At 47.0% G+C, this 72,089-nt stretch overlaps 3 protein-coding genes across 4 annotated transcripts in view; all 3 read right to left on the bottom strand.

Moving 5' to 3' along the window:
• sgpl1 (sphingosine-1-phosphate lyase 1) overlaps nt 1-5,354 on the bottom strand; it is a 13,042-nt gene extending 7,688 nt beyond the window's left edge. Inside the window, exons 1-3 of one of the 2 annotated variants that reach the window (XM_080016509.1) lie at nt 5,281-5,354; nt 1,728-1,893; nt 868-1,010 (exon numbers count right to left, since the gene is read on the bottom strand). In XM_080016509.1, coding sequence (XP_079872635.1) covers nt 868-1,010; nt 1,728-1,893; nt 5,281-5,292 — 321 coding nt within the window. In that variant the 5' untranslated portion in view covers nt 5,293-5,354. The remainder of the gene's footprint in view (nt 1-867; nt 1,011-1,727; nt 1,894-5,280) is intronic. The other variant, XM_080016510.1, reaches the window with a different exon arrangement.
• Nucleotides 5,355-22,666: 17,312 nt separating this feature from the next.
• pdlim1 (PDZ and LIM domain 1 (elfin)) lies at nt 22,667-29,683 on the bottom strand. Its single transcript, XM_080016303.1, has 7 exons — nt 29,284-29,683; nt 28,017-28,168; nt 27,028-27,112; nt 25,652-25,836; nt 24,986-25,125; nt 23,983-24,100; nt 22,667-23,397 (listed from the first exon to the last, which is right to left on the bottom strand). Exons 1-7 carry the CDS (start codon nt 29,374-29,376, stop codon nt 23,211-23,213), a joined length of 960 nt encoding a protein of 319 aa, XP_079872429.1. The 5' UTR covers nt 29,377-29,683; the 3' UTR covers nt 22,667-23,210.
• A 5,708-nt stretch (nt 29,684-35,391) lies between these two features.
• On the bottom strand, nt 35,392-63,728 carry sorbs1 (sorbin and SH3 domain containing 1). Its single transcript, XM_080016452.1, has 26 exons — nt 63,656-63,728; nt 63,186-63,302; nt 61,516-61,622; nt 61,254-61,368; nt 61,059-61,088; nt 60,107-60,261; nt 59,436-59,496; nt 59,237-59,311; nt 57,990-58,025; nt 57,716-57,818; nt 56,367-56,481; nt 55,019-55,102; nt 50,227-50,276; nt 47,880-48,055; nt 44,434-45,888; nt 42,982-43,052; nt 42,663-42,833; nt 41,960-42,006; nt 40,972-41,086; nt 40,440-40,565; nt 40,145-40,339; nt 39,262-39,807; nt 38,505-38,600; nt 37,760-37,944; nt 36,945-37,051; nt 35,392-35,616 (listed from the first exon to the last, which is right to left on the bottom strand). Exons 1-26 carry the CDS (start codon nt 63,687-63,689, stop codon nt 35,549-35,551), a joined length of 4,440 nt encoding a protein of 1,479 aa, XP_079872578.1. The 5' UTR covers nt 63,690-63,728; the 3' UTR covers nt 35,392-35,548.
• Nucleotides 63,729-72,089: the final 8,361 nt, after the last annotated feature.

The raw sequence follows: 72,089 nt of genomic DNA, 5'->3' as shown, positions 1-72,089 counted from the left end.
GGTTTGATCTCAGCCGTCGCATTTGAAGCGACTGCGAGCCTCTGATGTTGAAACCGTGGGCCGCGCCCCCCCTAGTGTGGCACTGAGGAATTGTAAGGGGGGAGGCGTGAGAAAATGAAAGATTACAAAAAAAAGGTATGCATTTAATATATATTTTAAGCATTTATTTGAGATGAATAATTACATATATTAAATTTTTTACGTTTGTTTTCAGTTTGTAAATCTAATAGGATAATCGTTTATTAATTAAAAATATAATAATGCAATTTTTTAATTTTTATTTATTTTCATTATTTGTTTCATTATTATTATTCCATTAGTTGTGCACATTTCTGCCCTGTTAGCCTGTGTGAATTGGCAATAAAAGCGACAAATGAACGTGACTGGTGTACACGACGGTGTCAAAGAAAGAGGAAAAATGCAAGGCACATGCCAAAAGAGCTAATTGAAAGAGACAGTTTATTTTTAATTATTATTATTTTTCTTTTAACCTGTGCTGTCAGAATGCTGGGCAAACAGCAGAGTTTTGTATGCCATCGACATATGACAGAGACAGTTTTAACGCTACCAGTACGATACGAACACAATAGTACAATAACAACAATGGGTTACATTATTGAGGAACAATACATTTGAATAAAAATAAAAGTTAAACCTTCACATAGTGACTTCGAGTGAACCCATTTTTAATCACAAGTACATGAAAAGCGTGCCAAAAGTCTAGACCCCCTCCTCTCCCCCATGCGTGATGCCCCGAGTCATCCAACACTGACTCATAAGCTTCTAAAGGCTGAGTCATGGCACATCTGCTGAAAAAGAGGGAAGAGACTTACCACCGGCCCCCTCCCCCCCCTCCCGATGACTTACTTTCACGCCAACGAAGGGGATTTTTCGGATGAGGCGATAGCACTTCTTCTTGATTCTTGAGGCGAGACCTAATACCCAGGACCAATGAAGAGAAGTTGTGGTTATGCGCTGGCAGACGGGAGACGACCGCGGTGATGAAACGGCTGACGAAGGAGAGTGGACTCATGAGAGGGACCGAGCACCAGGTCCCTGAACGCCGGGGCCTGTATTTACAAAGCATTTCTATTCCCCTCCCCACACTTCTAAACGTACTTCTTTTACGGCGGTGGTGTCTTCGAGAAGGCTTAAACTCTTCACAAATATTTAGCCGTCTGGCTGGAACTGACCTCGCCGTGAAGGAATTCAACCGCTGCGATTGACAACAGTTCTAGACGCTCTCAGTTTTTTGAGGCCGTAAGACTGAAAGTGATTATCATACGAATTTCTGTCCTATTTGTGAGCGTCAGGTTATTACTCCAGGGTTAGGTTGGTTTAATAACTAATAACTAGGTGCATATTTCCCGCATCCAGCAGCAATCATGTTAAAAAAAAAAAAAAAAGATCTAAAACGTTTTCTTCGAAAGGCCATGTGGAACATCTTTTAGTGGCTATTTTAGCACAGACTCTTTGATTAAGAAAATGTCAACAATATCAGTCAGTGCTGAAGTGTTTCAGATTAAAACAGTAGAAGCCAAAATAATTCCCTTCCAAGCTGGGGCGGTTAGGAGCAAGACGCAATGTCGACGGCCTCCTGAAACGTTGACAAAGTCATTCATTGTTTTTGAGGGGGTGACGGGAGGTTTGCGTTTCCTGATATCATCTCTAATACCGTCTCCATTAAGCCTACACATTGTATCCACCCATCGCATGCAAAAGATTACTTTCTCGCTGGAAGAGGAAGCCCTTGACCCAGACGGCGCCCAGTGTGGTGATGAATGTGGCCCCTATGATCTGCCACGGCTCCAGGTCCGCGCAGAGGGCATTGACCTGCCGCTGGCCCTTCCCCATGTACAGCAGCAGCATCTCCTTGTACACCTCCAAGGCACTCTGGGAGACACGGAAACATGCGGGGGATAGGCGTTAGACCTCACACAAACAGGCCTGAATCCAGATTAATGTTACAGCTTTTCTTTTTTCCAGGGTTAGTGTTTGATCGAGCCGATACCCAGTATCAGCTACAAAATGGATTAATATTGGAGGGGAAAAAATAAAAGCACGAATCCGTTCAGATTCCCGAAAAAATCTAGCAGGAAAAATCACGGAAATGCTTTTGCGTCATTGCTGTTGCGATACGACGACGGCAACAGTTGCCAAGCGTAGCCTCGCATTACCATGACAACAACAATAAGTAATACTTTATACTAAAAGGCAGAGTAAGGAAGAACGGCAGAGGGCAATATTTGCAAAGCAACAAATTATTATAGGCTACAGCTGCTGAGAAGAAAACCAAAAAGTGTTAAATTGAGAACAAATATCCAATTTGGTATCGGCAGATACTCAAGATTTCAGTATCGACAAGAAGATAATGATCTGAAAGGGTCGGAGATATCCTGTGTCTATCAAAATCTATGTTTTTTTAGTCTAGTCTAGTCAGTATATAGTTGAATATCTTAAATTTGAACTTTTGATTCATTAGCAGACATTTTGTGATATTTTTCCTTCAACTAACATGATAAAAAACTCTTACATACCTACAGTAATTTTAACATGAATCAATCCAAGTATATAATTAATCATAATCAATAGTCAATCAAACAACCATTCAAACACCAACACATAGCCGCTTAGGAAGCAAATATAAAATGTCACATGTTTTCTCAGCAGGCTACATAAAAAAGACAATTACACGTGGAAAACCCATCAATGCGAGGCAGTACTTACACCAGAGAGCGACTCCATGGTTCCTAAAGCTCGATCTGTCTGTATCTGCCGTCTGCAAAGCTTTAAAAGTGATCTCGGGTCGGCGGATCTGTGAATTCAACCTGTCGCGGGCAGGTCGCTTCTTCCTCGCTGGATGAGTGCAAGAAGTGTTTTCTCAGCCAAACCTACCGACAGACTCCTCCTCCCCCACCCCACCCCACCCCCCTCCCCTCCCCTCCCTCCCAAATCCTAAGCACCAGAGGGCATGAGAAGCAACCCTCGACGCCAGCAGAGAATAGGTGCGCTGGCGATGTCAACGACAACAACAACAAATCTATAATACACATAAAATAATCACACAAAACTGATACATTGTTGGAAAAGTGCTGAGGTCACTCTGAATAGAAAGAATTAACCAGTCAATTATCGTGGTAAATGATTCATGCCTCAGTATTTCATAAGTGCTGTAAATGTTCCTGTGAACGTATCTGTCCACTTTTCCCCATTATCTGTTCATTGCATTTTTTTACGGCACAACGACGGGCAGTCTGATAACAGGGCAGGTTTTATCTACCGGAACACGTCTGCAATCAGATGGAGAAGTGGCGTAAAGGTCCGCGCGACGGGGCGGCCTGAGTGACACAAATATTTGGCAATAACTGAGGCTTACGTCACAGAATATCTCGGGAGCCGCATTCCCTTCCCGCAGTGAATTGAGCGGCGCCCTTGCAGAAGAAGCAGTCAAAAGTTAGACGGCGAATTGATAAACGCGCGACGTGGACGCTCACACCGGTCGAGGCGCGCAGATACGGATCCGAGCGTTTTGGCGATGATTAACTTCAGCTCCGCTGCGAACGAAGGGCCGCGGTTGAAGAGCAAGGGTCCACCCCCGGCCCCTACTAAACCTGACTTACTTACAAGTTGGAATAACACGCTCCCATACAGGTTTGGCGAGGTTATCCGCGCAGAACAATGTCGTGAACAACGGTAAATAGAAAGACATGTGATCTGCGCTTCCTGGGCCTCGAATGGGAAGGAGGTGCTTTTTCTTTTCTTTGTTTTTGTTCTTTACCCTGCAGTTTACTTTGATCGCTGGAAATTTTGGCTCGGCTCAACGCAGCTAAACATGAGCCCGCAATAAAAAAATAAATAAAAAAAAGAGAGGCAGGCAAATTAGAGAGAGAGAGATTGGCCTCGAGTGCCTCGCGTCAAACGTCTGCGCCTCATAAAGGAGAGGCCTTATTGTGTTATCTACCGCTCGGGCAAAAGGCGAAAGTCTGAGGGGCTGGTGCAATGTGCACGAACACTGGATAAAAGGGGACCTCTGCCTCGTTTTCCAAAAACACGTCCGACATCCACTTACAATATACGCACGGCCTATCTTTGAATCTCGGGACCTAAATGTTGGGCGAGAACAAAGGCTCCCGTGCTTATTTCGTACGACCCATTGTGTTGTCGTGGACGCCCATTCCTCTGCCCGCTTTCTATCCCCCGCCTCCCCCGAGCAGCTGGCTATTCTGTAAGGAGACCTTTGTTGTCTCAAGAGGGAGGTCATGTTCTCATGGAAATGTACTGGGTGTGAGGGAGCCCTGCCGCGGGGATGCATTGAGGATAAACAGAATGCAAACTCATCGTCGTCGTCGTCGTCATCATCATCATCATCCCTGCGCGGTCGGTTAAAAGGTTCCTCAATTATTTCAAAAGAAAGTTAAAAAAGGGAGGGAGGGGGGCGACGTCATGGTTCAACTGTGCAGCAACTTTGATTTAGCAGCTAAAACACCCTCCGGGAACGGCCGGGGCCGCTGTTGGGGGGGGTCGACGCTGGGGATCCTCGGGGGTCGACTGTGAACCTTCGCGAGCCCGCGGGGGGGCCACCCTCTCGCCCCCGAATCCTAAGCTCGCCCACGCCCCCACGAAAGGGGGGGGGGGGGGTAGGACGTGCGATAACCACCGCGACCCGGCCCGGGTCGGCCAGATCCCCTTGGAAGGCCCCCGGCAAAGTCATTTGTTTAAACGTCTTTGTATGAACTTCCCGTGTGGTTTCTTTTTTAGGTGTGTTCCCCCCCATAAACAGGAAGTCAGCTGCCCAGGTGGGAGCGCTGCAACAACAACTGAAAGGAAAGGGCTTGGGAACACGTGAGAGGGGGAATAGGAGGTTGTTAGACCTTGACTTAAAGCAAAAGAACAGAACTGGAAATACAGAACACATTCCCTCGGTGAAAGCAGCAGGAACTGGCGGTCGACCAACAACTGCCATGTGCCATAAATCTATCTGGGGTTTTTTTGTTGTTGTTGTTGTTGGGTCAATTGGGGGCAGGGACAGGGATCCATACTAACGACCGGTGACGGGACGGAGGCGGGACATGTCACCTCTCGGGGCACGATTTCGGGGTTTAAACGTCTCCGTGTCCGGCTGCAAAACCGTAAGGCTGCATTTACCGGCGCCGGGCGACCCGTTCGGGGGAGAATTGGCAGAGAAGACGCCGCCGCCGCCAACGCGCCCGCGAGCGACCGCGCGTTTGACCCGCCGGAGGACGAAACAACGGAACCCCCTCGGAGCTCGGCGTCACTCACCAAGTAGTCCATGTCACTAGGGCGGGGCCCCTCGCCCGGACCGTCCCGTTCCGCGGGTTTCGGGGAAGAGAGGAGAGAGGGAAAAAAAAAAAAAAAAAAAAAAAAGCCGCTTGAGGATCAGCGCGCTCCACGGGCTCCGGGTCGGGGTCCGCTCCGCATCCTGGGCCGCTCTGCGACGAGCCCAGAACCAGGAAGTAGCGGCGCTCCGCGGAGGCGGAAACGGCGACTCATGGCCGCGCTGTGTCGCCGCGATGCGTCTGCGCGTCCGCCATGTTGGGGCGGTGGTAAACCGGCGGTAAACAAACACGGTGTGTGTTGACAGATGCGGACTTCTCTGCGAAACCGACCGCAACTCGCGCAATTCTGAGCTCATTTCGTCGAAATTTGGTTTGTCACAGGCGTGAGAAATTTGTGATGATTGTTGGGATTAAATTCCACGTCAGAATCGCAAGCGCGGTATCTACATCTATGCGGTTCACACCCGCGAGGCGCGTGGCCTCTGCCGTCACCAAATATGGGGCGGAGTAAATGAAGTTGAATTGTCATCGTTGCATGTGTGTTTATTTATTATTTTTCCTGTGTTTTTTTAGGTTATGTATTTTTTTTGTTCTATTCTATTTGCACAATTTCCATGTATTAAAATCTTCTTCTTTTGTTTATTTTTCATCCCATGGCTTCATTATTATTATTGCCTATTTTTTTCATGTAAGATGTTGCGGACACTGCAGTTTCCCTCCTGAGATGTTTCCCTTTTTCTTTGGGCTGCTCCCATTAGGGTTCACCACAGCGGATCATCTGCCCCCAACACCTTCTGTTCTGCGCATCGTCCTCCCTCACCACATCCATAAAGCTTCTCTTTGGCTTCCTCCTTCCCTCTGGCCTGGCAGCTCCATCCTCAGCCTTAACTCTCATCCCTCCTACACACGTGTCCAAACCATCTCAATCTGGCCTCTCGCTTTACCACCAGACTGTCCAACCTGAGCTGTCCCTCTCATGGACTCATTCTCAATACTGTCCGTCCTTGTCACTCCCAACGAAAATCTTAACATCCTCAACTCTGCCACCTCCAGTTCAGCCACCTGCCTTTTTGTCAGTGCCACCGCCTCTAAACCCTACAACTCACTACCGTCCTGTACACCTTCCCCTTCATACTTGCTGGAACCCTTCTGTCACACATCACTCCGGACACTCTTCTCCACCCGCTCCACCCTGCCCGTTCTCTCTTCTTCACCTCTCTCCCACACTCTCAGCTGCTTTGGATGGTTGACCCCAAGTACTTGAACTCATCCGCCTTCTCCACCTCCATCAATACATATCCCCAATAAACAAATGCATTAGGAGTGTGCACCTATTTTCCCCTTTACAATGCCTTCCCATGCAGAATATTTAAATTTCAACTCCTACAACAACCTTCATTCATATTTCAGACATCGCATTTCAGACAACGCACCAATCTTTTATTGGTGCGTTGTTTCTTATCACTAGTACAGATCCATATGGTCTGGGAATACAGCTACGACTTAACCACACACCTCAAATGGCTGTCCATGATGATGCCGGTTTGCTTATTCTGTCTTTGACCAAAATTCCATTATTCACAATACATTAATGTGCATCATTGCGCATTGCACAATACTTTGCACACTGTACATTACAATTTCCACCTGTGAATCGCTGTTCATACTCTGTTACTGGGTCTCAGGAGGATATTGTACATACATTTAGATTTTTGCCTATATATCTGTCTATACAGTAAATGTGTTTTGCTTCTATATATGTTTCCTGAACTTGTTTATAAATATTTTTTTCTCATTTATATAATTTGATCCTCCAATAAACTTAAAAAAGAAGACAATGCATCGCAGGTGCCATAGGAACGCACATATCTGTATATACATAGGCATATTCCTTCTATCTATTCCATTTATTTCAATTTATTTTTATTGTATTTTATTCTATATATTTTTATCTTATTCTATAAGTATTCAACTTTCTGTATTACGTTTTAGGAGTCAGTTAGTCGGTCTATTAGAAAGGAATTTTCTACTTTTATTTTTCATTTTTCTTCCTCGGACATATTGTGTGCTATCACCGGGTGCGTTGCAGTACATTTCACTGCATATATGTATGAAAGTATGTATATGTATGTGACAAATAAAAACCTTGAATCTTGAATCTTGAATCTTGAACGTAGATACCTCATTGGCCGTTGCTGTATGTCATCGCTATGCGTCTGCGCGTCGCCATATTGGGGAAGGCAAGATCCGCTATTAAACCAATACAATGTGTATTGAGAGATACAGACTTCTCCACAAAATCGACTGAAAGTCGCCTAATTTTGAATAGATTTTCATGAAATTTGGTGTAAATTTGTTATAAACGTGAGAAATTGAACATGATACTGGTTACTTTAGGGAATAATTAATAATGAAATAAATTCATTAATAAAATAAACAAGACTTTTAAGAATACAATAAAAGAAAGTATAATATTATAATACAATGCTACAGTACAATACTATACTATAATATAATAATACAATACAATAATACAGTACAATAACACAATATAATATAATATAATACAATACCACATACAATGTAGTGTGTCACGTGTTTAAGACCATTGTTCTTGGGAACAAAAAAAGTCTTGTTTATTTTATTTATGCATTGATTTGTTATTAATACAATGACAACTGACCGAGCGGCTTTATAACAATATAACAGATCTAAAAATCTACATTTTTGGAGAAACTCACAAAAGCTGAAATTCTAAATATTTTTCACTTGATGTTGTCCATTCCTAGATGTCATGTCCCGGAGGAGGTTGTTGTGTTCATTCAGAAGGTTCCTGTCTTGGCATAGAGCTGAGCAGAACCGCCCCCAGTAACGGAATTTAATTCCAAAAAGCAACCAGTGTCACGTTCAGTTTTCCGCGTTTACAACAAACCAAATTTAATGGAAATCGGTTCAGCATCAAGCGAGTTCCTGTCGGTTTTGTAGCTTCCGTATTATTCCAATGTACAATATTATTATTTCGTAAACTGGCAGATCCTGCCCTCCCCAACATGGCGACCACGCAGACGCACGTCAACGTCAGTCGCCAACGCGGTATCTGCGTTTCTATTATGGTGTGTGCGGTGGGTCGGGGGGCGTGGGACGGACACTTCAGATTTGTTCCCCTTGCAGTCCACATAAAGTGGGCTTTGTCGCCCCCTATGCGTTGGAATCGCGCTGGACACAGCGACAGCAGTGTATGTTGACTGTCGATGACGTCACGTGACGTCAGGACCTGCCATAGCTTTGGACGTTTCCATTGTATACATTCAATTACTTTTTGGACTCGAATGGGAGATTAAATTCGGTGTAAAACTAAATCAAAACCAAATCAATTGTGGCCTTACTTAATGCTGACAAGAAGAAGGCTCAAGAAGATTGAAAAGTTTGGGTCAGTGTGTTATGCATAAAAGCGGGGCAAGAGAAAACTGGACTCAAGGTGTGAGAAGGGAATCTTTGTCGGTTACGACAAGAATAGCCCAGCCTACATGGTGTGCTACCCCGACAGTGGGAAGGCGCAGAAGCACAGATGGGGAAGTTTGTGACCAAAACAACTGTGGAGCGGTAGACACAGACTGAATTGACACCTGATGACGGTGACTTTGAGGTGCAGAATAGGGCTAGCAAGACCAGGCAAAATACTGATGTGAGTCCAGAACATACTCAGGGCCGGGTTCCAGTAACTATGCCTGAGGTGAAGAGTCCCAGCACAGACAGGTGAAACCAACCACCTGATAGCCTACGTGAAACTAGGTTATTTAAGTTAATATCTACAGTATCTGGCGAGAGAGTCAGGGACTGACAAACAGAAATGATTGTTACAGATGTATGTGTAATGTAGCCCTGTAACCCTAACCCAGGGAAGCTGTAACCTCATCTAACTCCAAGGAATGGTAATGCGACATGCTAACCAACTCACCTGAGGGTAAGAAAGCAGAGGGGGGTAGATGGGTAAATACAATTAAGAACAATGTTGATGGTCTGACAAATACAAGGCACTATATGTACCCAAAAGATACCAACCAATAGCCCCACTGGGGACAAATAAAGTTATTGATTGATTGATTGATTGGTTGATTGATTGATTGAAGATTGATTGATTGATACAGACAAAAAATGGGGGAAGACTTTGAGGAGACATTTTCCTCCTGCTAACTTGACAAATTTCAGGGTGTTGATGCAAAAAGCAGCACGAGAAACCCTGATTTTACATTTGATGGATGTCAGAACTTCCTACTGACACGCACCAATAGATTGCAAGATTTACAGAAAACAACCAGAGGGTTATTGGCAGAAATCTGGCACAAGTGGAAAGTTGGTGTATACAGTAAGCTAGAAAAGTCACAATATGAACTAAAACAATCAGAAATTGGAACAAGATGCTGCACGAGCAGATCATTGTTTCTACGGAAGGGAAACAGAAAATGAGAAAGTGATCATGATCATACAGGTTGATGACTTGATCGTCGCTGCCAGTGATGAAAAGGCACTGAAGGTTGTGAAAGAGATGCTCAGTGCAAAATTCAATGAGACAGGCTTGGGCAAACTAACACATTTTCATGGTATCGATTTTGACCAGAGTGATCAATATGTGAAAATCTCACAGAAGAGATAATGTGGAGGAAATACTTGAAAGGTTTGATTTGCACGATTGAGAACCTAGAGTGACACCTTGTGAACAAAAATTGAACTTCACTGATGATGCAGAAATGATGAGTGAGAAAGTACAGGCAGTAGGTAGTAGGTAGCCTAATCCACCTGACTACGTGTACAAGACCTGGTCTGAGTTTTGCAGTAAACAAACTGTCACAGTACTTTGCTGAGCCAACCGAAGAGCATGCACTTCTCCAAAACATGTACCGAGATATCTGAAAGGACAATTGAGAAAGATTTGTGCTACAGGAAATGTGACGATGACAAACTGGGGCTACAAGCGTGCAGTGATGCAGATTGGGCGGCTGAGTAACTGACAGACAACCGGTACAAACCGATTATTGCATAGGCCTAAATGAGAGCGACCCCTTGACTTCACGGAAAACCGAAAAGCGGCCAACTGTTGCACCGCCCGGTTGTGAGGCAGGGTACATTGCATCGGCCACAAACACACAAGAGTGTATGTACCGAGTACGACTATTAGAAGGCATTGACGGATGTCAGTACGCACCACCAAAGGTTTATGAGGACAGCCAAGGTACGATGGCTTTAGGAACGAATCCTGTAAGAAGACAGAGGTGTGAGCATGTTGACATACAGTATCCTTTCAAAAGGACAACTGTGAATTATGGATGAAGATGAAGATAACAATGTGAGAGAAAGTGGGGCCCTTGATGAAAAATGGGCTCTCAGTTAAGGTCAGTTAAGAATGAGATGCAGGATACAGATGGTGATAACAGCCAAGAGACGCGTTGAGATTGACGTGTTATATGCATGTATACTGTATATATATATATATATATATATATATATATATATATATATATAAAACAATGGCAGCGTATCAATAAAGATCTCTTCCGGCGTGAGTTCCAGTCGGAGCACAACTGATGCCCCGCTGTGTGTTCGTTCCTGTAGCTGGCACTGGGTACTAAGCCAGCATCGCCGAGCCATTCACCTCTGCTAACATTACTGGCGCGCACCAGCGAGGGGGATGCGTTTCGCTGCATAACATCTCAGAAGCACCTGTAATTACCAGCGCTGATGTGATGCACGCAGGCGCGGCGCAAGCGGAATCCCCGCTGGGCCGTTAGAGGCAGGAGGTGAAGCAGACAGGAAGTGTCTGTGCCATATGGAGCGAAAACTGATTTTGGCAGTGTCTGAATTCCCCGAGCTCTACAACCCGTCCTTACGAGTTTATCGGGACCTTGGAAGAAAATCTCTGTTGTTGAAACAGGTTTCGTACCACGTGGGCAGACCAGGGGTGTTTAAGTTCAGTAAAGATTAGCAATACATGACTAAAAATCAATAAATATAACCCTACAAGACATGATCATGGCTAATACCTGTATCATTATGTAATTGAAATAAGATATGGTTGTGTGAAGATGTTTCAATAATAATAAAATAATAATAACTGGGATTTATATAGCGCCTTTCACAAACCCAAGGACATTTCACAATGAAAAAACAAAAAAAACAAACAAGACAGGGTAGATAACAAAACAAGACAGGGTAGATAAATTGAAAAAGATAAATAACAGAAAAATAAACCAAAAAGGTGGGGAGCAGTAGGCCTCGTTGAAGAGGTAGGTTTTGAGCAGATTTAAGAAGGTGGCCAGGGATGGAGCATTTGGAATGTCACTGGGGAGAGAGTTCCAGAGGGTGGGGGCTGCCACACCGAAGCTTCGAAGCCTCATGCGCGGGGGGGTGGAGAGCCCACCCGCGTCCGAGGACCGCAGCTTCCGGGACGGGGCTTAGGGGTGGAGGAGGTCAGTTAGGTACTGCAGGGCGAGGCCATGGAGGGATTTGTAGGTTAAAAGTGGGGTTTTGTAGGAGATACGGGATTTGACAGGGAGCCAGTGGAGATGGATGAGGGTGGGGGTGATGAATGCGTGGATTAGTGTTTCAGCCACGGTCCCTGACAGTGATGGGCGGAGTCTGGAGATGTTCTTGAGGTGGAAGGAGGCCGATTTGCTCGTGGATTTGATGTGTGAGTGGAATGAAAGAGATGAATCGAACATGACGCCAGGTTGCGTACTTCGGCGGATGGGAAGATCGGAGCAGCCATCAACAACCAAGACGAGATCTCCAACCTTCCTGAGCGGCGGCTTGGGAGCCACAACCATGAGTTCAGTTTTGTTATTGTTGAGTTTGAGCAGGTTTGATGACATCCAGACTTTGATGTCGTGGAGGCAGTTTAGAAGAGACTGAGGGGGGAGGCGGGAGGATGGTTTTGTGCTGGGTGTCATCTGCCTTGGTATGGAAGCACAGACCGGATAGACGGTTGAGCAGGATAGAGTGGGAGACTGTGTCAAAGGCAGCTGAGAGGTCAAGGAGGAGGAGGATACTGATGTAGCCTGGGTCAGCACCAATGTGATGTTAATGAGGGCGGATCATTAACAACCCACCACATTGGTGCTGTGGTGGGTTCTGAATATGATTGAAAGGGTTCGTGAAGCTCATGGTTGGACATGTGCTGTTGGAGTTGGGCGGCAACTGCTCGTTCCAGGATTTTGCTTCGGAACGGAAGGTTGGAGACTGGGCGGTAGTGGTTTGAGTTGTCCGGGTCGAGACCAGGCTTCTTTATGATCGGTGTGATTGAGGCCATTAGGAAGCTGGTGGGAACTGTGCGGCAATTTCAACATTTCAAAAATACCGTAAGCACTATTCCTGTTGCAGAAGTAGTGACAGCCGTAAAATTTTCATACTGAGCGATCATTTATTTCAGGAGATATAACAAGTAACCCGCCTCGCACAAGCTGATGCGCACTGTATCTGCGCTACACCAGGCTGCAAGAGCAGCGCATGTCGCCTCCTATGTGAAAACTCCTTGCACGCTGCGAGGCCGGGGGCAAACTGCGCTAAAATCCCTCATCATGGCTGGTCAGCGTCGATTCTAATGACGTCACGCCCAGCAATCGTCTCATTGGTTTGCGCTTTTGAAGGGTAAGCGTTAACCGCGTCAAAGTTGAAATGTATTGAACTTTGCGGGGCAAATTGAGCGCAGCGGCAATGTTGTCCGAGCGGTGTTTGACATCCATGGTAAGGCTGCTGCAGTGTCGGGCGCATGGCTCTCGTCGCAGTTTTATTAAACATTAAAACAATCATTACATTAGAACAAAAATATAGCTGCAGTCAGCAGTGCACATGGTCCAGGTTAGCCGCAGCAATTGCACCAATGGCAACAATGGGATCAATTGACCACAAATAATTAACCACCCCCTGGCCTCACACGTCGTTGTCCTAGCAGTAAAACACAAATAAATAATAACTAACGTACTACTACACAACATAAACTGGAAACCCCCCATTAACCACAATAAAATGTTCACTTACTCAAACTCTTGCGAACATTTTGTAACTTCACCAGTGGTTGCCTGCTGGCTGCTTGCAAAAACATTGCATCCTTATCAGATGAAAAGACGACTCCATTGTAAAATTCTGCACAGGAAGTTTGCAGGCAAAAATTTAAACAAGGTCTTTGCATTTTCTTGGAAATCTTGATGGGAGTGATACTGTGTAAAAAGCCCGCAATCATCATTGTTGTCGCAATATTTCTTGGCAGGACTTGCTATTTGGCCTGACTCGCGTTTCCAACTGTTTTTCTGGGGACGTGGCGCGGGTGTGTATGCATTTATTGTCATTTTGTGCATATTCCTCACAAAGGACGACATGTCCTTGGTGTTTATGATGCAGTTAAACATGAAGAATATTACATCATCTATGTTTGGCAGATGGTGTCTCTCTACATTTCATATATTATTTTGCTTCACTTAAAACAAAAGATATTGCTTACTTAATTGCAAATTGAACAAATAACGCCCTTCTCGAAGGTGCCCCCCTAATGTATGGAAACAGCCATTATCATGGAGAAATGTCAACTACAATACTGTCTGGTAGCTGAAGTATGTTGGCATCACCTTAACATCAATGTAATGCGTGGTCAAATCTTTGAAGTACATATGATCGTGGCATTTTCTGCAGTTGCTTCTTTTGCCAATTGAGAAAATTCACATTGTGAGCACAACATGCATTGAATAGATTTTCATTGAAATCTCCCGTTATTATTTTACCTCCAGAAAATGTATTTATATATCTACCAAAGACATCTGCTTTTGACGGAGGCATCAAGTTTTATGATGGGGATCTATACAGGTCTGCCACAGCTGCTTTCAGAGATGTTACGCTGAATAGAAGTCTTTCGATATCACCAAATTCTGCAGCAAGGATATGTATTTGTAGATCAATTTTTGAGTACACTCCACCACCACCAGGCTGCTGCTTTTTCAGTTCAGCAAACATACTCCCCCTATAGCTCCCCCTAATGGATGATTTTTCCCACATAATGCAGATCAGCCGTCCCTAACTGACTACACCTCTGCCCTTCTGCACATGTGCAATCTGTCACTTCACGAGAATAGAGACGCATGCATGGTATGACAAGGGAGACGCATGTGTGCTACGGGTGACCCGTGCCAGGTTGGAGACACCTCTTGACCAAACGTTGCTGGATATTTTACAGTGCCTCAGAGTCATACCCTGCACAAATCTACCAAATTGGATGATGATAGCACAATACATTGATGTGTTATGGTAGATAATGTCAAAGAGGCCCCGCCCAGGCATTGTGACATTGACATTGACATTTGTAAACTTTGAAAATTCATTGTGGCCAAACTATGAGGCTTTGCAAAAGTCAATTGGATAAATTGTATTCGGAGCAGTGCAGAAATGCCGTGGACCAATTTTGGGGAACATTGGACCAAATTTGTAGAGGAGTTACGAATAAAAACCAGTTTGGGGAAAAATTCTAAATGGTGGAAAATCTATCATGACGCAAATGGGCGACAGTCTATGCGTAATATACTCGGTCTAACCCGAGGAATCCATGGATGCAAGAATTTTGTTTCTACGACCGGAAGTTAATGGCCGAAGCGTATGATTGGTCGTTATAGCGCCACCATCTGGCCACAGAATCCCATTTTTGCGTTTCCTACTTTTGGAACATATCAAAGGAACTATCATCAAAGTTTTGTGTCTGTGGGTTTTACGGTTATCAGCAGCAGGCACCTTTAGCGGAGAATAAGAATACTATTATCAAAATCTGAACAAAAATAATAAAATACAGGGATCAGTCACAACATTAAAACCACTGACCGGTGAAGTTAATAACATTGATCATCTCGCTCCAATGGCACCTGTCAAGGGGTGGGATGTGTGAGAGAGCAAGTGAACAGTCAGCTCTCGAAGTTGATGTGTTGGAAGCAGGAAAAATGGGCAAGCGTAAGGATCTGAGCCACTTTGACAAGGACCAAATTGTGATGTCTAGAGGACCGGGTCAGAGCATCTCCAAAATGACCGGTCTTGTGGGGTGTTCCCGGTATGCAGTGGTTAGTACCTACCAAAAGTGGTCCAAGGAAGGACAACCGGTGAACCGGCGACAGGGTCATGGGTGCCCAAGGCTCACTGATGTGTGTGGGGAGTGAAGATTAGCCCGTCTGGTTCGATCCCACAGAAGAGCTACTGAAGCACAAATTTGGTGGAAAAGTTGATGCTGCTATGATAGAAAGGTGCAGAACACACAGTGCATCACAGCTTGATGTGTATGGGGCTGCATAGCTGCAGACTAGTCAGAGTGTCCATGCTGACCCCTGTCCACCACTGAAAGAGCCTACAATGGGGATGTGAGCGAGAACTGGACCATGGAGCAATGGAAGAAGGTGGCCTGGTCTGATGAATCAGGTTTTCTTTTACATCACATGGATGGCCGGGTGCGTGTGCGTGGTTTACCTGGGGAAGAGTTACTTTAACACCTACCACCAATCTAACCATTGTTGCAGCCCAAGTACACCCCTTTATGGAAACGGTATCCTCTCATGGCAGTGACCTCTTTCACCAGGATAATTGTTCAGAAATGGTTTCAGGAACATGAGAAAGAGTTCAAGGTGTTGACTTGACCTCCAAATTCCCTGGCCTCCGAATGCTCGATCTCAGTCCGATGGAGAATCTGTGCGATGTGCTGGAACAACAAGCCTGATCCATGGGGGCCCCACCTCGCAACTTCCAGGACTTAAAGGATCTGCTGCTAACGTCTCGGTGCCAGATACCACAGGACACCTTCAGAGGTCTTGTGGGGTCCATGCCTCCAGGGATCAGAGCTGTTTTGGCGGCATGGGGGGGAGCTACACAATATTAGACGGGTGGTTTTAATATTGTGGCTGATCAGTGTACTGTATATTACAAAATATTATCAGACATTGAAACACTCAGTATAACTTCCCTCTCCCACCCTTCTTCTTCTCCCTGTATCTCTCGCTAGAGCAGCTTATCAGTTTTGGACTGCTTCCTCTCCCATGTGTGCTTCCTGTCACCTATTGCAGCATTGGGTAGTTCCTTGTCCTTCAAAAGGATGTTGTAGGAATCAGCACAGGACAAGTCAGAGGTCTCTCGGGGGAAATCAATGTATTTCCCCCCCAGGTTTGGAACATCACCACCAGAAGGCGCACTTTCACTTTCCCTCCCTATTGGCTCAGAAGTGCTCTGTGAGGGACATTCAGCATAATAACTCGGCCGAATTCTACATCATCAAAATATGAGGCGGTTAGGGACGAATATATTGTTAGTGTTTTTGCTTTATTAGAACATTGTGATCGCATGATTCATACATTCAAGACATACACACATAACCTGCATAAAGCATATCGACACAGATTACAATGTGTGCATTTATTCAAAATGACCAAGGTGAAAAACACGAGGGATTCTCGTATGAGCCTAAATAGCGCCCCTCGTAGTCAAGGAGTGTCACTGACTATAATTCGCTTTCGGAACTTCACATGAGAAAATACACCAGGGCTTCCGTACAGGGGGCAGAGAACACCAATTATAACAATCCTTAACTTTATAAAAATAATTTAGGTTAAAGCGTTTTTCAAATTTCGGTAAAGTTGATGCGACTTAGTCCCCCCGTTTTTCAAATCCTGTCGATCCACTCGAATGTGCGTGACAAGGTCAATAGCTAATCTGAATATCTGAATCTGAATAGTCTAATAACTAAATAACTAAATCTTAATTTCGGTATAAATACTCCCGATACCCATAAAGTCGTGCAATCTATCTAGATTCCCGAGTTTTTTAACTAGGCCAGTACAGTATGTTATACAGGTAATTACTCTCCCTCGAATTTAATAGCATACATCAGGCCGAATAAACTGGTGGCCCCGGGGCCATACGTGCCGCGCACATCAACGTGAATTGGCCCTTTGAATGAGATTATTGATTGAAGAAGGTAACGAACTATGTAACTGACAAACAATCCTACAAAATAAATGGCCCAGTGATTCCAAACTGACTGAATGTCCTCCAACATATAGGACGGTTTCCCCTGACGTCCTCATACTCATTAACCTCTCAACCATCACAATTTGTGTCACTTTCATTCAATCTACGGTATTTTTGAATAGTCTGGAATATTATGCATGTGTTGTTGTGCTAGTAAATACAGGACCAAGCAAATATATTTATTAATTGGAATTGGAAGTAATTAGAAAACAATAAGAAGCATGGCTATGCACAAGCAATATAAAACAATATAAGAGAATAGTTTCCAAAATACAATTAGAGATTTAAATTTTTTGGTGTTGGTTAATTTATTTTTTTTATTACGTTTTGTCAGAACTCTTGACTGGTAACACATTGACAATCTACCCCCCAAAATGCTAGTTCAATGACCCTGGTCACCACCCACCCACCATCTGTAAAGTAAGGTTTTATTTAAAAAGGAAACTGTCACAATTAAAAGTTCATTGTTCCATAAGGATGTGTAGTTTCTGGATGATTTTGATGTCTTGTTGAAGAAGGAGTCTCTTCTGACGCTGACTTCATTAAAATAATAGTTTTATTACACAAATCAGCATCAAACCGGACTTGCCATGGACCGCCTAGAAGAGAACAAAGCCGGAAGTATTCTCTGCCGAGCGGCGCTCGGCCCTCGCTTAAATAGCTGTAGAGAGATAACATACCACATCTGGTTCCAATCCATAGGTGTCAGCTCAGTCTATGTCTTGCCATAAATCTAAACATTTCCGCTTCTCTCCTCGCTGGGGCTCCAATGTACACACTCTAAAGTTAACTTTCTCCGTGTAACTTTCGAAGTAACATACGTTATTATTATTACCGCACTATATCTCATTTTTGGGAGCTCAGTGACCTATTCACCTCAAACCTTCCAGACACCTCAGATGAAGAGTAAATAAAGGTCCTAATTATAATTGTTTGGTCAAATTAATTTATAGCACAGGATATAAATTGCTGGATCATTTCTCAGGGGCAATATGGAAATGTTAAAATAATTTGTTTCCGTACATATATCTTTATGGGGAGAAATGGGCCGAAAAAAGCCTCTGCTACAGGAAATTCATGTTTAAACGAAAAGTACTATAAACCAGTGGTTCTCAACGTGGGGTCCGGGGATCCCCAGCGGCCCACCGGCAGGTTCCGGGCGGTCACCAGTAAAATGACTACGAACGAGTTAAACATCACCATTATTTAATTGCAAGACGCTTTGACCTATGTACCAATGTACTGAATACTCACTGTTGGTCAGAGTTTCTCCCTGATCTCTTTAGCCAAAGTAGACGAGTAAAGGCTTTGGAATGAAAATTTTGGAATAATTCATATCTAGCAATAAAAATTCTCAGGTTGGTGTCACAGCGACAAAATCTTCTCAACTGGGGTCCGTGGCTTAATGTGTAAATCAAATGAAGTTTGACTTCACATACATTTGAAATTCCTCGAAACTTCCACTTGAAAAGCAACATTTTGAAATAAAATGTGAGAAATAAATATTGACTACAACGTTTAGAGACAGCAACATAGAACAGAACAAAAAGTATATAACGCAGGCCTATTGGTCTGTTTTTCGAGTCGGACCTTCAAGAATCACCACAGGAAAAATAATTGAAAACAACAACCCAGAAACGACTGTGATTGTTGCATGTTGAAGGAGAACAACCTGCAACCATAACCCCATTATCAGTCAACCGAAGCCGTTAAATCTCCAGTCAGTGCGTGCTGACAAACTGTCCCATTGGAAACCATTCCACTGTAATTGGTGCACATTGTCTTCTAAAGCTTATAGGTTATGTTGACAATACGTGGCTCCTGAAAAGAAGCTCTAGAGCAAATTAAAAGCGAATTACTTTTTGTGTAAAGTGCGCTCGGGGTCACTCCGGTCACGATGCGCACACCTCTCCAAAAAGGGCACGCGTCTCCAAAGGGCGCACTTTCCACTTTCTAAAGACGGACACATTGTTGGGGTTAACACAAGAGGTGTACATATGGCATCCGGGTTGCAATTAAACGTTTTTTAAGATGTTTTTCCTCCGTTGAAGAAGTTTCCCTTTTTTCTCCCCCTTTTTCCTCAGCCATTTACTGGACTGAATAAGGGGGGGGAAGGGGGGGCGCATTCAATGGCTCCGCTGCTGGTTTGGGATGACAACAATCTGGTCAGCGAGTTGTTGGACTTTGATTGCCCACCCCCCCTCCTCCAACCCCCCCATCCCCCCACCCCCCACCCCCGCCTCAAAACGTCCTTCAAACAAAAGCTGAAGAGGAAAATAAAGCCCCACCTGGCTACCTCTGTTTGCTAAAATAATAATAAATAGATGTCGTTTCATAAATACGCACAAGGGACTCGAAGGTGGTGGAGTGGTGGAGGAAGGGTTAATCACCTGGCGTCACCTGCTCCCGAGGCTGGAGCTCGCTGGGTTTATTGTTAAATATTGTTAAATCACTTTCCTAAAAGAAGAAGAAGAAAAAAAGAAAAAAAGAAGCCTGCTGATATCGGCTATAACCTATCCCTCCGTGTTTGCCTACACTTTGCATAACAAGCAGGACACTACACACCACGCTGATAAAAAAAAAAACCCAAGCGCAGCGACCGACACCCTCAGACCCGCACCTGCCCGCGACCTCCCACTGTGGATTTGGCATCAATGAATATTTGTAAAGTGGTTATATTCAGTTTACTTTAGACCTTTCGTGCCTTTTATAACAGCAAAGCACCGTCTCCTATCTCACCGGCGTATTTGTCCATTTTATTGAAAGCATATGGTTATCACGGGTGCCCCCCAAAAACACACATTGAGACAGAATTAAGTTTAAAGAGTTTTTTTTGTGTGTGCGTGTTCCTTTGTTGGCTTTGTTGCTCGAGCCGCGGACCAATCAGTCGTAAACGTGCCGCTTGTATACACGTTTATGCATTTTTAACGTGCAATTTAAACTAAACCCCTAACCTGTCGGACGCGCCACCGGATTTTCTGGCGACGCTGCTTCTGGTTTGGAGACGTCGTGGCGCACGGAGATGCGCTCGCTGCGCGGCGTTCGAGGCTCATTCATCGGTTTGACAAAGGAAGGGAGCCTTTGTACTTTCACCCCGGGCAAAAAGTTCCCTCTTTCCAGCCACTGTTGGTGAGCTGGTGCCATGCGTAAAGGTGCCCTCCGCCAGCAAGCAGCACGCGCCTCGCCCAGTCGGAGCGCGTCCCCCACGCCTTTTATAACGTCGATATCTTGTGTTTCGTTCACAGTATGAACAGTATTCAGCGTGTTCACAGTAATTCAACGTCATTTTGGCCGTGAATAGATACCAACTCGAACGCGCGAAGGTGTCACACGCCGCGCCCTGCGCCGTGTCAGAGCCACGTCGCGTCGCCACGTTTAGACCCCACTGCAAGTTCACCGCCCCATGTACACGGTGCACTTTGATAAGGAATAGGATGCCCACGAGGAATTCAAAGTGATAATTTCGCGAATCGTAGGTCAACTTAAAATAAAATGAAAATGATTGATGAAAAGTATTTTTTTTTTAATCATAGTGAATGAGTTGCATATTACCTTTTACGCACAATACTGAAGCGGTGACGTGGGTATTACAAGCGCATCGCCAGCTTATATAGATATTGTAGTATATATTTATATATATTACAATATATATATATACATTTTTTAGATATCATCAGATTTGTTTTATTAAATTCATATCATGTTTTGTTTTTTTTTCTCTCTCTTTGCCTAATCTTGCACTAACGTAATGATGTTGCACGTGTTACAATTCTAACAGGACAAGTAACTACCGGTCCACTTGACAAGATGTGATCAGCTTTCTAAAAATTCGATGCTAACCTGCCATGTCAGACACATGAGACACATAATTGGATGTGTACATAGAATTGATCTCTGCAAAATTGTGCTCGGTGAAACACCGTGCATCAATCTCAGCTCGATATTATTATCATCATCATTATTATTATTATTATTATTATCATTATTATTATTATTATTATTATCATTATTATTATTATCATTATTATTATTATTATTATTATTAGCGTGTGAGTAGATTTCAAGGTGTACGCATCAAGGATGCATCACACGCTTTTTTCCCATTGTAGTGACCTCCAACAAATGTAACAGTACGTAAACCTTTCGCAAAACATAAAGACACACACACACAGACACACACACACACACACACACACACACACACACACACACACCAGAGGGAGCGAGGGGCGCAAGACGCGCTGCCAGGACGCTGATTGGCCGCTCCTGAGGCGCTGTTGATTCAGGCGCGCACCGTCGGAGGAGATAAGATAAAGGGCACATAAAATGACAGGGATGCACCTCCACCCCGCACTGTCAGCTGCACAGACACCCGGCAGGAGCCCCAGGGGACCCCCCCCCCCCTCCGCCCAAACTGCATTCGCGCTCACCACAGACCACAAGCGAAATGAGTTTCTGTGAATCGGCGACGACTTTGTTCGCGCTTGACGTCACTCGCTCCTTTTAGCTCCGTGCGCCGGGGATGTCGCCCAAGCTGCCGTGCGCGCACGCGGAGGGGATTCCAGGACCCCCGGAGGCTGAGCGCGCCACCTCCGCCACCTCCGCCGCCTCCTCCGCCTCCTCCTCACACGACCCCGCCCGGCGTCTCCTCAGGCTCGCGCGGCTCTCCGCCCGCGCCGGCTGGAAGAGCCGCGGCGGGCCGAAGGGGAGGCGCCGGACGAAGGCCAACGACCGGGAGAGGCGGCGCATGCACCACCTCAACTCCGCCCTGGACCTGCTGAGGAGCGTCCTGCCGGCGCTGCCGGACGAGGCCAGGCTCACCAAGATCGAGACGCTGCGCTTCGCCCGCAATTACATCTGGGCGCTGACCGAGACCCTGCGCATGGCGGACCACCACCACCACCACCACCAGGACTGTTTCCAGCGGGAGGAGGCTCCGCGCTGGCCGGCGTCAGACGCGTGTGCGGGGCAGGTGGGCAGCCCAGCGAGTCCTCTGTCTGATGAGTGGGACTCCAACCTGTACCCTCTCACCTTTTATTTATCAGTCAGTAGTGAACAACAACCACCGTTATGATGTCCTTCTGTTGAGGCAGTTTGGGTGGATGTGCTTCTGTTGAGGCAGTTTGGGTGGATGTGCTTCTGTTGAGGCAGTTTGGGTTGGTGATTGGTTGGTTGGTCAAGCTTGTTGACTAATTCGGTAAGTGCTTTTTTTTATGCAACAACATTGCACTTATAGAAGTTACTTATGAAGTTACTTATAGAATAATTAATACTAACCCCACTGGGGTTAAAAATAAACAACAATCACTGTACAAGACAAAAGATAATTGGTTTGAGATAAAAACATTTTATTTGGCAGTTATATTCTCTTACATTTACATTCTTTCTAATAAGAGCAGGTCTATTTACTTAGTAAATTAAAAAAACCTCAAGGAGTCACTTGGACGTGAGAAATGTCCAGCTTCCGTTCAAGGCAATTTCATGACAGAAAATACGACAAAAGTACAAAATATCTGCATAACAAAAGTTCAGCGACTGTCATCTTTATGCTCAAACAAACAAATAAAACAATTGAGTGGATGGAGTCACGAAAAAATGGGTTTTCCGGGAGGTTCCATAGAACTTTAGGTCCACCACCTTACAACATTTCTTTTGTTTCTTTTTGTCAGGTGCAAAATCTATCGTGCAAATCACAATTGATCAAATATGTCGTTCTTTTACTTTGATGTTGACTGTAGAAAAGAAAAAAAAATTGTTTGGAGTGGGGTGTGGCCATGTTTTGCATAATTTCATGGTATCCTCTGTGTGTGTGTGTGTGTGTGTGTGTGTGTGCGCGCGCAGTCCACCGCCGTGCCTTCCCTGGGGCGCAGGAGCCACCTACTTGGGGAAAACGGTGACCACGTCGTAGCCCTCGGGTGGAGTCACCCGCTCGCGTGCGTGCTTCTCGCAATAAATCTGGTCCTCCACAAAGAAATGTCCCTTCTGTTTGAGGTTGACGTCGCAGTCCGTGCAGGTGTAGCACTCGGGGTGACGGAACTTGTCCCGCAGCTTGATGACCATTCCCCTGTTGTGGCGTTACAGTTTCACATTAGGGCTTTTTAATGTAACAATGAAAATTCTACTCATTTGAAACCCTGTTTTGTTGACCTGATTTTTGATGGCTGGATGATATGACTACTACCAATGATGTCAGCTAGACAGGCTAACTCTAGTCACTTTTTATGATGTGTCAAATAAAAGTACTTTTACTAAATGTGTATTGCACATGTATATTGTGCTCATTCAAACTTTTGTTTTTCATCCCAGAGCCCATTTTTCAAATGCTCTGTCTTGTTGAATTAAAAAGTCTTCTTGCAGCGCTCATTCCATTATGTAGCATTAACAACGTTGACCACAGGGGGGAGACAGAGACCGCATGGAGTTGCTGCACTGGGGGTTGTGACGTCAGAATCGTTTCAGTGCAGCAAGATTACGAGCGCATATCAAACTAGCGTCCCCGAAGGGTACAATCTACTCGTAAATCCTGTGTGGAAAGCAGGCCGAGTTGCACAACGGGGCTTTTACGAGTCATCAGGCTATACTCTGACAGCCTCAAATCAAATAAAAAGTTTAAAAGAACCTCGTAAAATGAGAGTTGTGAGGAACTTACACAATCCCTGAGCCACATTTGTCACAGATGGCCAACTTCTCCGCGTTTCCCACTGACGCTCCCATCTTTGTTGTGGGGGCCCTCACACTCCTGAAGCCAGAGGGTTTGTCGGGGTCACCTACAAAGAAAAACGGACATGCAAGAACTCAAATACAAACACTGAGCTGCTAGGTATCATTTTGGGGGGGCTGGGTTGGTTTATGAAATGTCAGTAAAGTCAATAAATAAAGTGAAAATGGTAATCTTGTCACTTTAAATGTAAATCATATGAATCAAAATGATATTTAAGTTGTTGCGACTACTTTTTACATTTCAAATAGGCCTAAACTTTGTGCTTTTGGAGATGTATGTGCTAAGCGACAGATGGAAGCAGGTGTTGCTATGGAGACACGCTGTCAACTACCTTCCCTGGTGTAATGCTAACTGCTAATCCTAGGTCCCCAGTAGAAGGCGATTGAAACTAGGCCCAGATGTCTGGAAGTTGGTGAACTCTCAACCCCATTACACCCTTCAACATCCCAACGGACCAATTGTGCGATTTGTGGAAACGGGAAAATAAAATAATCTGAATGGTTAATTATATTGTGATTCATAATATATTTGACCAATAAGGTAATTAGTACCTAAAGCATCAGTCTGTACCAAAATGGCATTATACTAATGCTATCATCGCCGAAAACTGAAATTAACATACATTTATTTTTTTCGCGTAACACAGATTTTGACCTAAATGACTACACTGCTGAAGCCGGACTGCAGGTGTATACTACGTTAATTCTCAAACATTTTTAAACAAAAATGCTTTTAAATCTTACACAACAGTGTGGGGTGTAAGTCATATTGGCTTAGGTCGCCGGTCTGTTTGGACTACTCAGCAGTCGGTAATTTCATAACACACACACACACACACACACACACACACACACACACACACACACACACACACACACACACACACACACACACACACACACACACACACACACACGCACGCACGCACAACCTGTCTCTAGAATCTCCTGGAGCACTTTGAACGAGGCCGACTGGCGAGGCGGCTCATCCGACTCCTGGTTCTCCTGAAGCATTTTGTACACCTCAGAATCCGCCACGATCACCGGCTTGCCTTCCTTCGACAGATCCACTCTGTAAATCGAGCAAGGGCATTGAAATTGATTTTGGGGAAGGAAGCACGGCACATAACGCGACCAGAAATGGCTCTTTGCACCTTTCCAGTTGCCACATCATTTCATCACGCCACAACTGCCAAAGCCCGCTTCGCACCGCATACGACAAACCACAACATCAAACCGAAAGTTTGATTAATTTTGGCGTCGGACGCGTTCAATTTTCTTCAACTCATGCGACGAGTCGCGGTCCGACAGTATGACCGGAGGTGACGTCATCAAGTCTTTCATTGGAGCTGGGCTTAAAACAAGCTCTCCCATTTCCTCCACATATTTACTGATGCAAAACCTGCACGCAGTTCATCCGACGACCACTAGGGGAAGGATCCGACCGTCGGCTGCGCATACGGATTAGGTGCGAAGTAGGCGAAATATAAAAGCTGCGTAGACAAATTAGGAAAAGACCAAATCTTTTTTTTTTTTTTTTTTTTCTAATTTTTTGACTAGACAGAAGAAGTAGAAAAGGAAACGCTCGTCCCACTCACGCGTCGCTGGGCTCGCTTGCCGTTGCGAGGGTTTTGACGTCATCTACGGCCGAATTAAAGCTCTGGATGTTCTCTGAGGAGTACAGGCTGACCGGGTTGTTGTACTGGCTGGTCACCACCTTGGAGCCGAAAGCGTTGAACGGCAAAGCGCTCCGATTGTGGGCGGAGCCAATGTGCTTCACCTCCTGTCAATCACACGTAAAGATGTAAAAGCTGGTTAATTTTGTTTGTTTGCGTTTCATTTATGGAATTTTCAAGAAGACGCTAAACTAAAACATGCGTGCGTGTGTGTGTGTGTGTGTGTGTGTCGCATAGTGAGCGCAACAGAGCTCACAAACCATGAAGCTTTCAGATGAACACGTCACAAAAGCTGCAATTAAAATTATTTTTAAATTCATAAATTTAGGATGCCCTCGAAATGTGACAGGCCATCACAACTCAAAAATGACAATACAAAAAGCATTTGGAGAAACATGACCCTGCATCTGAAGGCTTAGGAACGCACACTGAACAGAAAAAAAAATAAAAGAAAAATAATAATAATAAAACAGAAAGCATATGAACATGGATTCCGCTTTGAAAAAATGGCCAAATGGTGTCATGTCACTGGCATTTCATCAAAGCAGCACATAAAATACCACACTATCTACCTCATGCTTGACAGTGGGAAACACGGAAATGCCTCCGAATTTAGTTCACGCTTTAGCCCACTGACACTTTAATTTCAGTCTCAGCGCAGCGAGAACAAACCAAGGAAGGGGCTGAACGGACAAAATGCAACCAGAGAACTCAGAAGCACAATACAGTCTTTGGGACATGTAAGCAGTGAGAACGGATGAAGCGAGTGCGTAAAACGTATATTCCAAATGCACTAGGTGTGTGTGAACCGTGAGAGCTGTGGCGACCGGGACACTACACACATGTTTCCTACATGAATTCACACTTTGGCCTCAATCTTTCCACTCAGCGGCAGGAACTGAGGCTTGCGTCAGCGTTTGGATGAACTACCGTCTCCTTGGATATCTCCTGTTGGGACGTAAACAATGACCTCATACTTTGGCACCAACCCCTCCCACAAGCATTTGTTGGCCTAAGTGGGAACGTGCTGGCTTCCAGAAACAGCATGGCTATTTATATTTATTTATATATATATATATATATATATATATATATATATATATATATATATATATATATATATATATATATATAAAAATGTTGGATTCTAAAAGACAGTAACATCTCCACATACTGTTTGATGTCTGCACACACACACACACACACACACACACACACACACACACACACACACACACACACACACACACACACACACACACACACACACACACACACACACACACACACACACCAACCTGTGGCTCTGAAGCGAGGTTCATCTTGTATGGATTCGTCTTCCCCTCATCAGAGGAAAGCGGAGACCACAGTTTGGTTTCTGACCTGAAAAAAAAAAAAACAACAAAAAAGACAAGATGGGAGGAATAAAAAGTTGACTCTCGAGATGAGTAATGAATAAAGTATAGTCTCGGAATGTATTTAATTATGCCATGGGAGTCAAAACCACTAACTGGTCGTACAGTTTGGCTTAAAAACACATTTGCTTCCCGCTTTTGCAGGAGGTTTAGGACATAAAGCTGATTATACTGATACCATTAACACACACACACACACACACACACACACACACACACACACACACACACACACACACACACACACACACACACACACACACACACACACACACACACACACACACACACACACACACACACACACACGGCTCTTTCAGTGGTGGACAGGGGTCAGCATGGACACTCTGACCGGTCTGCAGCTACGCAGCCCCATACATATCAAGCTGTGATGCACTGTGTGTTGTGACACCTTTCTATCATAGCAGCATCAACTTTTTCACCAATTTGTGCTCCAGTAGCTCTTCTGTGGGGTCGAACCAGACGGGCTGGACTTCACTCCCCCCGTGCGTCAATGAGCATTGGGTGTCCATGACCCTGTCGCCGGTTGACCGGTTGTCCTTCCTTGGACCACTTTTGGTCGGTACTAACCACTGCATACCGGGAACACCCCACAAGACCTGTCGTTTTGGAGATGCTCTGACCCAGTCGTCTAGACATCACAATTTGGCCCTTGTCAAAGTCGCTCAGATCCTTGCGCTTGCCCATTTTTCAACACATCAACTTCAACAACTGACTGTTGCCATTGGAACGATATATCGGTATACACATATAAGTCAAACAGTAAACAATGCTGACACTCCTCAAACAGCTGTACCTGGTCTCAGGTTACAGGGCGTTTCTCAGGCCCGCAGCTACGCAAATCACCGTACCTGTCCACGGAGAGAGCCATCTCCTTCGAGCAGCCTTTGATCTTGTTCTGCGCCTCCAAGTGCGTCATGCTTTCCGTGGGCTCTCCGCTGATGGCCAAAATCACGTCCCCGATGCAGAGGTCGGCCTGGGCCGCCTTGCTTCCGGGGGTGACCTGTGACAAAACAAGCACACACACATTTAACAAAACATTTGTACCACATTACAATAGTTAAAAGAACAACAATAAAAAAAACAACCCAACTTCTTCCCCGCACTTAAAATGCTGTTCAGGAACAATGCCGTTCCCTTTGAGACAGTGAAACCTGAAATCAAATTGGATTATTTACACTACACAAGGGCGGAGCTGCCTACTGAGTTGGCCACCAGCCTGAGAGAGCGAGAGCGAGGTTGAGGCCTGCCCCTCGAGACCAACTACGAGATAAAGGCCTCAAGTCGAGCAGTTCTGGCACGACAGCGGAATACCTAATAACTTTTCCATGGGTGGAGTGCAATGGAATGGGATGACCACTGCAACAACGTTTGGGGCCCCCGGCTGGAAATAGCCAGCCCGCGGGCAGGGATGAAAAACAGATTTGCGATACAATCGTCTCGCGCCGCAGTACCTGAATGATAAAAGAATCTCGCAGGCGATGATGAAACTCTGAAGGAAGGCGATGGACTTTGAGCACATGTGGGCGGCACACAGGCCCCATCAGCGCGGTGAGGATATTCACCGCAGACGTGTTAGAACGTCCCAGGGACCACGATCAGTCTCAATATCCTGATGTTGTGTAATAAACAATGCAATGGTGGTTTCACCTGAGACCTCAGAGTAAATGGCAAGTTAGTTGTTTAGACAGACAGTCAGACAGATAGATAGATACTGTAGACAGAGACAGATAGAGCTAGATAGAGCTACACAGACAGACAGACAGACAGACAGACAGACAGATACTGTTGACAGACAGACAGACAGACAGACAGATAGACAGATAGATAGATAGATAGATAGATAGATAGATAGAGCTACACAGACAGACAGACACTGTACACAGACAGATAGTCACAGCGACACATCACAAAACAAACGGCCAGTCACAATAAAGTAATACAGAACTAAAAACCCAGAAGACAGAGAAAAATGCAAAACGAAACAACCATTAGGTTCAGAACAGAAAAACAACGAGAACAACGAAGCGAAAACAAACACACAAAGAAGGAAACAAACAAAGGCACAAACAGAAGCAGCGGAGTCGCTTCAAGTGTTGACAACAACCGGACACTCACCCTGGAAATCGTCAACGGCTGCTCGAAGTCCTTCCCTCCGACCAGACGGAACCCCCAGGGTCCGGGGCCCTCCATTACAACCCGGAGAGGCATGTCGCGGAACCACCCAAAAATACAATATAATGTATAGAGAGAGCGAGCGAGCGAGAGGGAGGGAGATAGAGATAGAGAGCGTGGGACGTTCGCAGGTCGGCAAAGTTGCGGAGGGGACCGACCGCTCGCTGCTTCCTACGGGAGGAACGACGACATGTGCCCGGGTCGGGTCGGAGGAGGACTGGAGGGGTGGGAGGGAGGGAGGGAGGGAGGGGCCGGTCCGCTGGTAAAAAGGTGGACGAATAGTTGTCTTTCTTTCTTTCTTTTTTCCTTCCTTCCTTTAAAGTTTCCACGCTGATAAGAGAGAGAGAGAGAGCGAGCGAGCGCCACCGTGTTTGTTTTAGGGATCGTGGGCTCCGCCGTGACGTCACCGCGCGGCGTGCAAGCTTACCATATAAGGAAGAGGCCGGCTTTTATTTATTTATTTATTTTAATTTATTCTTACTTTATTATTATTATTATTATTTTTTTTTTTTAATGTTTTATTCCTTTTAGCTTTGAGCGCGTTACAGTCGTCGATGTCGGGGTGGGGTTTTCTATTCGCAGCTGATTTATTTTTCTGTCTGTCTGGTTTTTTTGGGGTTTTTTTTTTTTTTATAGGTTTGTCAAAAAAGGAAAAGAAAGAAAAGGAATCCACGGAAGAGCCGAATCCCAGGCTGTGGAATGTGCCACTCCTCAAAAAGCGGATTCCCAGGAGACGCACAACGCGCACTGCGCTCAGAGAGGAGGCTGTGTGCCACAACAGGTAGCTGGATCCCCTGCCCAATGAGTTTAGACGCATTTAAACGTTTAAACCGCAAGACTTTGTGTCCGAAAGTTATTCTCAAAAAGAGCAAACTGGGTGCAGCTTTATTATTGGATAGCGCTTTGTTGGTGTGGCATAAAAAGAAACACAGTGCAGAATAAATTCAACCAGAGTGGGCATGGAAACAAACATAAAACTTAAAAAAAAAAAAAAACCTTACCTATAATAAATACAAAAAAACCCTCAAAACAATAAAATGTCAAAACAAACAAACTTTTACATTTGAGTTCTCCACTTTAAGATGCTTTAATACTATGATAAGGCTTATGTTATTATAAGGTAATGACACACAGAGAAGGCAAGATAGGAATCCAAACTAAAACTCTTCCCTAAATGATGCAAATGAAAATAAACCCTTCACATGCCCACCCCCCCCCCCCCCCAGTGTCATATGCCTGTTTAAACAGATTTTCAGTACTTTTGAGTACTTTGAAAACAAAGTTGTTTTACACGGCTCATCATTGCCCCACAACCACACAGAATACACAATCCACACATGGGATGGTTGCTTCAAGGGACGCGGCTACATCAATACTGTTCAACACAGATACTGTGTCAATCGTTATGTTCTCTGACCCCAAACCAATGCTCTTTTTTCCATAAAAGTAATCAATTGTACTTGGAATCGTACTCGGTATCTGCGAGGTCTTAATGTTCAAAAGATCAAAATCAACAATCACCAGTGGGAAAGTGCTATTGTTCCTTATTTCCGACCCGTTTCCAGTCCCAGTTTTGGCTCCTTATTCTATTATTATAATAGAATAGGCTGGATAAGATCATCAAACAGTGACACGTAATACTACTGATTAGAATTAGAAGTCCTATGAAATTGATTACAATTTATTGAATAGATTAATTGAAATTTCCACTATTTAATCAAGTCCAGGATAATAACATTAAGTAAAGTGTAAATGTGTTGGATTTCGATTGGATTGGAAGTCGATAACAATTATTTTTACTTATGTAAAATTAAGTTGGGTCTCCCAAAGATTTGGTGGAAAATGTGAGTTGGGTTCACTAAATATTTAGGAAAAAGTGAGTTGGGCTTACCAAACATTTTTATTAGCCTAGACTTACTTAAATTGTGTAAATTTAAATAATTTATTCTATTTTTATGTATATTTTTTCGATAGTATTGTGTCACTTTACCACAATTGTATTATTTCTTATCTACTCAATAAATCCACATTTCTCCTTGTTGACATCATATTCTTAAATCGTAATAACACCCCAGCATGCATATTAAGAACACCATAAACCTTTTCAATATGCAATTATTGAAATGAAATGCAAATTAAGTGTCGCAAATGTGCCCTTAAACCTCTTTTAAACAATGACTGAAGTGACTTCAAACAGCGGGGTGCAGAAACCACGATGGGAAACACTCAAAATGTTTTGAATGGTTTATTAAATATTGCATAATATGGAAATCACAGCAATGTATAGTATTATATCCACTTTAATGTCGTCGATGTGACAGCACTGCAAATTTAATCAAACAAACCAAACTGCTCGCAGGCCGTGTGTTTAGGCAAACAAAGGAATCAATTCTCATGACTAATATTCATTATTTGAAAGCGTTGTGTCACACTTTAGGTACTTGCACAGAAACGGATGCTGTTCTTAGTAAACCCCCCCCAGTCACATGGAATAACGATGGGAAACACAACGTCAGCGTTACATGGTGGACGCATTCCAGTGATGGTCACAACTCAAAGTCAATGAAAACTGAGGCACGATTTTGCATCTAACATAACGTATTACCAATGGCAGCTCCATGCTCATTTGCGTCACACTCCTGTGCTTGATAATGCTTCACTATGTGCTTGTTTTATTTTTTCTCTCCAAAATCCTCGAGGTAAACAAACTAGTACAACTGATGGAGAACTCCATCTGGTTCTCCCCATCACTTGCAAGCTACTCTTTATTTTACATATTTACAAACCTTGTGCCATGCCGCTTGCAATTCTGCACGTCCATTCAAAACGAAAAGAGCTGATATAGTTTTGTCCTTTTTTGTTTTTTTACATATTGTGTGTGCACTGCCAGACATTCATATATTTATACATTCATACATCCTATAATATGCACGCGTTGACATCATAATTCTACAGACGTGTTAAGTTATGATTGAACAAAATGAGTGATTTCTTTTTTTTTAATATATATATATTTGTCAAAATCTATGCCTAGACTTTGTTTAAGATAGAGTAGACTTTGTTTTTTGTTTTTTTTACATGTGTTATCATGCAGTTTAAGAAATTAAGGCATGAGGAAACAAGCGTTGGCGTGGGAAACGGCCCGCAAGACACAGCAGAGTCTAACTGGAGGCGGGAAAATCCCCGGTTCAGAAAGCACAATTCCGTTCCCGGGATCCCGAGGCGACCGCGTGGATTTGCTAACGAGCAGCAACCCAGATGTTCAACTGGCAGCGAGCGCGACCAGGCGAGCGGGGCGTGGCTGGAGCAAAAACACAGCAGGACTTTTTTTTTACTTTCTGGACCGGGAATCTTTATACTCCGAGCCGATCGCGATCGACGTATCGGTTAGAGACCCGGACTCGGATGGGAACGAAACGAAAACAAACAAAACAAAAAAAAAATGCGACAAGCGGAAGCGGGTGCCTCCGTGGTGCGACGCGTTAGGTCACAGGTCACGTCGCACCCGCCGCGCCTACTGAGTCAAATGTATTGATAGGTGTTAAAAGGAAGACGTTTCCCCCGCTGATCTCCACACTATCCAACACGGAGGCAGGATGGAACAGCCCCCAAACCCAATTTCCCCACTTCTTCCAAGCATACTCGCATCGGGTCAGAGGTCATCACCACGCCGTCAACACACCTCCATCGATCTACTGAGCGCCACAGATTTCGACTGCATTCCACATCTTGCCAATTCTTACCGCGACGATGCCCTTGTGTATTTTGGACGATTTGAAGAGCGGGCACGCAAACACGGCGGCGGTATGATATTTTTAACCACCGCTTGACTAATGTGTCCGCGGACCGTGACATGTTCAGACCGGGACTCATGTAGGATTTACAAATAGTCGAGCGTTCGGTTTGGAGATGCCCGGCATACTGACTCCCACGCACGTCCAGCGCGTACGACGGCGGCCAAATAAAAACATTGCACAGCTGTCGCCATCCGTTCGCGTGTTCCCGGCCAGGTTGAAACAGTCCCGCAATGGTTTGAAAACCTTATCCGCTGGGCCGCCTTTTGGCTCCCGCCTCACAGTGCGTGGCATGGATTTTGCGATTAGGAATAAAGGTAAAATGAGAAAGCGCAGCAGCAGGTATGAGGTCGTACATTTGAGGTGGCGTCGGCTCGTAATGGGACCTGGCGACGCGGGGACGGGAAGAAAGCTTTGACGCTTTCACACCAAAATCCAATCCAAAGCACATTTCTCTGTATTTCGGGGGCAATTAACCCCGCAGCGTCCGTTGCCCAGCCAAGTTTTTAGTCATTACATATGAAAATATTCTAAAAGCGATTTTTGGAAGGCCTCTGGAAGGTTTCTGTACACATTTACATGGCTGGAACATATTGCGTCGACAGCGAGGGCATCTCAATATGCTCCACTCAAAGTCAGTATGATTATTACAAGATGATTGTGAAACGTTCTTGTGCCATGAGTGATTAATCCACAATACAACGGGGGGGGGGGGTAGGTTCTCCCAAAATGAGCAAACAGGAAGTAAAACGCCGCCACGCCTGTCCTGTGGTTGCCTTCGAGCCAGGCGAGCTTGAACAGACGTGTACCACTAGATATCTCACAGGCCTTGCTCTGAATCAGGTTGTTCCGACTGATACAGCTGTGTCTATTCATAGCATTCGTCATAACTATATTCTCAAAAAAAAAATTGTTTTAATTACCGTATTTCCTCAAATAGTGACCGGGGCCTTTATTTACCACAACTGCAGAGGGTACCAGGCCTTTATTGGAAGCAGGCTTATATTAGAGGCAGGCTTTTATATCGAATTCCCTCTGTTTATGAAGTATATTTGATCATATTTTGGTATGAATTTTAAATCAAACTTCCGTCTGGGTGCCATGCCGTGCAAACACGTGTACGGTGAAAAAAGAGAGAGAGCTCCTAGTGACCCTAAAAGTCGCACTCGTGGTGGAAGCCACCTTGAACGCGGCATTTACTGCTCGGAGAGCGAGAGCATCAGCCCCAAGAAGCGATCTGCGACGCAGCAGTAGGAAACGGAGTACATTAAATACATCTACAACAAAAACACGCCGTTTTATTTGCTTTGTTTGGAGAAAAGATCGCTGTGATGGAGCTGCGGAGCTGTTCCCATGCAGAACTTCACAGCGCCCATCAGTCTTTCCCCCTCGGTCTGTATTTGAGGCGGGCTTTTAATTGTTTGTGTCGACGACACCCTGGAATTTGTTAGAGGTCCAGTTTTTATTTGACTACTGGTCTATATTTGAGGAAATACGGTAACTGAAGCTCACTTTAACATTCTAGGCTAATCAAATAATTATTATTTTATTTGCGTTGCACGTGACCATACTGACATAATCCGACACTGAAAAGGCATTGGAAGCTATTGGACCTGGAGTTATCAGTGCCCTGGTGTTTATTTATTTTTGGAAATAAACCAACCAAAAAAAAAGGTAATCATTCAGAAACACATTCTGGAAGCTAGTGGGTTCACTGGAAAATGGAGAAATCTGGTCTGTTAGAGAGTGTCCAAATATGTGCCATCACTTAAAGTATATTACTGTATGTGTCACGGCTCATCCATTTAACTGTTTCTTTAAAAAAGGAAGAAAAAAAAAATCGGCCAAGTTTAAGTCCTTAACACTCATCAGATACGCTTGTGTCACACTGTGTTAATGGCTGAACACCTCTGGTCCTGAAAGGTAAACTACAACGCTACACATCAAAACATTTTTTTTATCTTTTTTTTTTTAACTGCTTGGGGAGATGAAATCCAATCTTTTGAGCGGTACTTTGCTTTGCGGCGGTCTCCTCGGGTGACGTGCGGAGATCACAAACGACACCCCCAAATAAACAACGTGTGCGCCGTGAGTCGATAAGGGGTCTGACGTTTTGATGAGGTTTTCCCCGCCGGCGGAACCCGGCCGCGGGCGTGTGAATCGTGGCTTCCGGGGGAGACGCCGCGCCGTGGTTTGGGCATTTAGCCGACAGCTGCCTCCGAAACCCCCCCCCCCACCCCCCCCACCCTCTCTCTCGTGCGCTCGGAACATACCGCAGACCAGACGACGCGCTTCCCAAGACAAACGGGATCACCTGGCTAAGGTGATGCCCCCTAAACCAACAGTCATGCGAAATGGTGTGGACTTCCTGGGTTTTGCCTGTTTTTTTTTGTTTGTTTGGTTTTTGTTTTTTTTTACAATTTCGCCTCCTTCACGTAATTTCCTGGGAAAGTTCCAAATTGTTTTGTCCTCTTCGAGGTACCTGCGGAGAAAGAGTAACAGATGAATGTAAGATGAAGACTATTGTTGTCCAAAAATGAACATATCCAAGCGTGAACCGTATTTCCTCAAATATAAACCGGTAGTCAAATAAAAAAACAGGGCTCTAATAAATGCCGGATGCGTGGTCGACATGAACAACCAAAAGCCTGCCGGAAGCAATCTTTTCTCCAAACAAATCAAATGGAAACAGTGTGTTTTTTATTAAAGATGTATTTAATTTACTCCATTTCCTACTGCTGCGTAGCAGATCGCATCAAGGGGCGAATGCCTCTGAGCGCTCCAAGCAGGAAGTCCTGCGTTCAAGAGAAACTCGGAAAACTCCAATTCCCCCGTCAGCTACCACCACAAGTGCGACTATTAGAGTAGCCAGCAGCTCTTTTATTTTTTCACCGTACATATGTTTGCATGGCGTGGCACCAAGACAGCAGTTTGATTTAAAATTCAAACTAAAATATGATCAAATATACTTAATAAACAGAGGGAATTAGATATACAACCCTGCTTACAATAAAGTCCTGGTACCCTCTGCAGTTGACTTAAATAAAGGCCCCGGTCACTATTTGAGGAAATACGGTATTCACATTTGAACTATATCTATAAAGCTTGCTTCACACCAAATTATATAACTGTATAATTGTATCAGTATCCATATCCGACAGTCAGGTCCTACCCCTAGTGGCTGTCGTATGAACTGGGTCTGAGTTTCGCATCATAAAATATGTCTGGGAAAACGTTTTCTTTCCCCAGAACAACAGTGAGCAGTTTGCTCAGCTGGACATTTACCATGTTCCATGAATGAGAGTTTAAAACCCCCTTCATATAGTGTTTGCAAAGTGAGAAACAAATACCCACAACTCACTTTTATTAAAAGAGATTTATTGAAAGTGCATATGGTGACATCCAACGTTAACGTTAATAACATCATTATTTTGAAATAAGTGACATATTTACTTCATTTTAACCCCAATTCCAATAAAGAACTTGACTGATGTCACTCCCCGCCGTATTGTCAGACCCAAAGTTGTCGCATGAGTTGAAAGATTTGAACTTATCCCGGAGCCTGGAATCAGACTCTCCATAGAAATGAACGGACTTTGGGTTTGTTATTGATGTTTGTCGTTTTAGGTCTGAATCCGGCTTTAGAACTATCAATAACTGTAAAGGCTCAAATTGAACTGACTGAATATATACATTTAAACTATATTTAAAATAGTGTGCGTCTCCTGCTGTCATTGAGGAGAAACCCTGCAAACCCTCTGACTCCATCTCTGAGGAATCTCTCCCGGAGCGCGCGCGTGCGGTACATACCGACAAACCAGCCGTCGTCGCACTTCTCCATGACACTGACGAGATCCCCCTCCTGCAATTCCAGCTCATCCTCATTCTGTGGCACGTAACTGTACAGAGCCTGGAAACTGCAGCAGGACAAGGACATGGATGGAAATGAGCAACAAATGCATTTCACACTGGTCACTAGATTATTACACTGTACATACTATAATAAACTAGTTAGTACATAGTAATACTTCATATTCATAATTTATACCCTATATACCCACAACAATCATTTATCCTGTGCATAGTATCACATTATGTATATATCTAACTATTTCTGTTTTGTATTTATCTTTTTTTGCATTTTGCAATTTTTATTTTATTTTTACCACCCTTTTTATTCCATTTAAAAAAAAAATTATTCTCCATTCTGTTACGCCTAATCCTCTAAAGTGAAATGCGCCAAACCTCACCAGAACAAATTCCTAGTATATGTAAATATACTTGGCGGAATAAAACAAATTCTGAAGATGTTTCCTTTGAGACTCCACCGAGCCCAATTTTCTTGGAAAATGACGTAACAAAAAGTGAATTTGCCAAGCTTGATTGTAGCGCAAACACATTAAATCATTTGAGACCCCCGCAGTCTCTGGACATTTGTGGCCTCGGATGCTATTCCAAGCCGACTTCCTAGGGGGACGTACGGTATCACTGAGGCGTCTTGAAAATAACACAGCACCACTTTTAAGCTGTTACGTAAAATAAATGCGTCACACTAGAAGGGTTAGTGTCGGCTCTCGGGGGGCCTGACTGTGAATATCGCTGCTATACAGATCATCCATACTCACATTCCACAGCTGAGACGGCTCGGCTCTGGGCTGCTGCTGTGGGAGTGAGGTTGCTGGGAAATGATGAGAGAGTGTTTACTGGGGTGTGGGGGGAGTCGGCGGACAGAGTCATGGGGGTGGGACAGGGTGCTGCAGTACCTGACCGAGGTCTCGGCTATATTCATTATCTCATTACACACCGCCTCCTAGTGGCGGCCCGGCACAGAAACACGCACAGCGGGTCCCGGGGGCAGGCCGGATGGGACAAGAGGTGAGGAGGGGAGGGTGTGTGTGTGTGTGTGTGTGTGTGTGTGTGTGTGTGTGTGTGTGTGTGGGGAGTTAGAAGGGAGGGCGAACGGGAACGGGAGGGAGGTCCGGTAAGTAGCGAGGCGGAAAAAGGAAGTGATCCGTTAGAAGCCAGGAAAAGCGGAAGAAGTGGTGGTGGTGGTGGTGGTGGTGGTGATGGCGGAGCCCGGGAAGAAGGGAGGCATGGAAAAGCAAGACAACAGAGTAAGTGCATAGAGATGGTACTGGAAACACGACATATTAGTACAGCTCAGTGGCGGCTTACGAAAACAACTGTCGGCCGCTCTTGGTTAATTCAACGACAAAAGCCGGATGTGAGTGAGCTGGACGGTGTTTAAAAAGTTAAAATGGATCTCAGGGGGCGATGAGGGTCAAAGGGTCGAGTTAATGACGGGGCCCCCGCCCGCCGTCGTCGACCGCAATCGCTCGTGAAGTCTACGCTTTACAACCACAACCGTACCGCGAATGAGTTAGCGTTGTTGTTGTCCTGGATGTCGAACAACATGACAGGGCTCCTGGAGGTCCTGCCGTGATAGTCGCTCTCGTTCTTCAGCAGCTGAAGGAGAGAGAGCACAAACATGTCATGTCACACATCAAAATAAAAGACCCCGTTTGCACGACAAGGATATACAAACAACAACAACAACAACAGAACATTGTCAAGATCTGCAGGTTGCGGGTTGCCAGTCGTGCTCCATGTTCCTGTGGCCATTGGAGCGGAAGCAAACATTTTAAATTATAATTTGTTATTCTAGTGGACATGAAATGCAATAAACGAGTTAAAACCTTATGGCGGATCCATCTCTCCATTGTCTCCTGTTTCTACGATAAGATATAACAAGCAAACCCCGTGCAAGACGATTACCTCCCTTTGCAATAAACGTCAAGGCAACTAAAGTAGTAACCTCTCCAAACCACTACAGCTTCACAGTGAACCTGGAATATGCCTTTTTGCATGTTAGTAGGTAACACACACACACACACACACACACACACACACACACACACACACACACACTGACACTCGAAGACACATGCAGACTTGAATATGAACGTCACAAGTCCAATCAGCTGAGGGACCAACGGCACTGTTAGGTGGCTTCTCCTACAAAACCGTGAGCTGCATCGGGGGGGAAACACACGGTGACTAGAGACAACCCGCCCGTGTTCCGGGGTGAGCCTGGGATGCAGAGCACCGCACACCATGCAGAAGATACCTCCGCGGGGCCATTTCTCCGCCAGCTGCCCGGGGCCTGGCGCCCGCCGCTTCCGCCGCCCCCATCGCCCTCCGCTCCTTCCCCCTCCGCGAGCTCCCTCTCCCCCCTCAGCCAGCCCTCCAGCACCGGCCCGCCGCTGGGGCTCACGCTGCGGGAGAGGCGGGGGAAGGGCTGGGAGAGCAGGAAGTCCTCGCCCTGGGGCGGGGTGAAGGTGAGGTAGGGGGTGGCCGAGCCGGGGCGGGGCGGGTGCGGCGGGGGAAGAGGGGAGGCGGCGGGCGAGGCGGCGGGGGAGCCGCAGTAGGGGCTGCCGCCGGCGAGGGGCGGCACGGGGCTGGCCGAGAGGGACGGGGGCAGGTACTCGCCCCAGCGGTAGGACACGGTGGGCAGCGGGGGCAGGGGAGGGGTGGGGGCGGCCGGCGGGCTCCCGCCTCCGCCCACGGTCAGGGAGATCCACTCGGAGGAGATGGCGTGCACCTCGGGCGACACCGAGCGCCGCGGGGAGCGGGGGAGGGGCAAGGGGGACGTGGTGAGGCGGTTACGGTACAGCTTTTTGTTTTTTTGGGGGGGGGGGCGGGGTTGGTACGTGAGCCAGTGAGGGGGAAGGAGGTTGAAGAGGAAAGAGGGGGGAGAAAAAGAAAATGAACGATGAGATGGAGTCAAGGAGAGAGGAAGTAAGGCGTGGAAAAAAAAAACAACGACACAAAAGCAACAACAACTTCGGTGCGAAGACAGAAAAGCAACAAGTTTGTCAAATTATATCGCCATGGAAACAGAACGCAAACATGAGGGAACTGCAGAGGAGGGAACCGGGCACCGGGGCGGCTGCAGTGTGTGTGTGTGTGTGTGTGTGTGTGTGTGTGTGTGTGTGTGTGAGCATCCCTACCTGTGGAGAGGCGTTGGTGCTGCGCTGCGGGGAGTGGCTGACGGGGGGGTCGGGGTACTCCACTCCGTTCTTGACGCGGGGGCGCCGGTGCACCTCGATGTAGGTGACGGGGAAGATGCCTTGCCGGTTGGTGCCCGAGATTTTGCCCTCGTACCAGTTCTCATCGACCCTGCGGATCAGCGTGATCCTCTCGCCCTGCGGACACAGCAAAGGAGGTCGGATTTCCCCAAAACCCAGAGTGCGCGGGAGTGTTTTGGGGAAAATAAATCGGAGAGAAGTTTTTTTTTCTTTTTACCTTTCTGAAAGACATCTCCACCACCGTGTCCCCGGTGAAGTTGAAGCGAGCCATGGCCTCTCCGTACTCCAGCACCTGCACCGGGGCGCTTTTCTTGGGCTGGGCCTTCTCCGTGGGGGGCAGGAGCTGGAAAGGCCAAAGGAGGAAGAGCGCGAGCGAGAGCCGCCGCTTTCAGTTTGTCGCAGATAAATGTTGTTGGAAAAGCCCCGCGGCGCCCTATCTCTAACGTGTTTCCTCTCAGTGCATTCTTTGTCGGGAATAGACAGGAAACAGGAAATCACACCGCTTACAAATGTTCCTTTCTAAAACATGTTTTTTGTTTGTTTTTTTTTACAATTGAATATCGGAAGTTTTATTCTAATTCATTCATTTTATAACTTTATTCAATTAAAGTTAAAAACACATTGGTCTATTGTTTGATTCCCGTGGATACGGTGGCATTTCTTTTCAATAACCAAAGAGCATTTGAACTTTTCAAACCTCGTATTTTTAACACAAACTGATGTTTTTGGCAGGTTGAGGCACGGCGTACCTCAACGTAACTCCGAGGGAAGATGCCAACTCTGCCGTGATGCTCCCCCTCGAACCAGTTCTGATCGACCTGTCGGATGATGTACACCACGTCTCCCTTTTGAAACGGCAACTCCCTGATAAGGGCGGGAAATATTAGAGGACAACATGTTAGTCGGGTACACGAGAACCACAAATAGATTGTCTCCACTCCATGGCCGTCCTCATATTGTAAAACTGATTGACTACAAAAGACCCGACCCATCCGACGTTTTCAGATTTGTTTTTGTAAATAAATGTAAAATAAATCTTAAGCCAGCTTCACACCTGAAACGACAAACGACAGGAACAAATCGGAAGTCAATTCACTCCTATGGAGAAATTTCAGTGTCTGATCGAGGCTCAAGGACTTTTTTTTTTAAGGTCTTTTTTCATTGGAACTAAGCTTAAAACTAAGTAAATAAGACATGTGTTTCAAAATAATAACATCATTAACGCTGACGTGGGATGTCTCCATATTCACTATCAGTAAATCTCTTTTTATGTGAGTGAATTGTGTCTATTTCTATTTTTGTTCGCACTCCTCTAACACAAAATAAAGGCAGTTTTAAACTCTCATACGTAGGAAAAAGTTAAATGTCCAGCTGAGCAAACTACTCGCTGTTAATCTGGAAAAAATAAAAACAAAATATCTCCCATTTTCCCTGACATATTTTGGGATGTGAAACCCAGGGCGTAGTTCATCCGACGGCCACCAGGAGGGGGACTCCGACTGTCGGATACGATCACGGACTCGGTGTGAAGCAAGCTTTACAGGTACAATAGTCCACTTGAAAGTAAACTCTAAGTTCATGCCATCGCTATCGTCAGATGAAAGTTGCCCATGCGATGCTTCGCTTGTGTGTGTGTGCACGCGTGCGCGCGTTTGAGTGTACTGCGTATGAGGAAACTTGTATTTCTCTGCGGCTTTGAATATTTCATGCGTGTCGTGGTAAACATTTTTCACCTACTTTAGAGTCTCCGCTCTGAAGTCGAAGCGAGCCAAGGCCGGCGTTCTCTGTGTGCACAAATAAAGCGGAAGGAATCAACAAAACATCCAAACACCACGCTTCCCCTTAGAATTGGATTACGTGAATTTTCACCATAAAAAAATAAAATAAAATAAAGCTGCCCTTTATATACCGTCTCGTTCCTCATTGTGAGTGGGCAAGTTAAAGTTATACTACACACTAAACTATTTTTAGGACCCGAGCTATGACAACAATGACAGATGAGCCAGTATTTACAACGCGCTGAATACGTGAGGTCATACTCCTGTCAGTTTCAACCTTTTATTTGCCTCTTCTCTACCCTGGTGATGACAGGAATGAGACTCATGTGACTGTGTGCAGACGTGGAAAGCGCCCGTTTTCCACTGCCTTTTACAGGAGGCAAAGCTTAAGAAGGACTCCAACTCCACCCTGCAATACCCCTACGGCGGTAAACTAGATAACTCAACTGGAACAATCCTGCCATCTGACAGGGCCCTGGACCCTCTGAACATCATGACGCAGAGGAGAAAGCCATCTGTGATTGCGGGCACCCCACTGTGAGAGCAGACATCCCAAGTTCAGCACCCCCCCTCCACCCCTCTCCTCCCGCCACCTCCCGCCACCCACATACACACTGCATCTTCTCCCTGCTTTCAGGCAAAGCGCCCTGTCTTTCCGTTACCTCTATGCCCGATTTCCGCTTCTCCGTGTTGTCTGTGATGTTGAGCAGGTCTCCGAAGCGTTCGTTGGTGATGAACTGGTGGCGGGTCGGCACGATGCCCGTGTGGCGGCGCGACGCCGTGTCAGCCTCTTCCTGTTCCCGCTTCAGACGTCGCTGCTCCTCCAAGATTTTCTGTCAAAAAAACCAAAAGAATGCGACTGAACGCGTCCGCTTGCCCTCTGGCGCCAGAAACCTCGGCTTATCTTTTCCATTCCTCCATGTGATGCGACACCTCCTCTATCGCGCAGGATTCACGCGGTTGTCGACAGAAAGATTTTACCTCTTTGTCGCCATGGCGCCTCCTCAGCACTTCGTCCTGGCTCTCGCCGTGAGACGGGGACGAGTCCGAGTCTACGAGAGCAAGCAGAGGATAGAGTCACACCGCGAAGCACCCTCACGAGGCTTCGAGGACGCTCACGGCAGTATCGATGAGGCTTATCAAGAGGTTTGAAAGATGAAAGACGACATTGCCACACGAATGTCTTCTTCAGTCGTTATGGGCACAGACACAGACAGGAACGAGCTCCAACCATGCTCAAAAATGAACGGCGTCATTTGCGCAATGACAACCGACTCAAAAACAAGAGGGGAAAACACTGCAAACACGTCAAAATAGCGAAATGTATTTCATCATGCACGTAAAAAAATTGAAAATAAAAAAAAAAATCCAGGAATCATAAAATGTGTGTTTATGAAAAAAAGAATGGAGAGGGAAAAAACCAAACATGAACCACAACAAAAGTGACACCATCGTTTACTGATGAGTTGAGCAACCAGCATCCGTCTGTTCCCTGAAATGTTCTACTTTACAGAAGTACAAGGACTGCGATATGTCCTCTACTCCCCGCCCCTCTACAGATTAATCACATGGCTTGTGGTCAAGTACGGGCCACGAGGAAAAGGTTTCAAATTTCCGCTTCTTTCCCGGCGTCACCTTTGGGAAAACCTACACCTCGGGTAGCAGCCGGAGTGCACAGGAGTCAGATCAGGAAACGCCCGACTACGTCAAATCCATCACTCGGATAGGAAGGAAGACGGCAGATAAGAACCCCCCCCCAAAAAAAACATGAAAATAAACATGGTACCACAACATTTTGAGGTAGCGTATGCAACGCTGTTTTGCAGCAAACCCTATGTGAACATTATAGGCTGGTGTTACACTGGATACTCTAACTTTACACATTCAATTGTGATTCAAGTTATGGACATTTGTGTCGCTGTCAACAGAATATTAATACGTTTCAGTTTGACATTTGTATTATTGTTCTTATATGAATCTCAAATGTGATGGTACCGGAAGATGTGTAGCAAAGGCTTCCTGAATCCCCCTATGTGGTGGTGGAAGCGATGGATGTGCGTGCGTGCGTGTGTGTGTGTGGCCGGTGTAAGAAAGTTTGTCGGGCGAGATCACGGCACGAGACTAATTCACCATGAAATGGAAGAGCACCCGACGCCACGCTCAGAGCGAGTGAGATGGAGGCTGCTCATCGTCACGTCGTAACACACCACACAGAGTACGGATGGGGGGGGGGGTGGAGGCCTCACTTTGTCGGGAGTGAGAGCGAGAGAGAGAGAGAGGGGGAGGGGGGTGGGGGCGGGGGAGAGAGAGCGGGGGATGGAGGTCACGAGGTGAAGGTAGACTTGAGAAAAATAATGAGTGACCGCAGAGATGGACACGTGTGTAAGGAGCGGCAGAGAGGAGGAGGGTGGGTGACGGTATGGAGATAGCCACCTCTGCGGTGAGCTGCCGGCGGACACAGCAGGTTCCCGTTGGCGTCCACGCCTTGTCCGTTAGACGCCGGGTCCGCGTCGCCGCTGTCCCCGTTGCCCAGCCTCTCCAGGACCTCCAGGGAGGAGAGGCGCTGAGGGATCAGCGGTCGCAGGGGCTCCGGGGAGCCTCTCCCGGCCATCGCCCTGGTGGCTCCCAGGGTCCCCCTGGCTTGGCGGGACCGCGAGGACCCGCGCAGCCTGAACGGCGCCGGGCCCATGAGGAAGAGGTTTCCGGGCAGGGTGGTCTTCTTCTCCGGGGGCGAGGGCTTGTCCTGCTGCGCTGTGGCCTGCTGCCTCTCGTGCCGGAGAATGGTGGTGAAGCGGGTGTAGGAGGCCGGGCACGAGCCTTTGCACTTACTGGATTTGAGGTGGAGATGGTGGTTGAGGTGGTGCAGGTGGTGGTGCTGGTGGTGGTGGGGATGGTGGGGGTTGATTGGGAGGCATGGCGTAACTGGCGCAATGGGGTTCTTCGGTAAACTCTCCGCCGGGCGCCTCTCTCCAGCGGTGCACTTGCCCAAACCCTCTTCAACTTCGGCGTTGGCGCCAGAGGAGGGGCCGGTCCCTGAGACACAGCCGTTCTCCGCGATGGCGACCTCCACCACGGGCATCTTACTCAATGCCGAGGCCTCCTCCTCCTCCTCCTCCTCCTCCTCCGCTGCCTCGTCCTCCGTCTCCACCGTGGAGTAGGCGTCCACCTGGCTGGGTTCAGCTCGCAACAGCGACTCGGCAGACACCGCCGCCGCCGCCATGTAGAGGGGTGCGCCGCCGTGGCCAGAGTGCAGGGTCGGCAGGGAGGAGGAGCGCGTGGGCGCCGGGTTCAGCCGCTGGATGATCATTTCAAACTCGCTGACCCGCGACGACACGGCCTCCCGCGGAACGTTTCCGGCCTCGTCCGGCTCGGGCCTCTCTCCCCCGCGGACTCCCCTGGCCCCCTCGAAAAGCGAGGTCAGGCTGCGGACGCTGCCGTGGGGGCTGGAGCCCACCGAGCTGGGTCGCTGGATGTGGTGCATGGTCTTGTACAGGCTGGAGAACTCGGACGCGCTCCTCCTAATCGCCGGGGAGACATTTCCGGGGCCGTCCGCGCACTCGGGGCCCCAGTTGGCCGGGGGGCCCGAGTGCAGCTCACACTCCTTGGCCTGGGCGCAGTTTGGGCTGCATGTCCCGGTGTAAAGATCCTCACAACTGTGGGCCTTTGGGTGCCTGACGGGCTTAGTCCTGCTCTCCCGGCTGTCGCCACTGGTGGGCAGCAGTTTGGGCTTGAACTTAGAGGGGAGAATTTGGGGTATGCAGGCTTTGGCAGCAGATAGGGGCTTCTTACTCTTATACTGGTTACCTAATTCATTATTGGCAAGAACCGTTCGACTATTTACAGAGGAGCAGGGTGAAATAATATAGCCATTCCCACCTTTATAATCCACTGGTAAGCATGCAGGACAACAGAATAAACATCATATTAGGTTACAATGGTCACAGGATCACACACATACACACTTAAACACAGTGTCAAACGCATTTCTAGAGTACAGACCAACTTCCATCGAAAGTTGATGAGAAGCAGACTTGATGCACTATGCATACATCAAGTATTGGATGGCAGTTTGTCGTAAGCTGCGGCATGGCTCGGTATGTTGTATGGTTTCACATATAGAGCAAAGTTGCAAAAATGAAAGGGGGGAAAAATGCCATTTCTCTCTGCCATGCTTGACGTAATAACAAGGCCCTTGCAGTAGCGCGGTACACTGTCAACAGAGATACCTTTAAGCAGCAACATGAAAAGCAGCATCATAAAAGGATTGAGGGTTAAGCCAGCAGTGAGATGTTATGTCATTTGTGAGGTCGGGCTCTGGAAAAAAATAAAAATAAAAATACTACATACAATTTTCGGGAAACCCCAAACTCATATCTGACTATAATGTGCACTGTATGTGAAAAAGAAAATCACCCATGTTGGCAGGCTGAATATCTATTTGAAAAAGTACTGGTTCTCCCACTCTACCTCAACCTGACCACATCAGACGCCGCTACGTCACACCTCGGTGTTCCGCAGCCTGTTTACCCTCTGCTCCACTTACAGAACTTGGAGTGATATATGTGCCGTGCGGCAGCTTTTAATCTACCATTTCACCGTGTATCTGCTGCTGAAATATACACACAAAGGCATTTTTAAACCATAATATCCATGAGTCTGGTGTTTCATGTCACCACACTGGCCACTGAAAGGTCCCGAGGGAGACTTTGTTCCCCAGAATACAAAGTCCTTATTATTGTACTTCATATCAAAAGCAGAAGCCTGAGACACACAGTGTTACGTGTTGTTTTCTGTGCTCGATTACATTTTACCTGAGGTATGCTGGATTCCGACTAATTCTAACTATCAAGTCGGGCTAGTCAGATGTTAGTCAGTTGACTTTCCTCAAGCCTTTGAAGGCCGGTCCATTTACTCCAGTGGAACTCCTGTGGAAAGTAAAAATTGAAAACCGCTGGGTTTGTCGAATTGAGTTGTTTTACCAAATTATTAATAGAAACGGAAATAACGGAAATGTGTTCCATTTAGGACGAGAGTTCGGCCCTTAAATGGGAATGGAGCTACTCTATAAAGTTGTGTCGTGTGTATCCCCAGCGGGTCGGCGGGCGAACCTCCACGCCGCCGCGCTTTCACCTCCTTCCAGTCCCACTTCCTCTCCTCTCCCAGCGCGTCTTGCTCTGGTCATGTGCGCAGGCATTCCATGCTCTGACCTCACACCGACAGCTGACTTCCTCATGCCCCCCCCCCCCCTCCTTGTTTATATCACCCCTGTCTGAACGGCCTGTGAAAAGCAGAGCCCCTGTTTATCTCTCCTTCCCCATCCTTCCCCTCTCTGGCCCTCTCTCCCGCTGCTGGAACACTCTGGAGCCTTTCCTCTAGCCTGCCTGACGACCGTCTGCTTGCAAACTGGAGCAAGCAGGACCCCCCCCCCCCCCCCCCGCCCCTACCCCCGCCCCCACCCCAAGGTTAGCTTCCACTGCTCCAGCGAAGGCAACCTCCCTCTCGCCGTGACTTTTCCAAAGCAGATGGCCAGCCAGCACACACGGTCGATGAAAATATCCATGGTATCAATAATAACAAAAGCAAACAACGGCAATAAAAAAATAAAATAAAATAAATAAAAAACAGCTGGGGAATGAATGGTCACCGCCGTGATAAACCAGAGCAACGGACAACGTGTGGATTCCAACAGAACGGGGAAAGAAAACACATGTATGCCTGGTACAGTCGCGTGCCAACATCAGTGTCTGCTACTCATTGTTTCAGCTCAGTCGTAAAGGGCTTTACATGGGCCGTCCAAATGCACGCACGCATGCACGCACACACACACACACACACACACACACACAGTGGCACCATGTGTACAGTTGCTGGTTTCCTACCTTTGGAGGAGGAGGAGCTGGTGTGGCGCTTGTTGAGAGCCCGGAGGCCCTGCAGGGGGATGTCGCCGCCCTCCAGGACACTCTTGTAAACATGGCGGTCGCCGTCCGGAGCCGCTGGCTCGCCGCTGGAGGAGCCACTGTCCTCCACCTCGCTACGCCCAGACTTACAAGACGAGCTAGACAGCGGCGAGAGAGAGAGAGAGAGAGACACACACGCACACACGGGCTGAGACACACAAAAGAAGCGGACGCGCTGGGGAAATTGGGGGGAAAGGGCTTCTCCGTACGCTGACGCTACCTGAAATAACATCGGCGAAGGGCGAAGACGTTGATGGAGTATCCTGGCCTTCCGAAAAGGCCAGTGACCGTTGATATTTCTAAAAATATTCCCTCAACGCAACGACGCGGCGCATCACCTGCACGGCTCCTCCGGCCGGGCTCCGCGTGGGATGCCACCCAAATGCTCCACGTTCTTTTCCTTCTCCTCTATTTCGGCAGACGGGCGCGCTCGTTAAACTGACAAGGAATTCCGGTGTCGCCATAAATCCAGGCGAAGAACTGAGCCGCGCGGCTTTTTTAAGTCTCGGTGGAAAGCGTTAAATGCGTTTGGCTTTTCGTCACGCCGCCAGGGTCACAGTTCTCCAAAAAAACCCAGCCGTCCAAATTTACGGGTTAACTGCGCTGCCTGCTTCCTGCTCAAACAAGAGCCCCTTTCATAGCTTGCATAGGAAGAAAAAAAACTTACATAAATATATATACAGTATATATATATATATATATATATATATATATATATACACATACACACACACACACCCACACACACACACACACACACACACACACACACACACACACACACACACACACACACACACACACACACACACACACACACACCACACTGGCAACAGAAGGGACCATTAAAACCATGAGTGTGTAGGGGAGGTTTTAAGGAAAGTGCTGCACTGCAAGAGCTCATACGCCGCTTTGGGAGGAATTTGGAAACACAGACAGCGCACAGAACGATAGGGAGCTCGCGGCATCAGAACTTTGTACACAACTGGGGCATCACTGTTTATCCGAATCAGCTGCTCCCGTGGCTTTTTTTTAAAAGGCCGAATCGCGACAATCAGCATCATTGTGGGGCTTAATGCTGACTGGTGTACGTTCCTGTCATGGACACAGTAATGTATTAGTCGGAGTGCCTACTTGTGACATGGGTGAAAGATTAAGTATCACTGTTGTGTCTCCCGACCCCATCCAACCCCACCAGCCCCACCCTCGCCACCCCCCCCCCCCCCCCACCCCCATTTCCATCTTGTTTAGCGAAAAATGTGATACATTCACAATAAAAGCCCCCCCGTCCTCCGGAACGGGAACATCAAACGGGGGCGACGCCGCGGAAACAGGTCTCCGTTTTCAAAGGGAAGCAAAGGAAAACATTCCCGCCCAAAACATATGTGCCTTTGAAGGGAGCCAGATAATGACTTCAGCTTCCCCCCGTCGAAAGAAAGTCGGGTCTCGGTTAACCCGGGATCACCATTAAAAAACCTACGCGACAACTTACCTATCCAGCTACGTTCAATGACGTCGCTTCCGATAAATTGCTTAAATTTGCGCAGTAACGTGAGCGGGGGCCCCGTCTTTCGGTGAGCGGTTACCAGAGCGGATGGTAGGTTTGTCGCCGTCGACGCCCCCCCGGGGGGGAGACGGCGCGCACGAGACTCATCACGGCTCGGCCCGGGGATTCCTTGCATTTTATTACGCAAGCAGGAATAGAGCGCGGAACTAAACTGTGAACGGAGGGCTCAGGGGTCTCAGCGCCTTGATTTTGCCGGTCGACCAAAACATCCCCCGCTTCTATTGTGCAGCTGCTGTCGATACTTTAGTTTTATTCCGCCCCCCCCTCCTCCCCGCGCTACACACCCATCGAGACGGGGATAACGGTTTTCTAAGTTAGGCGGCAGCTGGGAGGACACTGACGGGGTTCCCTCAATCCCCGTCACATCCAGGTTCTGACTCGGGGGGGGGGGGGGTGTTAGCTTTAAATAAATCGCCACACGCACGCTCGCCCGCGTACCGCGCTGCCGCCGACCCCCTTGACAAACGAGAGAAAAAAATAAAAAATAAAAAAAATAAGCCGTAGCCGAAGCGCCCTTCCTGCCAAATTTCAGCGAGACCCCTCAGGAAACGGGAGTCGCACGCCCTCCCGGCACCTCCCGCGCGGGTCACGGAACTCTCTCGCCGACACCCTGCCCACATCCATAACATGCCTTAAATAACAAGCTCTTTTTTCCCCGACGCCGGGCTACAAGCACAGAGGAAATGGAGGAATCAAACTTACAACTGCTGCAAGTCGGAGGCTGTTTCCAGGGGGCTGAAAGAGGGGGCACTCTGCAACAGACCAAACAAAGAAGTCATTGATAGATCCACAGGAAGCTCTCCTCCAGCGAGAACGCAAGCGGGGTACGTAAGCTGTGGCCCCGATCCTCTCCCTCTCGCGCTCTTCCTCTCCCTCTCGCTCGCTCTCGCCTGGCCGTCTGGGTCGCTGTCTCCGGTGCCTGGCGAGCTCTTCAGCTTTCCTCCGGCCAGATCTTGGCATGAACGGGTAAGCGTGTGTTTTGGCCCGCGTGCAAGTTGGAGAAAACAAGCGGCAGTGAACAGGGTGGAGGGGGGTGGGCGTGCACCGGTCAGGGAGAAGCAGGAGGGATGGGGTGTGTGTGTGTGTGTGTGTGTGTGTGTGTGTGTGTGTGTGTGTGGGTGGGGGGCGGGGGGTGTCCATGTGGGGAGGGGGCTGTCCCAGGCTCAGCCAATGGGCTGCTATCGCTCGGTGAAGCCGTCTCTTTTGTCTGGTATTGAGTCACTCTCATTATCACTGGACCAGACCGGGGGACAATTAACCAGCTGGTGGTGCAAGCAGGCCGAATTACACACACACACACACACACACACACACACACACACACACACACACACACACACACACACACACACACACACACACACACAGTTGCTACAGTAGAAGTTTTTTGGTAACTTCAATACAGACATGTCGACTGAAATACAACCAAAAATGTCAACTGGAAAGCGTAAACACGAACAATTAAGTTACGCAAGGGGGAAAAAAAAAACAAAAACGTGAAAACAAAGGAAGGAAGCACATTGTAAAGACGGACAAAAAGGAAGGACAAAATAAATTAAAGCGCCATCAGGTGAGTGACTTGAAGGGAATGTAGTTATTTTCAGGCTGTCACTAACCCACAACCCATGGACAGTCACTTGCCAGGGGCTGGGGGGCGGGGGGCAGCCTCTAACACTTTGAATGGTTTGGAGCTGGCTAATTTTAGCCACTGTTTCTGTTGCTTTTTGCCGTGCGGACGTCACAGAAGGTAAATATAACGGACATGACAGGGAGGCTATGAATAAAAAAAAAGCGCAAGTGTTGTTTGCAAATACGATTGCACAACCCCATCCCAGCCAGCCTGGCCCTGCCACTAATTCCCCCCCCCACACACACACACACACACCCGCGCGCACCCCCCGAGCCTCTGCCATTCCAAACGGATGACCAGAAGGGGGGGGGGGGGGTCCTTCCGCAGCGCTCGGCTTCCCGCACCGTGCCTCTCCTGTCGGTTGCCGGGGCAGGGGGATCATTAATAACTTTTCTAACACAGCCTCCTATCTATCTTTATAAGAGCAGCGTTTCGCCCCGGCAGGTCGGTGGTCTTGTGATCTATTAATAAAGCCAAAATGTTCCATGTCCTCTCAGCCTTTGAGAATACGCCAGAGCCACCGAATAATCCGTTACACCCCCCCTCCCACCGCCCCCCCACCACCGCCCCGCAGTGTCCCAGCCAGTCTTACCGGGGGGGGGGGGACCAGAGACTGTCCCCTGACATCCTTTGGGTAATTGGGCTCACACCCACATGGGCCGTTAACGGAGAGTAAACAGGAAGCAGGCATGGAAAGCGCATCGCAGAGCCAGAGGAATGGAATCTCAATCAGATTTTTCGCAAGACGCTCTGCAGATGTCCGGGTGGAGGCGCCTCATGTGATGGGGGAGGTGGGGGGGCGGTGGATTCCGAGCTCCCGCCATGTGAACCTGTTTTGCTTCTCAGAGACTCAAGCACATCTTCAAGTATGGATATAGCGGAGCACAAACTCATGGCCACGGACTCGGGGGGTTGATGGATTGGCCGTTGGAAAAAAAAGTTGTTTTCCCCTTTACTCCCCTTTCCCGTCGTACCTCGGCTGCTTTTTAACTTTCCACAGCTCGCCAGGTTTCAGCGTCGGGGGTCATGTCGCGAGTTTTCCCGCGATGCGACTGCATGAAAACATCTGGACGATACCGATTGCGAAATATTATGGATCCAGCGCCTCAGCGTTGAGCGGAGTGCTAATGACATCACCAGATTGCGCCTGTCCCCCCCCCCCAGACAGGTGTCTCCGGTGACTCCAAAGGTTTTGGTTCGTGCCTTCGCTCGCGGTCGAAATACCAGACCGCCTCTCGGCGGCGGTAATATGAATCCCATTCTTTCCAGCACCTTTGTCTGCGTTGTTGTGTTCTACCGAAAAACAAACGCCCCCACCCCCTCCCCGCCCCGCGGCGTGTTAGGGCCTGTTTTAGCCATACCCTCATCTCGGCAACACCAAACCCTTCAACAGAGAAGTTAAGTATAAAACTGAGGTTAAAGACGGACACGCAACGAGGTGGAGCGCTGGCGGGTGGAGGCGGGGGGCTTGAACTGGCCAGTAGCCATGTGACTCAGTGGTGAGACAGTGTGGCAGTGACCCCCTCGGCAGCGCGCTAGACAGACGGAGTCGCTCAGTCGGACGCAGGGGGGCCCAAAACGCTCTTCCCAGCCATAGTTATGTGTGGAATTCCAACTCAAGCGGGCCATGTACGTCCATGGGCGCGGCGGTTGAAAGTGGCCGTCGTCACATAAGCCGTCCAGCGGCTTTGAGCTCACAACTTGTTGATGTCCGACTGATACGACCGGTGACCCGCCGGCGTGAATTTGGCGGAACAAAGTCAGCTGCTGTCACGCCAGCATTCATGCTTCGTCATATGGCTGTGACAGTGCACGGCAACCACTGACACACGCCCGGTGGGATCGGGGAAAGAAAATCCTATGTAATGCAGTCACCGAATCCGTTGTGAATCACAGATCACTTAAAAGAACGGGTTACGCTTATTTGTACAGCCCTGTATTTAGAGCTTCGCAGGCCCGGGTTGGAAATGTCAGTTTAGCAGCTCCCCCTAATTTCGGGGCCCCCCAGAGCGAAGCCCGCGAGGAAACTCTCTTTTTTCACGGCCATTTATTTTGAGGGTTCATGTCACTTGTACTTAGTCCGTACGACTAAGAGGACGTCAATCAAGCTCCCTTGAGCCGGTGTGTCTGACTGAGCCTTAAGGTCAAATACTACACATACCGGGTGCCACTTTAGAAGTGACTTTGACATTAAACAGGAGCCAGTCATCAAACTGAGCCCGTCTGGCAGCGATCCAAGTGTCCCGGAGATAAAGCATCCAGGGAGAGCGTGGCACCTCGGGAACGACTCGTCCTGTTCCTGCTCGGCGCTGACCCAGCGTGGGGCGGCAGGACTGAGTCAGCCGCGCTGATCCGAGCCCGGTGTCGTCGTTTTGAAAGCGGGAAGGGTCTGGGAATCTGAGAGTCCTTGCCAGTGTTCGGGCCGCCTCGAGGACGTGATCTCATGTCGCAAGCAGCGGTGCCACCTCATGTGATCCGGGGCGTGACAGAGCGCAAGGAGACGGAACATCTGTTTTGCGCGCAGAATACTTGTCTGATGCCAGCTCAGGCCTGAGGCGCTGATTTGCCCAGATAACTGTCTTAACTTCCACTGACTCACTGGTGACGCCATCACCTCACCCCCCTGGTCTATAATATATCAGATAGACAGGTGAGTATGTATAGACAGACACAGACAGACAGACAGACAGACAGACAGGCAGGCAGGCAGGCAGGCAGGCAGACAGACAGACAGACAGACAGACAGACAGACAGGCAGGCAGACAGACAGACAGACAGAAAGACAGTGATTGGATTATCATTATGCCTGATTGTTTACACGGACCGAGGAATGACTTCGGGTTCAAACTTCAATCTCCTTTCCCAAGTATCTGGTCTGTTTTATGCTCTGAGAATCCGCACGAATACGAAAAATGTGCAACGCATTCCACAAATCCCAGGGCCTCTCCTAACGGAAATATTACAAAGATTCCCTTTCGCCTGATACTCAGACAAACAGCTGTGGTCGTCTGGGTCTGGCTTGTTATCCATCCACCCAAACAAATTAATCCGGGTGTAGAATCGGTCGCACTTATCTCTGGCTCTCTGGCTTTTTTTTTAGCTGCCAAAAGTCTGATAGGATGTCAGGTAATTTATCATCAATCATAACAATTTTTTTTTTAAATTTAATCCAAAATGGGTATTTGGAAAGAGAAAAAACAGAGCTCACAGTGGGCCCACTAAGATAATAAATAAAAATGTTTCGAAAAGTATGAGTGATACCGTCCAATAACAGCAACACGTATGGAATGTGTGACAGAAAAAGCATCCTGGGTGACTAGTGGAAGTCATGGTTGTGGATGTTTAAAAATAGATTAGGAACTTGGTTGCAAATGCTGCTCCATGGAGCGAGGCTGTCTATGTACTGACACCTATACTGGTATTGGATGGCATCCCAGTACCAGACTAAAAGGATCGGTATTGGGGAAGATCCAAAGATCTCATAGTAGTCATACCAAATATGTAGGCATTTTATGTAAGTATTTTAGATCTCTCTGTTGGAGAAAGATTAGAAAGATTTTACCGATCACGTTTTATCATGCAAAACTAATGGTCAAAGTGTTTGTTGTCCACTTAGTAATCGTATTGGTATTGAAAAGGCGAAATCAGTCAAGCCCCGCCTAGAAACCAAAGTTTTCCGAAGTTGCATTTGACATCTTCCCCACTGCGTGTGCGGTACATATAAAATATATAGAATACCATCGCACATAGCTTTGCAAATCAAAGTGGGAAGAAATGGGAGCGGTCCTTATATACAGACATTGACTTGGGCGTTATTTACACATGGACGTTAACACATGCACTAAAACATAAGCGACCACTTACCGCTTTCCCAAACTCCATCTCTGAAAAGAATTTATACCAAGGCTCATTCGCTAAATCTACATCTTCTGGACAAAGATCCTGAGTCTACGGGGGGCGGGGCGGGGCGGGGTGGGGGGGGTGGGGGTGGCAACAAGGAAAGGAGGAGAAAGACAGAAAGGACACATTTCAGACAGAACAGGATACACACACACACACACACACACAATGAGATGCTGTTGACGGAGACAAGATTCCCCAACAACACCCGAAACTCTTAAAACAACAGATAGTTGAGAGTGAGGTCAGATGAGATAACACCTCACTGATCCCCCGTCGGGGAGGTTCAGGCGTTGTAGCAGCTCAGTGGGGAAGAAAACGTCCAGTGTGAGAAGATAACTATGCTATATCACAATACTGTGTATACATTCAAAATACAAGAATAAGTACGATAAAATAAGTAAAAGGGAAGGAAAGAACTAGCACTTGTATAGGACAGAAAGATCGGAAACTATTCAAAAAGTAGGAAAACAGCCAAACAGTTGGCGACAGGTTACCAGAGGTATATAATAACTGGTTTACTATATATATATATATATATATATATATGTAATTATAAATATATATATATATATATATATTTTTTTTTTTTTTTATAAATATATATATATAATTTTTGTTATTTTTAGATAGATTTATATATATATATATATATTTTTTTTTTTTATTATAATATAGATTTATATATACATTTATATATATATAAAATATATAAAGCACTGCAGACACCGTGACACGAGGCCAGCAAGGACACCAAAGGGCACCATTTCATTTAGCACCATCCGAATAAACTACTAGAGAGTCCACTGTAAACCCCCCCAACACACACACACACACACACACTTCTGTAGGAAATAACAGGTAACAGGAATCCTCGATTCAACCCAATAACCCCAAGTTAAACACGGGAAGACAATGGCCCATCCTTGTAAGCGATCACCACCCCACACACACACACACACACACACACACATACTCCTCCCCTGATACGGATCGCCCGTCACCCCCGCCCCCCTCAGGAACGTGGAACGCACATGGCTGTACACACATACGCACACACACATAAACATACGCCGCCGTCCGATTCTTGCTCGAAAAGCCGCCATCCAGGAGTGCAGCAGCTTGGAGGAGGTGGGGTGGGGGAGGAGGTGGTTGTGGGAGGGGAGTGGGGGGTGGCAGCTTCCACAAATCACACACACACACACACACACACACACACACACACACACACACACACACACACACACACACACACACGTGCTTGCACGGCAGACCAGGCTCTGGCTCGTCCGGCGGCGGGGCGATAGCGTACCGTTCTCTCCAGCTTCAGCACCGACGACTTCCCCGGCTCGTACTCGAAGATGCTCTTGGGCTCGGCGCGGTACTTCCTGGTGTCTACCTTTTTATCCGGGGGCTCCCACTCATTCCTGCGGAGAAAGGGGTGGTGGTGGTGGTGGGGGCGGGGTGGGATGGAAGAGAGCCAATCCTTATCAAGGAGTCTCCATGGCAACTGTCTCGGCCCCTATTTATTCATTAATTACATTTTTTTTTTCCCCTCCGCGAGATGACGCGCCGAAGCTCCGCCGTCTGCTCCGCTCTATCTCCATCTGCCTCCATTTGCATAAAATCCAATTCGCGGTGAATGAAAAGGCAGCAATTCAACGAAGTAAACAGAACTGGCTGCCTTGACAGAAAAAAATATTTTAAAAATATGGTAAAAAAGAGAGGGTAATAAATATAACTTCCTCCCATGTTCAGCTGTACTTGGTGTTCAAATCTAACGGTTATGCAACGTATTACGTTAACGTTATTAACTGCATATCTTAAAAAAATAAATAAAAAAAAAGACAGTGTCTTTGAAATTATTCATTAAAAAAATAACAAGGCTTTATTTTCAGATGTATAGAAGAGTAAAACGGAAGGAAATGTGATGTAAAAAGGCATCGGGCGGCGCGTGGCGTTCGACCCTTAAGAGGCGACAAAGTGGGTTTTGGAAGGCGCCCACTGGAGGGAGGAGGAGACACGGTCCTCTGACACGTCCTCTGTCGCTCCAGCGGGAAACAGTTTATCCTCTGTCACCTGTCATCACTCTATCATCTCCCCCCTATCCCTCTATCACTCGCGTCTCCCTATTTGTCTTAGACGGGTGGATGTCAACGGGGCCGGGGAACTGCAGGGGGGGAACCTTGAGATGATAGGAAATTATTTAAAACAACGATTCGTCATTTATCAAGTGAAATAGATAAACACAGGGGAGCTTTTTAAATATACAACTCCAACTAATTTTTTATTTAAAATGAGATTAGAACGGGTCACGAAACATCTGGTATTCATATCGAGTGTTTCAAGTGAATCGTGACGCCAAATTGGATCAACTTTCAGACTCTGACACAGATGGAAGAGTTGAGGAATGAAATGACAGGACGCTTCCATCGCAAAACCTCAAAACCAAAGTAATTATTCGACCTAACATAAATAACACAAAGAGGTTAATATTATACAGCGACAGCCTCTTACTATCGGTGCCGTCAGAGGAGCCCGCTAGGGAACCGAGTGATCCTCATGATTCCCGACCAAAGTCGGGAAAGAATTAAAATACAGATGGAGGCGAACGGTGAGTGGGATCGTTGTGCTGCGTCCTTTTGGGGAAGAGGGACATACCGCTTGGAGGAAGGTTTGAGGGAAGATGACCGAGTCGGCACCGGCATCGACCGACCTCCGCTGTCCACCTCGGCGGCGCTTTTGGAACGCGGGACGCCCTTGACTGCAAGATGAAGGTGCGTATAGATCAGCAGTGCCGGGAGACACTGACGAGCCAAACTTTTTTTTCACCGTCACAACGATGGTGTAGTCGAACATTTAAGTAACATCTGATCTCGTAGTCAGTGTGAGTCTTTGCATTTTTTTTTTTAGGGACGTCGGTAGCCAAGCTTACCGTCCTCCAAATAACCCAAAGGGGAGGGGCCGTCATCTGAAAGAGAGGGTGGAACAAATTTTTTACATGTAAATTCCATTTGTGTGATGCAGTACATATATGACTCATCGTTGGAAAGCCATGCCGACAATAAACGGGGGAGAAATATGTCAGTGGCATTGCCATAATATATTGTAGCTCCATTAGACACAATAAAAGCATGAATCCAAGATAGTGTGAAGACAAAGTACTTTACAGGAAGCATTACTGAACTAAAAACAGAGGGCCAAGGATATTGATTAGAATCAATTCTCTGAATAAGTAATGCTCCGTGCTGCAAAGCGGGAATAGTCTATTTACAGTCAGGTTAAATAACAGTTTTTTTAGAGAGGGGAGGATTTAAATAATGGAATAGATACGACTCACAGGATCGCCGTGGAGGTCATCACGGCGGGTTTTATACCGAGAGTGTGTGTTCGATGTTAGGTCAAAAAATGAAATGCTTGAACCATATGCTTAAGCATTTGATTGGAACGTGATGAAAATGCGCTTCCCGGTGTGCAGCACCACCGTGTGGCCGGACAGCCACACTACATCCAAAAGGTCACACACACACACACACACACACACACACACACACACACACACACACACACACACACACACACACACACACTACACTACACTAATAATTATTTAATTTGTTAACCGAGTGTGTATTCTGATAAGCAATAAAAACTGAAAAGATAATGACAGGTAGAAAGGCAAGGAGGTTTCATGCAGATTTCTTGACCCAAGCAGCACCACTGCAGATCCTGCAGAATCCCAGCACCACACCCACAACTATGACATGACTTGGCAACCCCAATGACTTATTTTGTGCAATGCATGCTGCAATAAGGATGTTGAATTTATGGGCGCCATATAATCCATTAGACTGCCTAATTTCAAATTGAAATAAAATAAATACTTTTTTTTTTTTTAACTTTAAATTTTTGTTTACATCAAGAAATATACATGAATCTCGCGGTACATCTAAAGTTGTGAGTCGCTGCTCGATGAAATGGATATTACCTGGAGTAAAACATTATTTGAAATCCTTTCAAATACTTTTGAATCTCTTTTGTTTTCTTTTGGTTTCCATGATTTGGCACTCGGCCCCGAAGGTTGGGAATGACGATTCACAAGTTTAAAGTATTTGAAAGAGCCCGGGACGGCTACGGATTAGTGAAGCCAATGGGAGCGGAGCCGTTACTGCCATCGGATACCTTGCGACTTCCTCAGACTGTCATAGTTCTCTGGGAATACGTAGGTGGGACGATAAGGGTTTCCCTCGATAGGTTCTGAGCGCGGTGGTTGACAGACATAACAAGGAGTGACACAACAGACCAAGAACATGGCAAAAGACACAGAGGCAGACGGGGGCCCCGGCGGGAGGCACGGATGATGGCGGTGAACTCTCCTCACCTGGTATCTTGTGTATCTGCTTGAACATGCTTTTGTACCAGTCTTTGGACTTTTCCGTGTTCTGGAAAATAAAAAGGCAGCGCTCATGATGAAGGCGAAAGAGCCGATCACGCTATTTGGAGACGCATCGCGCTTCCCAAGCCTCGAGCGTTGGCATCAGTATGTATAGTGGTAACTATAACCTTTACTTCAATTACCTGCTTTTGGGTAGATATACTGTATATATACAGTGTGTATGTATATACATGCTGCCACAACTACGCTGAAGCCACTATGCAGTTTACCATGGTGCAATTCCATTTATTACTCAACAAAACCACCACCCTCACCACTGAGATTTATAAGGAAATCTCGGATTATTACCATCATACACTCAGTACTCTGGTTCCTATTTATGGTGATTTTTTATTTTTATGTTTTCTATATATTTTATATTGTTTATAGTGTGTACCTTGATACGCTCTCTATTTTCTGCTGTCCCCTTTTTGCTGCTGGAACGATGTAAATTTCACCGTTGTGGGACTAATAGAGGTTTATCTTACCTTATCTTATCTTACCTTTAGTATTAATACTAAAGTCAAAGCTATGGTGACGTGTATTTACGTGTATACATAAATAGTATGTTTTTTTAAGAAGTCTGCTTTCTCTTTGAGGGGAAAACTGTCGCTCACCCGCACAGGCACGTTTGGTTGGCCGAGGGCACCCGGCGCGGGAGAGCGCAGCGACAGCCTCATCCTCTTGCCGTCCATGTCGGGGACGGGGCCACAGGAGGCCCCGGAGGAGTGGCTCTCCGGGCCGGGGGATTTGTCCCTTTCCGGGGTCTGGTCTGCAAAGCGTCACACAGCAAGACATCAGGAGGCAACGGGACGCGTACGCACAGATTACATTCTGCGTTGCATTAGTCAGGTCGGGGTTTTTTTGGGGGGTTGAGTTGACTGATTGAATTTACAAGGTGGTAAAAGGGTTTCGAAATTAGGTTTATATATTTTTAACGTAGTGACACATAAAGTCATTCAGGTTATCCACTAAAGCGATTTAGCTGTCAGTAAAAACTGCTAAAGCCTGGTTTATGCTTCACCGAACACATGAACGTCGCCGCGGAGCTACGCAGCGGAAGGGGTTCTGGGTAACCATGGGTCGCAGAGGAGCCTCTCCGATGCTGATTGGTTGAATGGTCCAACTTCCTGTTGGAGGCGGCTCGAAACGCCTCACATTTTGTTTGCTTATCCATATTTTCGGGTTCTGAAGTTTTCAAATAAAGTCTGGAAGAATCACCCCGCAGCCCCTTCCTCTCGGCATTAGTGTATGTTTTTTTTCTGTAGATTGTGGTTCACTAAATGCAACACTGCCCCCAAGTGGACACACAGCGTTATACACAGAATCCGTACAGGTATAAAAAGCAAACGCCCCCCGCAACGTTCCCTTCCGCGCAGACGGAGAAGCATGATCCGACCTCCAGGCGGTGGGAGTGTGACGCTCACAGGCGGCAGGAGTGTGAGATGAAAACACAAAAGCTTTTCAATTCATCTGGTTGTCAAATGCTGTTCCATTTGTCAAAGAAATGGGAAAAAAACCCAACAGAAAAACCAATGACAAATATTTATCAACCCCCCCGGTGCGTACCTTCCGAATGGGCGAGATGCTTTTGTTGTTCTGTGGCGAGAGAGGGACAGAGGTGGACATGGACGGGACATGTGACACGATGAGGGACAGGTCAACAAGACGGCACACAACAAACTATGGCTACGACCGTCGGTAAAGACGGCAAAACCTGGCCAAACACTGCCGAAGTGTCCGAAACGGCGGCCGGGACCTCACCTCTGTTGTGCTGCAGCAGCACTATGGTCGGGTTGACGGCGGTGGTGGAGGGATACACGCAGCTGGAGGCGGGGGACGCGATGTGGTTCTGGACTCCCGCGGGGACCTGGTATTGCTGGGCGACGCACAGAATAAAATGCACTTAAGCCGATTTTATTTTGAGCTTTTTCGCCCCCCGCCCACATCCCAGGAAGGGGCTTGAGTTTCTTTCGGCCGACTGCAGGACGCGCTGTGCCAAACGGGGCGGAAGTGTCAAACTCACCTGGCGCTGGGCGTCGTTCACGGTCGGTAAATCAGCGGCGACGCCGGAGTCTCCGTCGGCCAATCCTGCTTGGGAGCCGACTCCATTAATCTGCTTTGTCCAACCACCTTAAAGAAGGAGTCCAGAGGGCTTTCAGCGGTGCGAAAAGGGCAGGAAGACCAACAGTCTTCTGAAGTCCCAAAGCAACACGGTGAAGTATACTAACGACCCCAAAAGAGAAAAGATAGATAATTAAACTACATTTCCGAAATATCCCGCAGGGTGTTAATCCTTCCCGTGGCCGGGTGCTTTTGCGGGCAGCGATATCCTCAGGAATCAAAATAAAAAAGGGAAAATAAAGGGATTCTCCCACAATCGGTGAACTTTTGTTGCCAGAACAAGGCACCTATTCAGTGGACTGTGAAGCGCGTTTGTTCCAGTGGCCTTTCTGTCCGGGCTCTGCAACAATTAAACATCTCCCGGAACAGCCTTGGCCCCCCTCCAGCTCGGTTCCAACGCGCTCAGCGCAACAAACAAGTCCATAGTCGAGGCCCCCGGCGGTGGGCCGCGCACCACAAAAGCTCTCTTTCACAAACTGGTGAAAAAGTGGTCAACACTGACGAAGGGTGACAAGCCGTTTTATTCGGATAATTCCGAAACCACGCTTTGGATTCCAGCTGAGCTGCAGAACCATGTGGAAGGAGCCGAGGTCGGAGGGAACACCTCCACAGGCCGGTCGTCACCGGGGGCAATATTACCATCCTTCGGCGACATTCTACAGCGACTTGGCCTTTTCACAGGGCCCCGCCAGTGCCGCCTTCCCGCATGGCGCCCTCTGCTCTCTGAATGCGACCGCGCGCATGGAGGGAACTCTTTTCTGAGCGGCTGGCGGGCGTCCAATGCGTTAAGGCGGAGTATCGAGGCGGCTCGAAAAAAGTCAAAAGTGTCACCCCTGTCCCATTATTACGGGATATTTTGGTGTTTCACAGATATCTGTCGGGACCTGGGACACACAGCGACAAACCAGGACGATCCCGGACAAACTGGGACGGCTGAGCTAAACGCATGGTTAAACGCATCTTTAATGTTCATTCTGGGTTTTTGGGCTAATTGTCAGTATTCTGCTTGACTGCTTCAATTCCTCGGGTTCATTTTAAATGATCAGGTTTTTCTTCCATGTTTTTATATTTTATTGTGTAATAGTTAGTTTCCTGGTTTATATTGCCCACATTTTCCAAATTTCTGGTTTATTTCCCATTATCCATCTATCCATCTATCTGCAGTATCCATCCATCCATCCATCATCCATCCATCTATCTGTCTGTCTATCCATCTATCCATCCCTACCTCTACCAACCATCCATCTGTCCATCTGTCTTGCTCTCTATCTACCCATCCATCTATCTATCTATCTGTCTATCTACAGTATCTATCCATCCATTTATCTATCCATTTATCTATCTATCTATCTATCTATCTATTTATCTATCTATCTATCATCTATCCATCCCTACCTCTACCAACCATCCGTCTGTCCGTCCGTCCGTCTATCCATCCATCTATCTACGGTATCAATCGACTACAAGTATAAACACAGCCTCGGATTGGTTTCAAACTCTCCTTGTCTGTCCTTTCGCCGCGTGCTGTGTTCTCCTCGTGCCGCCGCACTGTGGGATTCCATCCCGACTCACCTGGGGCTGAGGTGACGTCCGACTCCTCGCTGACGCAGTCCTCGTCGTCGATGTGGACCAGCGTCGCCCGCAGGGTCACCACGCCTTTCCCTTTGCAGACTCTGCTGGAGTCCAAGCCTAAAAAAAAAAGCGAAAGACACGAGGCGATGCCAGCATGAAGGATGAGGTCTGTCGCCCGCGCTCTCGCTTCCACGTGCCCCACATGTCCAAAATAGAATTTTGACGTGGAAGGCCACCGAGGGAATTATGGTTCTACGGCGCTGAAACGCTAATTGATTGCGCGTCGCTCGACACAACAGGGTGAGGGCGGCGGCATGTTTCTATTCCTTTATCTGTAAAGCCAGTTGTTCGGGTGGCGGCAAGTGGTTCGCCAGATGGGTTGGTTTTGTTTTTAGAGCGCCCCACTCCCGGCGAGGGGAGTCGCGGTTATAAGGCCGGGGAAAGATGGGGGAGGCGGAGCCAGGCTTCACCTTCAGCAGGAATCAGGTCTGGAGAGCCTTTCATGACGGCCAGGGGCGTGATCCTGATGCCGCACACCAAACGGGGACCTGGTGGGACTGAAGATGCGTACGCACACATGCACGTGCACACGCACGCACGCACGCACGCACGCACGCACGCACGCACGCACGCACGCACGCACGCACGCACGCACGCACGCACACACGCACACACACACACACACACACACACACACACACACACACACACACACACACACACACACACACAATCATTGTGTCGAATCAACTAGAGCTTACACAATTAAATAAAACGATTAGATTCCACAATCCCATGTTTCCATCCAAATGTCATCGGGATTTTAAACCAATGTCACAAATGTGGCAACAAACTGAAGACGAATTAGCTGTGTTAAATGTCCCTAACCCCTAACGCAGACTTTTATGTTCCAATCGTCGTTGCCGGCAATGCAAAAGGTAGATATATTATTACGCTATAACAGCTTTTATGTTATGCTATGCCTAATATAGTGGGATCAAACTCAAAAAGTTTAACAAAATAATTATGCATAATAATGAAACAAATAATTTTTTATCACAATTATTTGCATGACAAACAATGGTCAACTGAAGTGTCATGATCGTGATAGTGATATTAAGTGACGATACCTAGGTGTTTCCAAGCACAAAAATGACATGTCCCACAATTATATTTCATAAAATAAAGCAAAATGTCTGTTTAGCATGGATGTGGCTTCGTGCTGTTTTTCCCAAACACCCATCTGGATTTATTACCTCAACTCTAAATGCACAAGATCAGGGCTGTCAGACCCATTTTTGGCTAGAGGGGTGGAATGGACTACAGTAAGGGCTTCATGTGGGCTGGATTATTAGCATGTGCACATGACCGCCGCCAACTCCCAAGCCCTCTCCGTTTCGGTTGGTAGTGCTGAAACTCAGTTGGAAGTTGGAATCAGTTGACTGTATGCTTCCTGATGAAGACGGTTGCGTTTAAATAAAAAAATAAGATAATAATAATAATAATGATAATAATAATAATAATAATAACAATAATAAATCACACATTTGTACATAACCAAAAGTGTGGATTTATACAGAGGTGTATGTTTACTGTGCACTGTTAATTTAGGGTTTTTAGGCTTATTGTCTTTATATAGTTTTACTGCTTAAATTCCTCAGCTTTATACCACTAACAATGTTCAAGTTTATACTGCTTGAATAAAGATATTCTAGTTTATTTTCCATTATCCTGCCGTATTTCATATTTTATTGTGTAACAGTTCATTTTCCTGGTATACATTGACTACATTTTCAAAATTTCTGTTTTATTTTCCATTACACTGCCATATTTTGTATACAGATGAGGTTTATTGTATATTTCCCCTTTTCGAATGTTTTCATTTTTCATTTTTCTTCTATCTATCTATCCATCTATCTATCCATCTATCTATCTATCCATCCATCCATCCATCTATCCATCTATCTATCCATATAATCTGCCCTTGTAGTGGAGAAAAAGTGGAGCATTGACATTTTCACCCAGGTACAAAGAAAAAACGTTTCAAAAATATATATTTCAAGTTGAATAACTAGAAACGGGTGACAGCGAGCGCACCATCCAACCAACATGACGTTATCCCGTGAAAACAGCTGTTTATGTTAAAAGAAGAACCAACAAAAAAAACAAAACCACAGTCACAGCAATAATGGAGTCACTAAATACGCACCAGGTGTTTGGCTCCGTGTCCCACTGCCCTCTGCTGGAGAGCCCTGTCGGCACAAGACAGGAGAGAGTCAGAACGACACCGGAGTGAATCCGGAGATGGGACAGACCGGGGATGGGAAGACACAGTCCTCCGATGGTCTACGCTCGTAAAAGGGCATCTCAATTAAACACATCGGAAAATGAAAGAACAGTCAGCGGTTATTCGCCGGCTGTTAATTTAACTAAATGTAATAAAAACCAATGTGGCAAGATGGCCGGTTGCATCCCCTACACTGTGACCTGCAGGAGATTTCCCCGGTTAAGCAGTCCAAGAAACACCGGTTTCTTAACCCTGTGCATATGATGTTTTATACTGTACGTCATGACTTTTCATCTTTCAGAGCGGGGAGCATCCGATCCCACCCTGGTCGTGTCGTATACCGGAACCAGATCCTCGGCGGCCAGACACGCACGCCCGCCAACCCCCGAGGCGCCTTCGAACCCCAAATCTAGGACGGAACCCGCATGAGGACGCTCACGCTGTTGCTGATACTTGAAGGTGAGCAAATTTGACTTCGCATGGACCATACCGCTCTTATGATCAATCACAAACGCAAGAATAAATTAATTGCTGGCTTCCAAATAACAAGGTAAATAAACATGATAATCCATGTCGTCGGGCTGTGAACGAACCAAACCCAGTCCAAGCTAAAAAAATAACATTTTCAGCAATGGAAGCAAAAAGAGTTTGAGCCTGCCGCCTTTGAAATATCTGTATTAATCAAGTTCTAAATATGGTTTCTGACGGTGCTGTTTAGGTCCGTGAAGATATGAAGCATCCCTCATCTTCCAAAAGCAGACTTCAGAGAAGACACAAAGGCCTGCTGTCTGGAGCCGCGGAGCACAGGACGGATTTATGAGGATACAAATAACATTACTTTTGTCTGGGGACGAGGTAATTTAGTTTCTCTCATGAACAGACAATATCATAATTGTATGAGGTTGATTTAGGTATTGATCTCGGGGCTCGACACTACGACGCCCCTTATTTGTTGGTCCATACAGGGGCTCTGATGACATCACCATCATCGGGTGACGAATCGGTTTTCTATGCCCTGGATTTGGGACAAGAGTTCTGAGCGGCATAGAGAGATTTACTGGACTTTTGGAATTTAGAAATATTGCAACATTTGGAAAGAGAGAGAGAGAGAGAGAGAGAAACTTGAGCACATGCGAGCTGCGTCAGTGGACGCAGCGAGGCCATCGGGGAAAGGAACTGTGAAATGCTTCCTATCAGGCCTCCCATTGTGCACTGCCAGAAGCACTGATTTAAGAGACATCCCCCTTAATGTGCCAAGGGAAGGGTTGATTGAAACAAGACACACACACACACACACACCGACACACGTGCACACTCACACACACACAAAGGCACTCAAACATTCACTCACGCGTGTAACTACACACACACACACACACACACACACACACACACACACACACACACACACACACACACACACACACACACACACACACACACACACACACACACACACACACACACACACACACACACAGTCTTCTACGTATCAACCAAGGCTATGTGTGTATTTGAAAGATGTGCGATTTGGCATAACTCTTCCCTTTCCGTTCAAGGAACATATGCAAATGGATACCATACCAAACAGGCAACAACACGCAGAGGCAGAAGAATGAAAAGCTCCTCCAACAGACCCAGAATGGACCCAATGGATGAAGGGAACTGGAGGGACTCCAGGTCCCCTGGGACCAGGAAGACACATAAATGTCCCTTTGGTCTCAGAGCTGTACTGCAACTGAAACCCTGTGTGTGTGTGTGTGTGTGTGTGTGCGCGTGCGTGCATGCGTGCGTGCGTGAGTTTATTTCAGCCAATAAAACAGAGTAGGCCAAGGCCGCGGCATCCCAGAGAGGCGGCGTGCACATGATGTCATCGCACTTCCCCAAAACGCTCAGTGTGTGTCCACGCCGTGCCCACTTGTCCCAACCTCCCCCGAGTGATCTCAGCAGCCGAGACGTTCCACATCGGCCGCCTTTTCCACCGTTCCCTCGAAACAAACGCCCGCTGCGTTGGTGAGAGGCGGCGGTATCTTATCCTCCCATTGTGAGACACTGAAATGCATCATGGGAGCCTGACAGCTAGCGCGGCGTGTTGCGTAAACACCCGGGCGCAGGGATCAGGCCAAGGCCTTTTTAGGGAATGGATGAGCGGAACGGGGCAAAGAACGACTGACTGCAGGTTTTGACCAGAAAGAGAGAGAGGAGACTCTGGGAGCTCTGGGACAGTCAGCTGTGTTTAAGCCAAGACAAACAAAGCACAGTTAGAAAGTATCTACGTACTAACTAACTAACTAACTAACTAACTAACTTACTAACATACTAACTAACTAACTCTGCATACTTGAGCAATTTCCCGAGACACATTCCTCTCCTCTGCGTAATGTTTGACTAAGCAAAACTAAATCAATCGGTTTCACCTACGAAGCAAAAAATAAATAAAAATGTATTAAATTCCAAAGTTCAGAGTTCAACTAAAGACATTATGTTGTGTGACAATTCTCTTGTCGGATGCAGGGTAGAGAGATGGACCAAGAGGCAGGTAGAACAAAAAAACAGACTTTGCTGGGTTTGCTGTTTATCGAAACTGAATTAAAGACTTTTGTGTTTTCAGTGAAACCTAACGGTGGAGAGAGAGAGAGAGAGAGAGAGAGAGAGAGAGAGAGAGAGAGAGAGAGAGAGAGAGGTGAAAACCACAGCAGCTTTTAAACGCTCTGCCAATCCCCTCAATCTCCTGCAGCTGCGTCACCTTCCGGGTTGCCAGTGCTGGCTCTCCCCACCTGCAGGTGGCGCCAAAACCACTCCTCACCACCACAAGTTGATACCGAAAACTCAGGTTATCCACCAGACTAACCTGCGGTGCGAGTTGTTAAATGCTCGGTTGAGGGTAACTGGACACTAGTCTGTTTTCAGGCTTGTATTATTAGAGCTACTCCTCATCCCGCGTTGGTCCTCGTGGAATGAGGAAATGAGGAAAATAAATAGAACGGGGTATTCACACAACGCATAACGTCACAACCTCGCGCCAGATGCAAAAAAAAACCAAAAACCCTTATCCAACTGCACTGAACATAAATTAAATTAACCATGAACAGCTGAGGCACTATTCGTCGCTGACTTCATCAGGAGGCGGAAACAACTACTTTGTTGCTATGAGTTCGTTTTTTTCGGGGGTAGTGGGGGGGTTCAAAGAGGAGCCATTACCTAAATCTAGGAATATGCAGCAAAGAGCCAGTGATGGGCCCCGCGGGCAGCGCCGAGAACCCACCTGCTCGCCGACGTTCACACACAGTCTACCTCTCTGAAGCGGAGAAACACTTGACGGACCGCCTGAAGGTCACGAGGAAAACGGGAAAAAAAAAATCCATCGTGAACTTCATCTACAATCCACAAAATACTATCACATAAATATCTCTCCCTCTCTCCCCCTCTCCCTCTCTCTCTCTCTCTCTCTCTCTCTCTCACTCTATCTCAAGTAAGCGATTCCCGAAAGCCTGCGAATGCCCCAGAGCGTCGGGCCGCATTCCTTACCGGCTGGATGCTGAGAACGCCCCAGTTTTTGGGGTCTCCAGTATGAAAAACGTAAACTCAAGCGTTAAACTCCGCAGTCCTGTGTGAGGTCCAGGGCACTCTGTTTAAAGTCACCCCCCGCCCCCGAGATCTCCCCCCCCGGCTGAGATGCGCCCCCCCCACCACCACCACCACCACACCACTCACCGGCTTTAACCTTGACCCCCCGGCTCCACGGCGGTTGTGTTTGTTTTCAATAAAAGGCGTGCCCAGATGGGGCTGTCACCACATGCCTCGCTAGAATGTGGCACCCACTCAGCTGCAGACTAACACATTAAAACATTCGACTCATCCCCAGGACCCGATCCCACCCCCCCCACCCCCCTGAGGATAGCATATCAGAGTCGGTCCATTTGAGGATGACGAGCATTAACCCCCGTACAACCCGTGGGCTTATTTTAACTTTCCCAAAGGTCTTAATCGCAGGGATAACGCAGTTAGGTGCGCTAATTACTGCCGGGCAGACGTGGGGAGAAACGGAGAAAATGAACTTCGGGTGACACAGAGTGGAAAGGGTGTTTGGCAGCAACACTTATTGAAATACACGCAGTGCTGATGAGGAGGCGTGACGCGGGCCCCGGACTGAGGGCGTATTGAGGGCGATTAATCTGAAAACCAGGGACGCGATTACACCTCCGCCCGGTAACGACGTTTCAAATGCGACGGGGGAGGGATCCGCGCCAACACAAAGGAGCCCCCGGTCGCAGGGCTTGGCCGTGCCGTGCGCCGGGAGAGCGGCCCCGTTACATAACGCTGCTTTGACATTCTGCTTTGTCAACAAACGGCAGAGAGGAGAGAGGCCGTCCAGTGCTCGCTGTGGATCCGCGCCGAACAGCTCCAAACATGGCTCGAAAAGGGCCGCTCCGGAGCACCGGCTCATCCCCTTAATTGAGTAGTAACCCCCGCAGCACCACCACCACGTCCGAGCCCCCCTTCCATAAACAGCCTGCACGCTGGACGGCAGCCTGGCATTCTAGACATTCCTCGGCGTAGCTATTTGAAGTTCATTTCAAACAACTGCAACGTAAAAGGAAATGTATGTTAACTTTTGCGTCACGCTGGTTCGCAGGGGCCCGGACCCGGCGCGGCGCGCTCAGCAGCTGAATGCGAGCCCGGAAGACCTCATTTCTCGGTACATCCATCAGAAACGCCGGCTCTCTTGACTAGTGGTTGTCAAACTCTTAAAGTAGTGTAACACCCTGTTAGATCTTTAGATTTTTTTTCATCTGAGTACCCCCCGCAATACCCCTAAGGGCACAAGTACCCCCGTTTGGGAAGCTCTAGGGGATAGGTGGAGTCGGGAGATGAAAGTCCACAGATCTGTCTGCTAGCTCTGTGCCCCAGGGAGCCTGACAGTTATGGGACATGACGATGGCCAGACCCTCCGGAACAGAGAACATGGTGCATTTGCGTGGCACGTGCGGCGGTCCAGGGGCGGGCGTTGGCTCAACACGTGGTCAGCGGTTGTAAGCATAAGGCGACCGTTTTTGGAGCCGGCGTAACGGGAATGGCGCAGAGCTGACAGTTCAGGATGTAGGACTGGATGTATTCGAGGGGTCTCGGAAGTGTCGACTTTTGTCTTTGGCAAGTACACACGATTTTAGAAGGAAAGTCATAATGGATCATAATCAGCAGTGGTTTCAGGGCTCCTAAATCGACTATACTCTTCCAAACATTAAAGCTGCATTGCTGTGAGCAATCTTTCGTCTCATGAAATTGAATGGTAAGCAGCTGTGGAAGTACCACAGAAGCAGCCAATGTGGTTGCTTTAGGGCCCGGAGCTTCCCAGGGGCCCGTGGACCCCACTGTGTCCCCCTTGTTTCCGTCAACCGTAAATTTTCCTCGAATTTCTGCCCAACGCAAATTTAAGGCCATCGGTGTAGCTCCGAAGATGAAATCATAGAAATGTGAAGCCCCTTCAGTGTCCTCAGCTCAGCTGTGCGTCGTGGATTCCTATTGGCTGAGACGACAGCGCGCCTCACGCATTACGCAAACTATGACGACAATTCTAATCATTGTCTGAGAGAGTGTTGAAAGCGGTTCCCCTCGCTCCCTTTTTTTTTTTTTCCATGGTGAGGGATGTTTTGACTCCGGTGTGGAGGGGAAGCTTTGAGTGTGCCTCCCGATATAACTCTCTAAGTGCTTACAGTATGTGACCGTGCTGCTTGATCATTTCGGTCACAGGATATCGCAGCTAAACATGCGTATAAACAGCGACGCGATAATCCAGCAATTTCTAGTGCAGTGACAGCATGCCGGTGCCGAGTGAATGTGGAGGGCGGGACCTCCGAGCGTGTCTCCATCCTCCGTCTATTTCAGGAATGCGGGCGCGGTCCGTCTCATCCCATCGCACCCTGACACAAGCGGCAGCTCCATCACAGACAGGCTTTTTATAGCAGGAGAGATATTCCTTTGTATCTGCTGCTATTTATAAACGTATATTCCCCGTTTATTTCCTTAACTCCAAAGGACCGCTGAGCCCAGGCAGGCCTCCTTAAGACGCTTTTCCTCGTCATTTATAACTGTTCACGGCACGTCCGCGCCAAACGCTTTCGCCATTGAGAAACTTAGCACTCTGCTGCAGCTTCTGAACGTTGATTGAATGCAGTACAACGAGGCAAAGGCTTAAGCCATAAAGAAACAGCGTTATACGTCCTTTTCAAAAAGAAAAAAAGGGAGCTCACAATATATTAACAGTCTCTGTGTTACATCCAGAAAAAATAATTGTCGCAAACTTTCATCGGCCGAGCCCCTTTGTCTACATCCGCATTAAAGTATGAAACAGGAAGTCACGTTGCTGCCCCCTGAAAATTGATGGTACTGATGTACTGTAAATAGCTAAGATAAAACTGGATATTATTCTGTGAACAAACATTTTACAACAAATCCTGTGTTGAAAAATAGGAAGGAATCTATCCTTTTAAACATTATCATGTATTTAAATAATTTTGCATTATTTCGTATTTATTATTGTTATTTGGATATTCGCCATAGAGCGCTGTAATATTTGCTTGCACAGTGGTTGAGTAAGGACACTAGATTCAACGCCG

Source organism: Zeus faber (assembly GCF_960531495.2).
Source record: "Zeus faber genome assembly, chromosome: 16".
Classification (NCBI taxonomy): Eukaryota; Metazoa; Chordata; class Actinopteri; order Zeiformes; family Zeidae; genus Zeus; species Zeus faber.
Note: the sequence above shows the minus strand (reverse complement) of the source record. Positions and strands in the feature narration are given on the sequence as shown.

Bases quoted from the DNA above. Each gene is read 5' to 3' on its own strand.
- pdlim1 (XM_080016303.1), bottom strand. From the start codon at position 29,376: ATGCCTCTCCGGGTTGTAATGGAGGGCCCCGGACCCTGGGGGTTCCGT. The intron at 28,169-29,283 runs GTGAGTGTCCGG...GTTTTGTCACAG, and splicing joins AGCCGTTGACGATTTCCAGG to GTCACCCCCGGAAGCAAGGC. The intron at 23,398-23,982 runs GTAAGTTCCTCA...ACGCCACAACAG, and splicing joins AAATGTGGCTCAGGGATTGT to GGGAATGGTCATCAAGCTGC.
- sorbs1 (XM_080016452.1), bottom strand. From the start codon at position 63,689: ATGAAAGGCTCTCCAGACCTGATTCCTGCTGAAG. The intron at 45,889-47,879 runs GTAGGAAACCAG...CATGCTTACCAG, and splicing joins CAGCTCCTCCTCCTCCAAAG to TGGATTATAAAGGTGGGAAT. The intron at 40,340-40,439 runs GTAAAAAGAAAA...CTGTGTCCGCAG, and splicing joins TGGAGATGTCTTTCAGAAAG to GGCGAGAGGATCACGCTGAT.